The 67,174-nt window shown below is 61.4% G+C and overlaps 3 protein-coding genes and 1 long non-coding RNA gene across 55 annotated transcripts; 1 reads left to right on the forward strand and 3 right to left on the reverse strand.

Moving 5' to 3' along the window:
* Window positions 1-13,944: 13,944 nt before the first annotated feature.
* Window positions 13,945-42,779, reverse strand: IGF2 (insulin like growth factor 2). 50 transcript variants are annotated; one of them, XM_070564440.1, is made up of 9 exons: window positions 42,405-42,493; window positions 35,009-35,096; window positions 33,863-33,967; window positions 33,661-33,742; window positions 32,712-32,753; window positions 32,341-32,497; window positions 19,856-20,018; window positions 17,807-17,955; window positions 13,945-17,557 (listed from the first exon to the last, which is right to left on the reverse strand). In XM_070564440.1, the coding sequence occupies exons 2-9, from the start codon at window positions 35,016-35,018 to the stop codon at window positions 17,318-17,320; spliced, it is 948 nt and encodes a 315-aa protein (XP_070420541.1). In that variant the 5' UTR covers window positions 35,019-35,096; window positions 42,405-42,493; the 3' UTR covers window positions 13,945-17,317. The 50 variants fall into 50 exon arrangements, with proteins under 50 accessions (XP_070420541.1, XP_070420562.1, XP_070420545.1 ...); XM_070564461.1 differs by lacking the exon at window positions 35,009-35,096 and having other exon boundaries at window positions 19,856-20,021; window positions 32,712-32,835; window positions 42,405-42,512; XM_070564444.1 differs by lacking the exon at window positions 32,712-32,753 and having other exon boundaries at window positions 42,405-42,505.
* LOC139074405 (uncharacterized) lies at window positions 25,379-33,384 on the forward strand. Of its 2 annotated transcripts, XR_011523998.1 has the most exons (4): window positions 25,379-25,534; window positions 30,194-30,251; window positions 30,986-31,149; window positions 31,978-33,384. It is a non-coding gene; the product is annotated as an uncharacterized lncRNA (long non-coding RNA). The 2 variants fall into 2 exon arrangements; XR_011523997.1 differs by lacking the exon at window positions 25,379-25,534 and having other exon boundaries at window positions 29,526-30,251.
* Window positions 42,780-43,853: 1,074 nt separating the features above from the next.
* INS (insulin) lies at window positions 43,854-45,284 on the reverse strand. Its single transcript, XM_008544314.2, has 3 exons — window positions 45,184-45,284; window positions 44,809-45,012; window positions 43,854-44,070 (listed from the first exon to the last, which is right to left on the reverse strand). The coding sequence occupies exons 2-3, from the start codon at window positions 44,993-44,995 to the stop codon at window positions 43,925-43,927; spliced, it is 333 nt and encodes a 110-aa protein (XP_008542536.1). The 5' UTR covers window positions 44,996-45,012; window positions 45,184-45,284; the 3' UTR covers window positions 43,854-43,924.
* A 2,020-nt stretch (window positions 45,285-47,304) lies between these two features.
* On the reverse strand, window positions 47,305-55,251 carry TH (tyrosine hydroxylase). Of its 2 annotated transcripts, XM_070564437.1 has the most exons (13): window positions 54,965-55,251; window positions 53,091-53,309; window positions 52,033-52,207; window positions 51,663-51,751; window positions 51,352-51,419; window positions 51,024-51,074; window positions 50,446-50,591; window positions 50,207-50,342; window positions 49,934-50,003; window positions 49,367-49,423; window positions 49,029-49,124; window positions 48,581-48,714; window positions 47,305-47,710 (listed from the first exon to the last, which is right to left on the reverse strand). In XM_070564437.1, exons 1-13 carry the CDS (start codon window positions 55,052-55,054, stop codon window positions 47,551-47,553), a joined length of 1,491 nt encoding a protein of 496 aa, XP_070420538.1. In that variant the 5' UTR covers window positions 55,055-55,251; the 3' UTR covers window positions 47,305-47,550. The 2 variants fall into 2 exon arrangements, with proteins under 2 accessions (XP_070420538.1, XP_070420539.1); XM_070564438.1 differs by lacking the exon at window positions 54,965-55,251 and having other exon boundaries at window positions 47,306-47,710; window positions 53,091-53,688.
* Window positions 55,252-67,174: the final 11,923 nt, after the last annotated feature.

The raw sequence follows: 67,174 nt of genomic DNA on the forward strand, positions 1-67,174 counted from the left end.
GCTAGTAATAGTGTACTCTGTGTGCCTCTGTGTGTGTGTGTGTGTGTGTGTGTGTGTGTGTGTGGTGGGGAGGAGGTACAAGGGGACTCTCTGTATGTTCTTTGCGATTTTTCTGGACCGGTTTTGTCCTGGTCCAAGGGCTGTCTGCTGCTGTGATTTGATGGCACTGCCACCAGCCCACTTTATGGAGCACAGACTGTTCACACAACCCACCCTGTGTGAGCCCCGTGCTCCTACGGTCTCTGTCTGACACACTGGGAAACTGAGGCTCACAAAGGCTGAGCACCATGCCAGGTTTGAGCCCAGAGCTAGCTGCTCCCAAGCCTGGGCTCCGGGGCCTCTGTTCTCCACTGTTCTTGCCTCAGGAGCCCTTGTCATTCCGGAGCACCGTGGAGGATCCTGAAGAGCTTTTGTTGACCTAGGGCCACACCTGCTGAGATTTACCATATTAGACATTAAAACTGAGACATTAAAATCTTTTTAAATGTTTCAATTTTGAGAAATTTTAAAAAATTTTAAATGAAGGAAAAGTCACAACAATAAAATACTCACTGCTTATTTTCATAAACTATTTTTTTTTTTTTTACAGAAAACAGTACGCTTTTCAAAACAAAACACATTTAGCGAGAAGAGTGGCCCTGCTTTACACGACGCAGCTCCCGGTGGCTTGCTGGAAGACAGGAGTCTCACGGGAGCGCCTCATGTCATTTGGGTGACATATGGGAAGAATACCTGTGGTTGGCAAGAGCAGGAGTGTTTTAACCGACATCTCAGACACGTGTGGATTTTCTTTCGGATATTCCACCAAAACGCGACAGGTGGTAGTTTCTTCGAAGTGAGATGCGATGCGGGATCTGAAGCCACATCGATGAACTTCTCAGACGCAAATTAAAATCCATCCGTCTCGGAGGCGAAAGAGACAGGACAAAGAGACGCAGCGAGGTGCCCTGGATCAGGAACCAGAAGAGGACGTGAATGGAAACATTGGTGAAATCCGAAGGAAGCCTAGAGAGTGAAGGCTTGGGGTACGTCAGTCTCCAAAGTGTCACAAATGCATCACAGCGACGCGAGATCTGAACAACGAGGGCAACTGAGCGAGGAGATTCGGGCACTCCTATCTTTGCAATTTTTCTATAAACCTAAAATTACTCCAAAATAAGAGGTTTGCTGGAGGGAGAAACCCGCGGGTCTGTCGGCACTTTCCGAGGACGCTTCCCGCTGCGTGACTTGCTAACGCCCTGCCCTGACCATTTGGAAAACGTCGAGCTGTCCACGGGCAGCTCTTCCAACGCTCAGCGCTCTTCATCATCGTGACGGAAAACTCATGTTCGTTCGCATCCCTGCCCGGCTCCTCCGGAAGGTCTCTAAGGACTGGACGGCTGTCCCATTCAGGGGGCAGGTGCAAGCTTCCCAAAGTCCTGCTTTTTGCTGAAAGCTCAAATGTGGCCACCGACAGCAGGATCCACAGCCCGTTCTCCTTGTGTAACAGGATGGGTTCACTCTTTCCCGCAGTGACGACCAGCACGTGTCCGTCAGCCACTCGTGCTCATGGCCTTGAGCTTGTAACTCAAACCCCAGGGCTTCTCCCGGAGACACGGTAGTCCTTCTGTGCGTGGCACCGCTCCCCACACGGGACGTGACAGACACACTCCAGGATCGAGAGCTCATGGAATAAAGCTGATTGCTTCGTCAAGGACGTTCTTAAGTGAAACCGGCCAGCAGCCTAGGTCTCTGCTCAGTGGCTGCTTCTCAGAGAGGAAACCCACGTGCTGGGACAGCCTTGCTCCAGCCTCGCCCTTGGCACCAAAACCCAGCCAGACCCCCTTTTGTAAAGAGTCCCGGTGAGAGAGCTGTCCCACCTGCCTCTTCTCTGTCCCACCCACCCTCCCCTCCTCTCCCTCCTCCCGATTCAATTCTCCTGGGTCCTCAAGGCCTTCTCGGAGTCTCTCCTCTTCCAGGGAGTCCTCCCTGACCAGCCCCACCTAGAGGAACCCACTTCCTGGAGCGCCCACGGCCCATCCTTCACCACGCCGTACATTCCCCGTTCCCCCCGACTAGAATGCGAACTTCTTGGGGGCAGAGCCCCCCGCACCCCCATGGTACAATCTCATATCTGGCAGCTGTTGATCTCATCTTTGGGGCTGGAAGTGCCTCCTGAGGTCTCTCCCTGGGCCCGTCACTGCCCCTTAAGACCCTTTACTTCAGACCTGGCTGCCACGGGCCTCCTCTGGTTCTGGGAATTCTCCTGACCCCCTGGTGACCCGCTGTGAATGAGAGGAACACTCGCCCCTCCGCTAATTGCAAGCAGAGTGCGGTGGGAGCAAGCACTCCCCCCGAGTTTCTCCCCGTGCACAGCACTCGGGAATAGATTTCCTAGGATGTCTCGGAGAATTAGACCTGAAACCCCAGCGCCGGCGTGAGGAGTTGCCATGGAACTCACAGTGGGCAGGAGTTGCCAGGATTAAGGGGCCCGCGCCCCCTCGGGCTTCCTCTCCTGGGAGGCCCCAGGATGGTGCTCTCCTCAAGGGAGTCCGCAGCCCAGGAAGGCAGTCGCATGCTCCAGGGCAGGTCCCACCCCAAAGCAGCCTCCTTCCCCGTACGGGGTGCTGGTGTCCAGCCGTGCCCGGAAGTGACCCTTGCCAGGGCAGTGCCCTCCAACCTTCCCCCTCTCGCCCCTTCACTCGCAGGACGAGCGCGTGCGGAGAGCCTGCCCCCCGCCGCTGAGTTGCGAGGCGTCTCCCAGACACCCCCGGCACACAAGACCTGACCTGTACCCAACCCAGGTGAGGGCCCTGGGCCCCAGCGGGAGGGCCTTGGTCCAGCTGAGAGGACAGGCTCGGCCCTGACCCGCCGGCACCTGGAACCCGCCTGGCACAGCATCACTCCTTCATTGTCCCACGCCTTCCATCCTTCTGCCCCAAGCAGCAGGCCCAGTGGAGGAGACCTGCCTGGACACGGGGACACACTCCCCCTCCCTCCGCGCCCACTCCTCTAAGTCCCTGGCAATATTTCCTGGGCCCTGGATCTGGGGGAGGCCTGGAGGGAAGGAGAGGAGGGGGCCAGAGCAGGCTCCGGGTGCGGACCTTGAGTGACCTTGAGCCTCCCCACTTGTTAATCTCGGTCTTCCTGCTCGGATAGCGGTGACCACCGAGGTGTCTCCCAGGGTGTCGGGAGCCCCTCGGGAGGGCGTGCGAGGGCGTGCAAAGGCGGCTCGTGGAGCGGCCCTGGCCCTCTCTCCCGAGAGCCTGGGAAACGGGATGGCAATCCTCACGCTTCACGTGAGGGGTCCGAGGGCCCCGGCAAGGCGGCAACACATTCTGTTCACCTTTGTATCCACGGCAGGGACGTCGCTCAAAGTTGGAAGTGAGGCTGGGCCCAGTGGGGGCTAGAGATCTGACTCCTCCCCACTATGCCATCCCGCAGGCCTGCCTGGGGGTGCAGGGAGACCTGGAGGGGTCCAGAGCTGGCGCCGAAGCCCCCCACCCGGGAAGAGCCCTCCCGGCCTCAGTCAGCACGGGGGGCTCTTGCCAATCCTGAGTGGTGCCTCTGAGGCTGCCCAGCCAGGGTGCAGGAGGAGAGTGAGGCTGGCCCCCCACCTGCCCTCCGGAGGAGGGCGGTGTCTGTGAGCTGAGTGAGACTGCCTGGGAGAGACCGGCCCGCACACACGTCTTCCTCGGCCTTGCGGGGTGAGAGAACCGGGCCCGCCCTCAGCCTCAGGAGCCGGGGAGGGTCGAGTCAGCGGGCCGTGAGCCCTGTCACTCTCCACACCTGTAATTATGTAATCAGCTCATTAAACCCCTTGTTAGCTGTCAGTCTCTCCCTCCAGACAGTGAGATCCGAGGGGCGGGCAGCCTGCCAGTCTACGCGGTGATGCCCAGCCCAGGGCTGACGTGCGGCCCTCGGGAGCAACTGACGACCGTTGACGAGTCTCGGTCTTTCTCAGTTGACCGTCTGTAAAATGGGGGGGACAGGCTCTACCTTTGAGGATTAAATGATGGCACAGATGTACACAAGGAGCAGAGTGGCCCCAACCAGTGGGAACTTCTGGATGAAGGCTTCCTTATAAATCGTGAGACACGGCAGACAGCAGGTACCTCGGACGTGCGAGGTAAGAGAGATGGGGGCTTCCAACACCCAGAATTCTGGCTTGGCGTCTGAATGGCTGGGACTGTCATTCCTTGAGATGGGGAACCCTGGAGGAAGGCCATGTGTGACATGTCAAGAGTTTCTAGTGCTGTGGGGTAAATTCAGCAGAAATTGGATCCACGCTCCCAACCTTGGGCAAGTGGAACCAGGGGTTCACGTTTGGGGTCTTCAGGATGTACGTGACCCGTGAAGGTGTGGAAGCGGAGGCCTCACCTAGGGGAGAAGTCAGAGGAAGGGGAGGAGAGAAGATGCCCAGGTCAGGGCAAGGCACACCAACACTTAAGGAAAGAGAGACCAAAAACTTTAAAAAACCCCCCAAAACAGACAGGGAAGCTGGACCCAGTGGCCACGGCAGCCAAGTGGAAAACATGTCTGGGGCCTTGAAAATGTTCCATTGTCTGCTGGCCTCCATGGTTCCTGGGGACAAGTCTTTGGAAATTCAGTTTCTCGTTTCCTGTTAAAAAATGTGTTGTTTTCTCTTTTTGAGTTTTTCTTTTTTAATTATCATTTTCATCAATTTGACTTTGATGAGCCTGGGCATGATTTTCTTCAAAGTGATCTTATTTGGGTCTTGCTGAACTTCTTGAGTTTTGCTATTATTCTTAAGTGTGTAAGTTTATATTTTTAATCAATTTGGGATTTTTTGGTCATCATCTCTTTAATAATTCCCCCCCCCATTCTCTTGCTTCTCCCCTGCTGGAACCCCAATTACCCATATGTTGGATCTTTTAACACCATCCATACAGCCTGAGTCTCTGTTGCTTTATTTTTTAAATCTTTTCTCCCTCTCTTCTTCACATTGGATAAAATTCTACTGATCTCTCTTTAAGTTCACAGACTCTTTCTTTTGTCATCTCCATTAGGATTCTAGTACCATCCAGTAATTTTTAATATCAGAGATTGAATTTCTCAGTTCTAAACATTTAAATATTTTAAATATTTTCTATTTGTCTGCTGAAATCTCCTCTCTTTTCATTCGTTGCAAATGTGTTTTCCTTTATCTTCATGGGCATAGTTATCATCGTTCTTTTAATGTCCTTGTCTGATAATTCCAGCATCTGAGCCACCTCAGAGCTGGCCTCAGTTAATTGTCTTTCCCTTTGAGAAAGAAACACACCTTCTTGGCCCTCACGTCCATCTTGTAATTTTGGGCTGTATCACAGACTTCGTGAATGCTGTGTGTTGGAGGCCCTGGATGTGCTGTCTTTCTCTGAAGGGCACTGATGTATTTGTTTAAACAGGAAGTTAAATTGATTAGGCCCCAGCTGCAAACTCTTTCTCGCCTGTGGTGACAGGTGGCTCAGATCTCAGCTCAGACTGCTTTGAGGTTGCCCTGTGCCCGGAACTTGGACAGAGTTTATACATAAGATTTGGGATGTCCCCTCCTCTGGCTCTTTTTGGGATTCCCATCTCACTCTCCAGTGACCTTGATTGCCCCAGGCTCCTTCTCCTGGTTTCTCTGGCCAGAAAGATGGGAGGGTTTCCATTGGGATTTTAGATGCCTGCACCATAATATGACAGCCTTTCCAAAATGACCTGCTTTTGCTGACTCTCTAGAGCCTTTGCGTAGCTTTTTGTTTCTTTGCTTGTTGTCCAGGGTTTATGGTTGTTATCTGCAGGAGGGCTGATTTGTTAGAAACTTACTACTCCATACAGGAAGTGGAACCAGGAGATGTTTCGGGATGTAGGCAGGGGGTGGGGGTCGGTGGCAGCACATGCCCCTGAGAGACCACGTCTGATAAAGACAAACGTGTCCACTGAATTTTGCTACAAGAATGTTGGTGGTGTTGAAGAGCATCATCTCAGAGGGTGACAAGACAGCAGGGTGGGATGGAGAGTGGCGAGGCAAACAGTAAGTATCTTCTCGTGTGTTAAGGAAGTTTCTTTTTATTCCTAGCCTTTTAAACATGTTTTATAGCTGGAATGCATGTTAGATTTTATTAAATATGTGTTGGCGTCTGTCAATATTATCATATGGTTTTCCTTCTTTTGGCCTACCGACATGATGATATTAATGGATTTCTTAATGTTGAGTCATCCTTGCATTCTTGGAAGTAAACTCTACTTTGTCATGGTGTATTATTACTTTAATTCAATGCACTGCTGGATTTAATTTGTTAATTCTTTTATTTACCATTTTTGCATCTATCTTCACATGTGAGCTTGGTCTGTGGTTTTCCCTTCTTTTTTGCTATCGTGATTGGGCTTTGGTACCAGCTTACGCAAACACAGAAAATGAATTGGAGTTTTGTCCAGCTTCTATGCTTGAAACATTTTGTATAGTTCAGGAGTGATCTTGAGCATTCAAAAAAAACCTTGCCCATAAAACTCTCTAGGCCCTGTGCCTTTTTCTATGGTAGGATTTTATCACTTTCAGTCAGCAACATATTTATCAACATGCTCAGATTCTCTAGGTCCTTTTGGGACAATTTCCAGATATTGTGTTCACTTAAACAAGACCTTTAAATTCCATTTAATCAACAAATATCTTTCAACCCCAATTATGTTCCAGACTCTGAAATCAGGGTATGTTATAATCTGAATCAGCACATAGATTTTCTGTGTGAAAAGACATTAAATAAATTTCAGTCCCTTTGCTCTCTTCCCTCATTCCCCACTAGGACTATGACAACATAAGTAGATATGTGTTGACCTGCAGTTGCCTTGTACCCATCCACATATCCATCCGTATATCTACCTATCCATCCACCCATCCATCCATCCATCCATCCATCCATCCGTCCACCCATCCACTCATCTATACATACGTACACCCATACATACATCTACCTATCCATCCATCCAACTAACCATTCATCCCCTCATCCACTCATCTGTGCATATGTACATCTACCCATCTATCCATACACGCATATGTACGTATATATACTCATACATACATCTACCCATCCATCCTCTCGTCTATCTGTCCATTCATGGAGCCCACATGGAGTTTCTACTCTGTACCAGGTACTGGTCTAGGTATTGGGGTCCGTGGCTGGGAGATATAAGCCAGGTGCTCAAGTGCTAAAAGACCAAATAAAGGATCAAAATAGCCAACTACAACTATAAACAGAACAGGACAAGATGCTCTGCTTGGTTCTGGGGAACCAGGGATCCAGAGTGGCAGATTTGCGTCACTAATTCCGGGGTGTGCCACCCCCAGGCTCCCAGCAGGCCGGTCCACCATACAGCCTGCCTGAGCAGGGAGTGAGGCTCAGCTGCCGCCTGGAAGAGGGCAGCCAGGAGGAGGAGAGGACCAGGGCCCCAGGCAAGAAGTCCGAAGGTGGTAACTCCCCCAACCCAGGTCAGGAAGGACTTTGAAGAGGTGCCACCTGGGCACCTCCTTAGTCCTGCTGTCTTGGTTACTCTTGAGTGGATGCGCCACTCTCCTCCTTCACTTTGATTGTCCTGAGGGCAGGAATGGAAACTTATTCCTCTTCATGGCTCCAGGGTCTGGCACAAATGTTTACTGGATAAATGATGAGGGAAGGAAAGACCGATGGCTGGGAGGCAGTTGTCATAGAGGCTTCCTGCACTGAACCTGGACACACTGGATGTGCAAGTGCAGGGGAGGGCGCCACTTCATCATCAGTCTGGGTTTCTTCCTCTCCAGCCTCCCCTCCCACCAAGCTCTGTGCCCAGGTCCAGGGGGTGGGAGACCTTCCTGCTCGCCGCCTCAGCCTGCCCCCACCTGCTGGGATGCTCCAGCACCACAAGAGGCCTGGGAAACCTTTCTTCCCCAGAGCTGCCCAGCTGGGGCGAGCCCCTGGCTGGGGAGCATCCGAGGCCCCTGGGCATGAGGAAGGTGGGGGTGGGGCTTGTTGTCATTGCTCCTCCCTCTCTACCGGCTGGCCTGGCCCGAGAAGGAAATCGCCTTATCAGAAACTCCCTTGAGTGACTGGTTAACCAAATAGCTAGAATTCCTGCTCAGAGGCACATCTGTTCCTGATCGAGGGGAGGCCGGGGATGACAAGGAGGGGAGGGGAAAGCAGAGGTACAAGACCAGACCTTCCCAAAATGATGCTCCAGCCAGGCGAGGGGCAGAGGCTGCCAGCCTGGCAGGAGCAGAACCAAAGTGTCTCCAGGGCCTGGGGCAGGACGAACCCCTGACCCCCCACCACACACACACACACACACACACACCCCACACACACACCCTGCGGAGCCGGGACCTGCCCGCAGGGTTGGGGGAGGGGTGCACACATGCGGGGACCCTGGGCCACACTGAGCTCTTCCCAGCTGGGTGCCTTCCCACTCTGCTCTGCCCCTGCACCCCTAACATACCTCCTAACCCTTGGCCTCCACCTCACCCCACGCTTAGACTGTCTTTCTAGGACTTGCCTCTGAGCAGCTCACGCTCCCCTTGAAAATCCTTTTCTGCTGCCTGGAGCTCTCTCAAGGTCAAATCTAGCTTCTGGGCTCAGCACTCAGGGCCTTTCTGCACTGCCCGCCTTGAGCCCCTGTGACCCTCTCCACCTACCCACACATGAGCTCATGCAGAATGGCAGGGCATTCCCAAACCACCCATGCTGTTCCCTCTGCCTAGAACACCCTTCCAGCCACCCGCGTCCGGCTAACTCATCTGCGCCTTGCCAGTGCAGATGGAGTCTGCCCATCTGGGTGGTGTTTCTCGGGTACAGGGGTTTCCAGGGCGCCTCTGCGTCCCCTCCCCAACTGGTGAGTCTGCGGATCTGCTCCCCACAACACCAGAGCCCACGGCCCAGGAATTCCGTCTTCTTAGGCCCTGGCTCCTCGGCACCGAGCCTGGGGCACAGGCCAGCACAGGGATGAAGAAAGGAGCGAAGACAGAAAAAGAGGTGATAGGAGGCCATGTGGGGAGGAAGAAGAGCAGGAGGAGGCAGAGGACGGGGCAAGGAGAGGGAGGCTGCCGGGAGGGAGGGGGCCCCGGAGCGCAGCGTGGGGCACCGCATGGGACAATGTGGGCCAAGGCCTGGGGACGGTCTGAATGGGAAAGGGGCCCAGTCTCTCCTCCTGGCCAGGGCACCTCGAGGTCCCACCTGTCCCCCACCACTGCCTGGCCCCGCTGGGTCCCGGGGAGAGATGCCCCGCCCTGCTCCCCCCCAGTCTGGGCTGGGACCACCGAGCTCGACGCCCGCCACTCCACGACACCCATGGCTCTGGGTGCACCAGCCCACAGGGTAAGGCACGTGCCCACCCTCATGGGCTCTGCAGCTGAGCTGGGCAAGGGGACGCGGCCTTGGGTGTTCGGACAGAGAGGAGTGTGGAGAAGGGGGCACAGTGCAGGGGCAGGAAGGCTGGCAGGCAGGCGACGCCAAGAGGCCCAGGCCCTGTCCCCCGAGTGTGTGAAGGGGTGCTGGGAGATGACGGGAGCAGCCAGGGTGATGTCTCCCCACCTCCTCCCCTGGACTGTATGGAACCCTCATTCGACTAGACAGAGAGGCCCCCCAGTACTCCCAGCCACCCCCCACCTCCCCCCCACCGGGAAGCAGCCTCTCCTCGCTGGGCCTGCCGCCCCCCTTCCCCCGGCCAGGCCCGGCACCCCCTCCTCCGGCCGCCCTGCGGAGGGCACGGCCTGGGGAGAGGGCCGGGCTGGCGGGCCGGGAATGTTCTGCGGCCAGTGTAAACAGATCGTTTCTGTCTGCCTGGGGGGGTGGGGTGGGGGGGAGTTGTCTTGAGCTTTGTTATGTTCTGAAAAAAAGGCAAAAAATTTGGGTCACAAACCACAAACTGTTTTGCTTTCGGCATAACTGGCATAAACAGGCATTTTCTCTTTGGTTTCTGGCCGGCCGAGGCCTGGGCTGGCTGGGGCTGGGAGCGGGGAGAGAGGCTGGAGGCTGCGCTAATGAGGCCTGAGGCCGCCGCCGCCGCCAGGCCAGAGGGGGCTGGGCAGGTAGAGGCCCGGCCTCCCCGGGTGGCCTGTCTGTCTGTGCCCCCCCACCCCCATGCAGGAGCGCCAGCTGGGTGCCAGGCCCAGACAGCTGGGAGGACTGGAGACCCTGGGAGCCAGGATCAGCTGGGCAGGTGGACACAGGTTGTTGGGGATGAGGCCCAGGGACAGGATCAGGTGGGGGCTCCAAGGTGAGGAGGCCTCTGCGAAGGCAGGGGTTCTGCCTGGAAGGGGAGGGCGAGTGGACTGGGCTGGGCAGGGAGCGTTCCCCAGGGTGGGCGTGATGGGGTGCCTCGCAGCATCCCCAGGGCCTCCTCTTTGGCCAGATCTGCGCTGGGGTCTGCAGAGAGCATGGGAGAGCTTGCCAGGACCTGAGGGTGGGTGTGCCCATGCACCTGTGTGACCGGCAGGTCTGGGGGCAGAGGCAGGGGCTGATGCAGCCGCTGCCTACAGGGGAGGAGCACTCCCGAGACCAGAGACAGGCTGGGGGTGTCAGCACTGCACAGAGTGATGGAGGGCGTGTGGGGGTGACCAGGGAAAGAACAGGTGCCCGAAAGCCCAGGAGAGAGTGAGTGTGAAGCCTGGGGGTAGAGGGGTATGTTGGGGGAGCCGGGGCAGTGAGGTGTCAGGATTGGAATATGACCAAGAACAGGGGGTGCCAGGTGCTGAAGAGCCCGGGAAAGCCTGGCCCGGGGTTCAGGCTCTCCCCAGGAGCCAGGAAGGCCCTAAGGGGAGAGTGGCAGGCCATGGCTGGGAGGCTGGAGAGGAGACTGGAGGCCAGGCAGCAGCAGTGTCCAGTGGCTGGCAGAGCTGGGGGCCCTGTCGACCAAGTGAACACGGAGCAGGGGACGGCGGGAGACTCTGGGGCAGGTGTCGGGGGTGGCATGAGACTGCTGGGTCAGGGGTCTGCAGGACACCGAGGGAGCTGAACAGGCCACCGCAGTCAGTCAGTCCAGTGTCTCCAGCTTAACAAACAGCACCTCTCCTTCCGCTCACTCACGGCCAAGCCTCAGGGTCACCCTCTGCTCTCCCCTCGTCCTCCTTGTTCGGTGAATAGTTGGGGGACACAGATTGCTCTTGTGAGAGGGGGCACAGGGTAGGCTTCACCGAAGAAGGTGCAAGTCAGCAGAATTTAAGGGCACGACCCAGATGTCTGCAGGGAAAGTGGTCCAGGCAGGGACAGCCTGTTCAAAGGCCCTGAGGCCAGAACACGCTTGCGTGTTTTCCAGGCCCAGAGGCAAGGCGGACCAGGGCCGCCTCACAAGTCATGGCAAGGACTTTGCTTGTCTCCAGGGAGGTAAAGAGCAGAGATAGGACCTGGTCTCACGGCTTAAAAGACTACCTGGGCCTGTGTGGAGGTCAGGAGTGGAGACAGGCAGGAAGTGTGGGATGAGAGGCGCTGGGGGCCGCTGGAATGTGGACTGGCAGCCCCTCAAGGATGGACGTGGCCACCGTTCGGCTCACTGCAGTAGCCTCTGCCCTTGGAACACGGACCGGGGCAGAGCAGGTGCAGCCTCATGTAATTAGTTTCCTAAATGACCATGAACTGGGGGGGTGAAAATGACAGAAATTCATTCTCTCCCAGTCCAGGAGGCTGGAAGGCTGAAGTCAGTTTCACTGGACTGACATCCGGGTGTCTCAGGGCCGCACTTCCTCGCAGGCTCCCGGGGTGGGTCCTGTCTGCCTCTCGCAGCTTCCGGGGCTGCAGGCATTCATTCCTGGGCCTGGGGCCACATTCCCCCAATCTTTGCCTCCGTCTTCACACGGCCCTCTCTCCGTGTGTCCTTTCTCCTTCTCTTCCCTTATGGGGACACTTGTCATTGGATTTAGGCCCACCCTAAATCCAGGATGACCTCATGTTGAGATGCTTCACATAATCACATCTGCAAAGACCCGTTTTCCAAATAAGGGCACAGGGCCCGGGGGTTAGGATGTGGACACGTCTTTCTGGGGCCTCCATTCAGCCCACTACCATAGGACTCCGGCAATGTTTGTTGAATGAACGACAATGATCTGTGCAGCCCCCATTACCTCTCACCTCATCTCCCACACGGGCCCCCCACCACTACAGCCCCTCCCTCATCCCCAACCCCAACTCCAGGGACCTGCTTCTTCCCTCCTTCTAGGAGAGACCCACACCTCTTTCATCTCCTTCAGTCCTGCACCCAAACCCCACTTTCTCCGTGAAACCCATCTCCTTAAAAAAGCACCCCAGCATTTCCCTCCATGACCCTGAGCACATGTGAGTTCATCCACATGCACGAATGAATGAGTGAATGAATGAATGATGGATCCACAAGGATGAGCTGAGAGTTTGCAGGGCAGGGGGAGGGGTAGGAAAAAGGGGCTGGGCAGTCCCAGAGCTCCTGGGTCAGGCAGTGTGTGGTGAGGAGGGTTCGGGGCTCACCCCAGGAGAGCTGGGGGTGCTGGCTGTGCCCTGGGCTGCTGGGAGGTCAGGGGAGGTCGTGGGGATCTTGAAAAAAGCAGGGTGTAGGCAGGGGAGTGGGTGAGGAGGCTGTGAGGGGAGGCCCTGGGCAGAGCGAGGTGGGATGGGGGATGCTGGAGAGAGCATGGGTTGGGAGCTGGGAGGCAGACCCTGAGCCTGGTGTCCCTAAGGGCTGGGGAGGGGGCACCGGGCAGGGCTGCGGTGGACCTTTGGGAACAGGTCCTGCATGGGGCTGGTGGGAGACAAGCGCCCACCTGGTCTCAGGTGGTTAGGGCTGGGCAGAGGGCCCCGAGCTGGGCCCGCACCTCACCCCCTGGAAATGTGTCAGAGCAGCTCACTTCAGGGGGGCCACGACTGCTAGGGCCTGGGCCCTCTGCCCCCAGCCTCACTTCTGTCAGGTTCCTGGCTGCCGCAAGACGGGCACAGTGCCCTCCACCCATCTGTCTCTTCCTCACCCTCCCAGCACTCCTCATCCTTGCTGGCTGACCCCACCTCCTTCAAGCAGCCCCCCAGTCTCCCTGCTTGGAATAGTTCTCAGTGAGCATGGGCAGTGTGGCCACTTGTGTGGACACGCCTCCCGCCCCCAGAGGACTGGCTCTGAGACAGTCACGGCCCAAGCCAGGCCAGCGAGAAATACTAAAGATGGAAAGAATGCGTGGATTTTGGGTATAAGGCCTTCCCCCCAACCCTGAGAGTGGCTTCAGCACTGTGGGGTCCCCATGGAGTGCACAGCCCCTGCTTCCTCAGGCCCTCCACCCTTGCCCCTCCCCGTACTGGGTACCCCTGCTGACCGAGGGCTTGTGGCGGGGGGAGAAGGCCAGGACAGGCCTCAAGCATCTTGCATGGCAGCCTTAGCCACCTTCTGATGAGCTCGGGGACCCTAAAAGTCAGAGGCCAGAGCAGTCGGGTGGGTGCTTTGGGGCTCAGCAGGAGAGGGGGGCTTCCAGCAATGTCTGCTGCGGCCTCAGCCTTGGGGGATGGGAGATGGTGTCTGGGCGTGCAAGGTGGGCACGCAGGTAAGCAGGCCCCAGTGTGCACGGCCCTCAGTCCCCATCTCCAGCAACAGCTACAGTTTCCACAGCCTTTCAGAATCTGGGACGCCGAGCCCCCCGAGGCCGGGAGAGTTCCCTGGGGTTAGCAGCGAGGGCGTTTTACTTCTCATCAGCAGACTCCTACAAAAGCCCCCCACGGGGCCCCTCCCGCCCCACGGCGCCCTGTCTTTGTGGATGTGGTGCCTGAGATTGTCCCAGGGTCCCTGACTCCACGCAAGTGGCCATCGTCAGGGCTGAGAGCGTGGAGGTACGTGGACTCTTCTCATTTCATTATGTGTGCTGTGAGGGGCAGAGGGGGCATCCACACCCCCAGGGTCTTCCCTCCCTGCCCTCCCACCTGCCCTGCCCCTTCCCCAGGCTTCAGCCGTTCCCTCCCTCCCTCCTTCGACCCAGCACCCAAGTAAAAGGGCAGAAGACTCAGAACAAAATAAATTTGAATGCTTTATTGGGATTGCGAGCATTAAAAGTTAAAGACAAAACCCAAGCAATGGATTTTGCCAGAAATACCAGCATGTTAAAGGGGTAGAGTTGGGGCGAACACGGGCCGCTGCAAGATGGTCTGGGACAGCAGGCAAGGTGACATTCGGTGTTCAGCGCGTGGGGGGTCTTCAGGTGATGGCACAGGGAGGGACCCAAGAGGGGGTCCCGCTGAAGACAGTTTGTGGGGGGGGGACTCGGGGAAGAGACAAGATGGACAGCCACAATCAAGGGCTCAGGAGGTCAGATGGGGGCCTGGGTCAGGATGGTTGATGACCCGCACAGAACTGCTCACTGGGGGCACAGAGGAGCGTCGGCGGATGCCCCCGGAGTACCCATCCCGAGCGAGGCAGAATGTAACACTGAGTGGGATGGGCATCCGGCCGAATGGGCAGACACTTTGGGATGCCTCGAAGTCTTTTTGGATCTCAGGCCAATCTGTGGTTCGCCAATTATGACAATTTGACTCTTTGAGCTTCTGTCCAATGTTCCGAATGGCCCATTCTCCGGGCACTCGCCGAAGGACCCTCTGTGCCACGGGTGGACTGGCATGGACCGCCCCCTGGGTCATGCCAGCCCCGTTGCCAGGGCCCACAAGCCTTGGGCCTCTAGACTGCTAGTCGGGCTGCCGTGCAGGGGGGCTGCGCTGGGGGCAGAAGTGGGGGTGAGGTAAACCTCCCAGCCGCCCGGGTCCCTGCCGCAGCCCTAGGCACCAAGATGTGGCTGGGTTGGTATCGCCAGACCCACTGGCCTGGGGGCCCAAGCAATCCCAGTAGATGGACCAACATGCAGCTTTTTGGCTCTGGGCAGCCCACACCCTTCTGACCTCCCCTACTCCCCGACCTCACCCCGCCTGGCCCCCAGGAGGCCCCTCAGAGCTCCAAGCCTCCTGGGGACAAGACGGGGTGCTGAGGAGGCGGGCAAGATGTCACCGAGTGGTGGGGGAGGGCTCCCCAAGTGCGCGGAAGGCGGCCACCTGCTCCAGCCTGATGAAACCCCTCTACGCACATCTGCATTCCCTTCCCCCCCAGCCGGCCTCGGGCCAGCCGGGGGCCCCATCCTGATGGCCACCGAGCACCTTCCTGACACCTGGGGAGTTGCCACCCCACCCCTCCTCCGCCCCTCAGGACCTCCGAGGACCAGCCACCGTCCTCAGAAGCCAGGCCGGGTAGCGGCCGTCTCCATTCCCCTCTGACTTCTCTGTGGGGCGCAGTGGCCGGCATCCCCACAGAGGCTCCACTCCCAACTCAACCCAAGCGACAGGGACAGAAATAAAAACCAAAATCAAATTGAGGGCGATAAATGGCAGAGAGCAGGTTGCACGGGGCCCACCGCAAGGGTGGCAGATGGTTGTTGCGTGCGTCGTCGCTGCTCCCCGTTGTGGGGTGGGAGTTGATTAATTTGTGTGAGCGCATGAAAAGCGAAGGAGGGATCAAAAAAAAAAAAAAAACAAAACAAAAAAGGAAAAATAGCCCCAGGAGAAGCCAATTAAAGGGGGGTAATAGATCAATTGACATCAATTTGGGTTCCTAATTTCGATCCGTAATTCTGCAAGTTTCTCTCCTCTTGACTCTTCTAACACCTCACTGGATCCGTTCCCCAGAGTGGCCCCCCACCCAGCCCCCACTGCCCCCCACCCGCCCCTCCAACCGCCAGACTTCCCACTCTCCTCATCATCTCTGCCAGCCTCCTGGGGGCCTCCATTTCGGAGAGGCCCCCAGGAGGCTGGCAGAGATGCTCCCTGGGTGTGCCTGGGGGTCCCGGATCTTTCTTAAAGAGCACACCCAGGGCGTCAGGCTTTCTGGGAGGGCACGTCTTGCTCAGCTGCAGTCATCTCCAGTCTGGCCAAACCTGTTCCTAGCTCCACACGATGACAATAGGCTGCCCTGACGTTGGTGGGGTCTGGGGGCATCGGGCTCAACCGCGGGGGACCGTGGGGACAGGCGCCGAGAAGGAGTGGGCACCTCTCTCATCTCGGAAAGATGGAACCACCTGCCTAGGCCTGGGACGCACTCCTCCCACTCTAGGGCGCATCCCAGGGAATGGGAGGGGAGCACAGAACATGAAAACCTCACGCGGAACAGCTGACAGAATTTAGGATGGAACACAGTCTGATCTCAGGGAGTTTAGTTTCTCTTATTGTCATCCATCTGTGTGTGTGTGTGTGTGTGTGTGTGTTTGTGCGTGTAGGGATGTGTGTGTGGGTAGGGATGTGTGTGTGTGTGGGTAGGGATGTGTGTGTGTGTAGGGATGTGTGTGTGTGTGGGTGTGGGTGTGTGTGTAGGGATGTGTGTGTAGGGATGTGTGTGGGTGTGGGTGTGGGTGTGTGTTATGTAGGGGTGTGTGTGTAGGGATGTGTGTGTGTGTTGGGATGTGTGTGTGGGTGTGTGTTGTGTAGGGATGTGTGTGTGGGGGTGTGGGTGTGTGTTGTGTAGGGGTGTGTGTGTAGGGATGTGTGTGTGTGTGTGTGTGTGTGCTTTTTAGGGTGTGAGTTGAGATGTAAGATTTTGGAGTGTGTGGGTCTTTGGAGGATGGATGTTAGGGTGTGCGGGGGTTTGTGCCAATTAAATTTTATTTGCACGAATTTTGGTTTTCATGTTCCGTAGTCCCCTCCTTTGGTCTCATTGGGTCCCTCTAACTCGCTCTAGGGTGATTTTTGGTGACAAGAAATAGAGCGAAGAACAGGTTTGGGTCTCTGCTGTTACCATGGCCAATTATAGGTGCCCAATTGAGAGTTTTGCACGAGAAAGGAGATGACCGAGAAACAAGACATGCCTTCCTGTTGATTTTGGGGTCCCTTCCCTTCTCTTGGATGGTGGGGACTCGAGCCACGGCCAATTTGACTCGAGGTCGGAAAGGGAAGAGAAGGAAGGGGGGGGGGGCGCCGAATTCTTTTATTTTGCCAATTGTTTTTAGTATTTTTTCAGCCAATTGATTTTTTTTTTTAGTTTTTTTTTTAAGCCAATTAGTTTTAAGGGGGCTGGAGTGTGTGTGATTTGGGGGGGGGTTCATGGTTCCAATTCTTTGTTGTGTAATTTGGGGGTAATTTGGGGGGATAATTTGGGGGGAGGGATATTTAAAGCCAATTGGTTTGGTGTTTTTTTTTTTTTTTTTTTTTTGATGATGTTACTATGATTCCTTCAGCCCGATGGACGGGGCCGAAGTGCCTGACATGAGGAGGTTGGGGCAAGGGGGCTGGGGGGGGAGGCCCGCCCTGGGGGACGGTACAGAGAGATTTCAGAGGTGGACCCGGTGGAAGGGGCCCTGGTCAAGAGGAGGGCACAAGGTGGAAAGTGCCATTTTGCAGAAATACGACAATTTGGCTCACTGCAGATCGCTGGACACCTCGACAAAGGCGGCCCCGTGGGGAGTGGGGTCCTCGGTGGGCAGGGCGATCAGGGGACGGTGACGTTGGGCCTCCCTGAACGCTTCGAGCTCCTTGACGAGCATGCGACCCCGGCGGGTACGCAGGAGGGCAGGCAGGCCCCTGCGCAGGCGCTGGGTGGATTGCTTCCAGGCGTTGTACTGGAAGAGCTTGACCACGGGGTATCTGGGGGAGTCGTCCTGAGAGGGGAAGGGCCAGTCAGGGCGTGCCCAGCTCCCCAGCTCCTGCTCCCCTGCTGCATGGCCCTCTCCCTAAACCTTTCACAGCCTCTGCCCAACGTCCACAGTCGGGGCACGCGGCCAACCTGTCAATCACCCTACGGCTGCACCCTGGTCCCCTGGCTCAGACGTGACAGCCCCGAGGGGCGAGACCTCAGTTTCCCTGGCAGTGGCTGCCCCGCTGGGCCCAGAGGTGGGGCCGAGTCTTACCGGAAGCACGGTCGGAGGGGTCGACACGTCCCTCTCGGACTTGGCGGGGGTGGCACAGTAGGTCTCCAGGAGGGCCAGGTCGCAGCTGCGGAAACAGCACTCTTCCACGATGCCACGGCTGCGGCGGTTGATGCGGCTTGCGGGCCTGCCTGGAAGTCCCACAGGAGGAAGCAAGAGTGGCCGTCAGCACCGGGCAGGCCCCAGAGAGGGCAGAAGGCCACCCTGCCCTCAGGCAGGCCCCACGGGACACTGGGGCACCCCACAGGGACAGCCAGCCGTGGGGTGAGGAGCGCAGGAGGGAAGCAAGAGCCGGGCAGGCAGGGGTGGTCCAGGAAGGACAGAAGTGACAATGGGGGTGAGCATGCTCCGGGACAGCCCCCTGGCCTCCTGGTGCCTCTCTCCTCGGATCTAAAATGGGCACGGCCACCCGGTCCCACGCAGCCCAGCGAGGGGTCCGGCCCCCATGTTACAGGACCATAGGGTCCTGCCCTGAAGGCCGGTCAGGGACACAAGTGCTGTCCCTGAACTAACCACAGTCCTAGAGCCGCCGAGACAGGCAGGAATGGGAGGAAGAAGAAGAAGACGGGAGGAGAGGAGTGAGGAGCTGCATAAAACCACGCCCTCCTCCCCTCCCGTCCTCCCCCGCTCCCCCACCACAGGCTCCAAGGCTCAGCTGCAGGGTCCCTCCCGGGCTTCACCTGGGGGCCGAGGGCACGCGCCTGGACGGGCGGGGAGAGGAGCCCCTGGTAAGGGGTTCCCTCACGGGGTCCCACAGTGGGGGTCCGGCCCAGCCCTGCTCTCAGGGAAGGGTCGGCACCACACCCTACAGGGCCACTTCCTGCCCCCAAACGAGGCAGGCGAGAGAGGGGGCACAGGCGAGGCCAGGGCAGGCGGGGCTGCGGAAGCGTCGAGAAGCAGGGATGCTTTTCCAAGAGCTCTGCAATGCCAAGACTGGCGCCTGCAGGCCATTTCACAGGGTGGGCAAGTAAAGGCTGCAAAGGAGGATGCCACGTGGGGAGTGCGGGGCCATGTGAGACCTTCATGGTCCTCACTGTCTTGCCCCAGCCACATCCTACAGATAGGGAAACTGAGGCCCAGCTTGCTGGGAGGTAGGGCAAGGGCCTGTGCCCCTGAAGGAGAATTCACCTCCCACTGGGGGTCCCGCCCTGTGACACAAGGCACAGGGGCGGGGGGCCCACTGGGGTCTCAGGAAAAATCTGACAGTGCGCTCAGCCGGCCAGCTCAGGGTGGAAATAAGACAAGCGTGAGGACCAGCCAAAGCACGCTGGGGCCAGCACCCCACACGGTGGCCCACCCCCCCCATGGGCAGACCCCACCCAGCCATGGGGCCCACAACTCCCCCGGCAGTGGCACTGCGATGATAGAGCTCGTCTCTTCTCCTGTGCCCCCAGGGGCACGTGGGGTGGGCACACTCGCACCCACCAGCGACATTGACCTTTATTTTTATTGGTTTTCAATCCGTTTTACCCAACTTTAAATCCTATAATCCACGGTCAAGACATCAGGACCACCGAAATGCGTGGTAAGCTTCCGTGCCTGCAGCCCTGCCTGCAGGCAGTGCAGGGAGTGCAGAGAGGACACTGGCTGCCTCTGCTAGGGGCCTGGGTCACCTTGTCTGGAAGCCATGCCTCCTCCCACCCTGCACCCCACCAGTGCCTGCTACGGTCTGGCCTGCCCCCCGCCCACTCCCCCCCCCACCAGAGATACCACCTCTCCTAGGAGGCAAGCGTTCTCCCTCCCACTCTGAGTCACGTTGCACGAAAGTCAGGGGTGCCAGCACGGCCCAGGTACAGGGCAGGCGCCCCCAGGAACGTGGCTGCAGGTCCCGGCTGCACTCTCCAGGGCTCACGGGCAAGAGCCCACGGTCCTTCACCTTGGAGCATCCTGCCTCCCCCACCCCACGGCCCCCACGCCAGGTGTCCTGGAGGCTCTGCATAGGTGTCTGAGGAAGGAGGCGGAGGCCCCCAGTATTTATTGAACACCTGCTGTGTTCCCCCTCCCCGCCCAGCCCCGCCCCGAGCTACTTACTGAAGTAAAAGCCGCGGTCCCCACAGACAAACTGGAGGGTATCCACCAGCTCCCCGCCACACAGAGTCTCACTGGGGCGGTAAGCAGCAATGCAGCACGAGGCAAAAGCCAAGAAAGTGAACAGCATCAGCAGCGACTTCCCCACCGGGATCCCCATTGGTATCTGCTGGGGGGAGAGAGAGAGGAGGCTGTGAGCCCCGCCCATCCCGCCCTGCCCCCGCAGGCCAAGTCCTGGTCCAGAGGCCCCTCTCGCTGCCCACCCAGCCAGGGTGTCCCCCAGACGCCAGCCCAGCAAAAGGGACGAGGACCAGCTCTCTTTGGAGACACTCAGCCCAGCCATCTCCCGGTTTAAAGTTTTAAGTTGTAGTTTTCAAGCACGGCTTTCTCCTTAAAGGCATCATTTGAACTACAAAAATGACACACGCTTTCACAGCCAAGGTGGGGCGCAGGGTCGCCCGTCTGAGAAGGAAGGGATGTGTGTGAAACCCGACTTTGGCACCAAGTGCAGGGCAGGAATTTCATGTGGTGGTGGTGGGGGGGGGACTGGCCCCACCATCAGTATTTCAGGGGCTCAGCCACACCCAGAGCTGCAGGGGCCGGTGCTGGACACTGGACCTGGCCTCCGTCCTATGATGTCATGAGGCGGGGCCAGCACAGGGCAGTGGCCACTCCTCGGGTCTCCCAGCGCCAGCCAAGATGGTAGACAGCCCCACCCCACCACAGAGCATGTGCATCCCTGAGGACCAGCTGAGCAGGGGGGTCCAGGAGGACCAGCCCCCCTCCCAAAGCAGTAGGAGGGTCCTGCTGGGCCAGTCCCACCCACTCCCGCTCCCCCACTGCCTTTTCCATGCTCCCAGTCTGTGGCTAAGCAAAGCTCAGGTCAAGGATCCAATGGTCAGTGCGGCAATGCCAGCCACGCTCCCAAGGGCCTTGTTCTCCTCAATTACCCAGTCCCCCAACCCCAGTCTGCCCTGGGCACCCCAAAACAAGCCTCCTTTCCAGGCCTTGCATCACACCATCCAGGGCCAGGGACCTCAAAGTCCCTCTGGGACCATCAGCCCCTGTCCCCGTTTGGAGTACCAATCCCACCTTGGGAGTTGGAGAGCACAGGTCAGGCCATCTGGAGGCCGGACACCAGACCCCATAGAGTCCAGAGCCCAATTTGGAAAGACGGGCACATCTCAGGACACACCCCCTGCACAGGCTGTGTGGCTGCAGGCCCGGGGCAGAGTTGACCAGGTCTCTTAAGAGCTGAGGGGCTTGGAAGAAGCCTCAACTTCTCTTTAGATATAGCCCCTGCCTCCTCCAGAGGGCAGAGGCCCCCAAGGCGGGCAGCCCCAGCCCGCCAGGCACACGCTCCTCCTGGGGGGACCGTCACGGCCCAGTGCCTCTGAGCCCATTGGCACCCTGATGCTACCCGAGCAAGGGGCTGGGCAGGCTGCCCAGATGCGTCCCTCCCAGGCTCTGCACCTGGTGGGCACGGGGGCACCAAGCAGCATGCCGCTTCCCAGCCTAGACCAAGGCTGCCGCCTGCTTGGCCCAGGGTATTTTTGATGCAAGAATTCGTGCAGGAGACAAGGACCGATGAGAAGGAAGCACAACCTGGCTTTAGCTCACTAAAGAGCAGGGCCAGCTCCTCAAGAGGATCTAAAGGGCCACCTCGCTCGCTCACCTCCTCCTGCCCTGCACTGGACCCCAGCCACCTCCCTGCTGCCCCCACTGCCACCCACTTCCAATTCTAAGAACAAATCTGGCCAGCTAGCCGCTCGGCGCCGTGCAAGCGGCAGCTCCATCGTTCTGCAAGCCCGGCCACTCCAGTGCGGGGTCCAGTCCAGAGCACCAGCAGAGAGCAGAAGACTGGACGACAGGCACGCAGAGGTGCGGGGCAGGTGAGCCAGCCTGCCAAGGAGGGAGGGCAGGGGAGAGGAAGGCAGGGGCAGGGAGGAGAGGGGCCGAGGAGCTGAGGTCAGAAGCCACTGCAGCTGGGCAGGCTGGAGCAGGAGGGCAGGGGGTCCTCGCTCAACAGCCCAGGTTACCTGCAGCTGGACAGGCGTCTCGCTGTGGCTGGAGGAGAAAGCTGGGAAGTTGCCTCACGGGAGAAGCTAATGTCCAGTTTGCAGCCTGGTCAGTGCCTCCGCTTTTATGTCAGAGCCGGCTCCGCCCATCCCCGGCTCCACCCTAACCCCCACCCCTCTCCCCACTGACCACTCCCCCCGCCCCCTTTGCCCCCGCCCCCTCCCTCCTTCCAGCCAGTCTCTTCTCTCCTGCACCCCCAAGCGCTAAGCCTGGACCATCCCTTAACAAAGTATCACGAGGGGGGCTCATCCTGCACCCCCAGCCCATCGCGACACATGGCCTTGAGGGGGAGGACGCGGGGGGGGGGGGCTGCTTTCCAGCTCCCTGTATGGACGCTTCAATCTGCCCACTGGGCAGGGGCGGTTGTTCTCTCTGGGCTGCACGCTCGTGCCCTTCTGAGCCGCGGACCAGCCCCTCTCCCCAGACTCCTAGTTGGGAATGTTGGGGACGGGAAACGGGGCCTTGGGTGGGGGGGTGCATTGCAAATGTGGCGTCTGGCACGACTCTCTTGCCAACTGGGCCCCCCTCGCTCCATCCTGGCCCCGCCCACCCAGTTTTCCTCTCCCAGTCTTGCTGGCGCGGAGTCAACATACCAGGGTGGGTTTCCGAGAGTAGCTGCCCTTCTCATTACCCATCTCCCGGGTGGGGGGGTGGGGGGAACAGCCGCCACCCCTTCCCCGCACGGCACAAATCGCAAACTCTCAGCAACACCCCCCTGCACCCACAAACCGACCAGGAAGTCGCCTTTACAGACAGCTCGCACCTCCCTCGGCATTTCCGAAGCCCCCACCCGCCCTCCGTGGCGCAGGGGAGACCGCGGGGTTCGCCAGGGGGAGCCGGACCCACAGCCCCTCGTCTCCCTCCGCCCGGCCCAGCGCGGCCGCCCCCGCCGCCGCCCGCACGCAGCTTACCTGGAAGCCGGCGCGGCTGCCGCGCACCTCCCTGCTGCGTATCGCAAACCGAACAGCGGGCGTTGGCCCTCCTGCCGGACACTCCTCTGCCAGCGCCGCTCTGGCCGGGTCGCCGGGGCCGAATGTGCGACGGGGCAGAACGGGGGGATGGCTTTTTTTGGGGGGGAATCGCATCTGATTGTTTGGGGAGGACGGGCTGTCTGCGGGCTGGGGCGGGCCAGATGTTGTACTTTTAGGGGGGGAAAGGGTATCGGGAAATGAGGTCAGCTGTTGTGTCAAGGATAGAGGGGGGCAGAGATAGTGAGAGAGACAGAGTGAACGTGAAAAGGGGGGGGGCCAAAGAGAGGGCGAGAGGGAGAGAGGACAGCGAGAGGCGGGCAGGCTCACAGCGGGAGAGAACAGCGAAGAGAGAAACAGAAAGCGTATAATTAATCCACTTTGGGACGGCGAAGGCGAGAGGGCGGGCGTGGAGGGGGAGGGAGTCTGAGGCAAGGAGCTGGGGGGGGGCGGGAGGGAGCAAAGGGTAGGCTGCGGAAGAAAGAGTGGGGGCCGGGACTAGAGGCCGGAGAGGGGAGAGGGGCGCAAAGAGAAGCGAGGAAAGGGCGCAACGTCGGGGGCCGAGGAAGGTGTTGAGGGGGGCGGAGTGGAGGCGTCACCCGGGCCGCGGGCGCCCAGCTCGGTTTGGGCCGACGGGACCCTCGGCCGTCGCGAGCCCGGGCCTCGGGGGGGGCAGCGGTGGCGTCGCCCGGCCGCTCGGGATGCAGCGAGGAGTGGAGCGGCCAGGCCGAGCGCCGCCGGGGAGGGCCGGGAGAAAGCGCGGGGGATGACAACGCCGGCGGCCTGCGAGCCGGACTGCCTGCGGGGGGAACCGCCTCCTCGGGCGAAGCGGGACGGGCGTTGAGGTAGATAGACGAGGAGGCGGCGGGGAATCCGCAGGCCGGCGGAGCGCGACCCCGCCGACGGCGCCCGAGACGGGGAGTCAGCAGCTTGGCGGACGGCGTCGACGCGGGGCCGCCAGCCCGGTGGAGGCGCTGGTGGGCCGAGTGCGGGCGGGCGTGGGCCAAGAGGCGGGAGCGGCCGGAAGGGGGGGCCGGGGGCCTGCCTGGCCTCACGCAGCTCCGCCGGAGAGCAGGCGATCTGCGGGCGCCAACGCCCGGCTCTTATAGCCCAGCCACCCCGCGGCGCGGCGCCCGCTCGGGCCCCCCTGGCCATGCGCCCGCGCCAATGGGCGCCCGCGGGGCCCTCGCTCCGCCCCCGGACCGCCCCCGCAACTCGAGCCGAAGCGGGGGCGCAGGCTTGGGGGCCCCGGGGGGCGGCTGTCAGGGAGGGGCCGTGGGGTGCGCGGGGGCGAGTTTGGATTGGGGGCAGGGAACGGCGGAATGCGAAAAAAATCCCAAATAGCTTTTCTAAAGTGTTTGGGGGCCCCTCTTGGGTTCCGGGGTGCCAGGGATCCCTGTGCCCGTGCGCGGGGGCGCGGGGCGACCTGGGTGGGCAGCGTCCCAGACCCTAGGGGTGGCAGGGGTCCCCGCTTCCCGCCATCGGGCTAAGCGGCGGGGGTGCCCCGTCGGAGTGAGGGCGCAGGTGGCTCGGCGCGCTGGGTCGAGGGTTCGTTCCCTAGTCCCACTGGGAGCTGCAGGGGAGTGGGAAGTCGCTGGGCGCGGGCAGGTCGTGCAGCCGCCACCTGCCCGAGCAGGCATAGCGCCTCGAGCGGCAGCCGGAGCCCGAGCGCCCCCCGGTGCCGCGCGGCAGGCGAGGAGTAGCCGCCGCGGCCGCCAGGTGTGATATGTGGGGAGGACCGGCCGGGCCAGGCCCGAATCTGGGCCAGGCACGGGGCCTGCCTAGGCGGCGCCTGCCGGGGGAGAGAGGAGCAGGGCGGGAAACATCGCTCAAATCCTACCTGCATGACAAAGCTCACCAGGGTGCGTCTAAGCAGTTCGCCCTTGGGGCCCACCCAAAATATCCGGCTAATGGTTCCACCGTCCTCAGTGCGTTGGACTTGCGTAGACTCGGGTTCAGCCCCGGGGGCCACCACAATAATTTGGGGGTCTGGGGAGACCATCTCCTGGAGAGTTTGGACGATGTAAGAAGTGATTTTTACCAAGTCAAAACCAAGCACGAACCCCTGCGCCCCGCCCTTCCCACGGAACCTCTCCAAGGGGAAGGGGCCGCCGCCGGCGGAAGCCGGCGCCCAGCTCGCCCCCTCGTTCCGCCATCAATCACTGCGCCCGCGCTCCACGCGCGCCTCCCCGAGTCCTCTGCCCGGCGGGCTGGTGGCGCCGCGCTGCGCTGCGCGGCCCGAACGGGGCGCGCCTCTCCTCGGCCTCTCCCTCCGACCCAGCGCCCTGCCCGCCCCGCTTCGGGGCCGCCGGAGCGCTTTACCCACGATTGTGATCTTGCAAAGAGCTAACGAAAGCGGCGCCGGTTTCGGGGCGCCCGGCCCCAGCGAGCGCGGCCGCCGAGCGGCCAGCCCTCAGCGGGCTCCTGTGTCCCGCGCCGGTCGCCCCGGCGCCCGCCCGAGGCGAGCGCCAGCCCCGGCGGGACGGCGGCGGGTGCAGGCGGGGACCCGGGCCGGGACCGCGGAGCTGCGGGGAGCTCACCGCGAGGCTGGAGGCTGGGAGGCTGCGTCTGCGGGCGCGCCAGGAGCCGAAGCAGCGAGCGAGCGCTCTGCAGAGGGTGGTGGACGCTGCTGAAGGTGAGCAAGACCCCGGGGGCAGTCCCCAATGTCCCGGGGCAACGCCCAGTCCGTTAGAAGACCCAGGGACAATGCCCAAATTTGGGGGAAACTGGGGGCAATGCCCAGTCGTTTTCCTAGACTCGAGAGAAGACTGCCCACGTCCTGGCGGACGCACTGCCGAACCAAGTGTGTTTGGGGAGTACAGAGATAAATTTCCCAAATCTGAGGAGCTCGGGGGACTCCGTAGGAAACTCGGAGAGGCCCGAAACTAGTGGTGCTGTGCGCGGGGTTGGGGCCGGGAACGACGCGCAGATACCGGGGGACGCAAGTCAGAGCTCCGTGCGATTTGCGGGCCGAGAAAATGAGCGTGCCGAAGTCGGGCGCCCAGGAGAGGCTCCGCTGATGCGGGGAACTGTGCTTACTGACTAAATTCGAGATTCCAGAAAGAGAGTCCACGTCTGGAGCATCAGGGGAAATTGCTCCGTGCAACTGGGGGACAAAAGATCCGAGTCTAAAAAGTGGGGAACCCAGCATATTGGTCAGCAAGCCTGGGAGGAACCCCAGACCAACTTGTGGGGGAGGTGGGTTTGGGGGTGAGTCAAGGAAAATTCTCAACATGAAACTTGGGGGGACCCAAGAGGCATGTTGTCTAAAATTGGGGAAAAAAACAACAGACACATTTTGGGGATCTAGGCAAATTCTCCAGGGCGGTGGGGGAAAGTAGACATTGATTTTCACGATTTAGAAATCCAGGAGTGGGTGGATGCTTGCCCCCAGGAAAGTGACCTCCACATTGTCATGACTTCAGCAAAAGTTCTCTGTCCTTGAGAGGGTCAAAAAACACGTCTAAGTTTGGGGGAACCTGAGGTGTGTTCAATACATTCCGGGAATGCAGAAAATCAATGTCCTTTTTAATTTTAATTTTCTATTGATTTCCGTTAGTTTGTTTTTGGTGAACAGGAAAAAAATATCCTGTTTTTCTGGGCACTGTTTGCATTTGGGGAACTCTAGCAAAGCATGACCCACGTTTTAGGGATCCATGAAAATGTTCAATAGAGATGGATATCTAAATTTCAAGAACCCTGGTTAGGATTGAGGAAGCTTCTAGAACACAGGCCTATGATGCCCAGGAGTTCTAAGACCCCGGGATATTTTTTGGTCCCTGGACATTTTAATTTTGGGGGGCCCAGGGAAAATTGCCTAAATTTAGAGGCACTCTGGGCAAGGGTCGTAAATTCAGGCAACACATAAATCAGTGTCCAAAAAAAGCTCAATTGTTTTGTGGAAGAAAAAAAAAAAATCTCAGTTTGTTTTGAAGGGCTGGAAGACAGCCTGTCAATTTGGAGACCCCAGGAAAATAATTTTTGAATCTGGGGATCCAGAGAAGGTGCTCAGAGTCCTCAGGAGAACTGGGGGGTCAATAGCTAAGTTTTAGGGGAAAAAAGATTAATAAGAGTTCCTAGATTGTGGGGCCTGGAGAATCGATGTCCAAAATTTGTGATCTGCAGGGCGCGTGCAGGGTGCGGGAGACCCAGGAAACGTTGCTGAAATTTGGAGTCACTCAGTGGGTGCGTGGGACCCTTTGGAACATGGGAAATCAGTGCCTTTCTGTGATAGGGGGGTAATACTGAATGTGTTTGAGGGGCCTGCAGGACTATGCCTAATATTTGAGAGAGCCCCGCATGTCCAAATCACAGAGGATCAGGCATAGAGTCCAGTGTCCTCCTGGGACTTGGGAGCAGTGTCCGAATTTTAGAAAACAGATTCTTGTCAGTAAGCCAGTGGGACCCAGAGAATTTTTTAATGTTCAAAATGTTATAATGCAGAGAAAATGTTTCGGATGTTTGCGGACTGGGGACAGTCCACAGAGCCTGGGATCACAAGCTGTAGGCTCTGAGCAAGGGTTTGTTTCGTGCGTGGTGTGACCCAGGGGGACCTGTGAGACCCTGTGTGGTTTGGGGGACCCTGCAGAAGCCCGGGCCACAATGGAGCGCATCTCAGGGTATTGCTCAGTGTGCCTTCGGGGGCCTGGGTAACTGTCAAAACGTTAAGGAACCTGATTAGTGCCCGGGGAGCTTGGAGAGCCCCAGAAATGCGTGCCCCAAGTCTTCATGGTCCACAAAAAAAAAAAAAATTGCTTAGTGAGTTCTGGGCATCAGGAGTCATCCTCTGAATTTTGTGGAACTCAGGAAATCAGAGCGCACATTGTTAGTGATCCGGAAAAGGGTTTGGTGCGCTTTGGGTGTAAAGTCTGAATTTTGGTGGAGGCACAGGAAGCAGCCCCCAGACTCTGAGGGTTCGGGGCGGAGGGGGGGAATTCCTTAGTGTGTTGGGGGAACCTGGGATTCTTTGCGTAAAATTTCGGGAACCCAGGTTAGAAGCTAATAAACACGTGGAACTCAGCGGATAATGTCACCAATTGTGGTGTATCAGGGAACAGGGCTGCAGTGCGGAGGACCCAGAGCAGGGACAGTAAGCTTGGGAGACCCTGTAGTTAATGTGCAAAATTATGGGGATATAATCGTTTACGTGCACTTGTTTGGGGAACAATGCCTTAAGTGCCAGAAAAACACTGCCCACATTTGGGGAGCCAGGCAAACTGGTCAGCGTGACCCGGACCCGGGGCTCGTGTTTAAATTTTAGGGGATCCCGGTTGGCAGTGAGTAAAGGTGTTAGAACCTGGAGAGGGATATGCAAAACTCTTAAGAGCCTGGAGAAAACGCTCGCTGAGTTTGGGGACCCAGACCACTAGTGGAAATCTGAGGGAGCCGGTGGCGGCTTCATGTGTTTGGAGGTCCCCGGAAATTAACGTCCAAGAAAACTCTCATGACCTGGAGAAACGCTGAATATATTTGGAGGACCTGAGAGCAAGGCTTAAATTGGAAGGATCCCAGAAAAAATAATGTCCGCATTTGTGGGGAGCAGCGAAGTGTCTCCGTGGGTTGGGACCCTGGAGATGGAGGGCTACGTTGAGAGGCCAAACTCCCCGGGCGGACCAGGGAAGCAACGCGCCGCTGGAGATCCACTGCGTCTGGGGACTCGAGCGGTGCAGTGGCGCCCTCCCCGGGGGACCCGAGCGCGGGCCGCGCGGCGGCGGCGGCTCCGGGGCGAGGGCGCGGGCAGGTAGCGCGGGGCTCCCTGGGGCGCGCGCCCGGCGGAATGGAATATCTTTCTCTTGCCTTCTCGCCACCGAGGGCGCTTCTCTGGCGGAAGCCCGGGCGAGCGGGCGTCGGGGTGGAAGGGAGAAACCCGAGAGCAGCGAGGGAGCCACAGGGCGCTGCTCACCGGGCGCTCCTCGGGCTCCCGGGTCCCCGCTCGGCCGCCTCCGAGGAGGCCCGCGGGCTCCCCGCCGCCGCCGCGCCCCACGCGCTCCCGCGCTGCGAGCCTAGGCGAAGCCGCGACCGGGCCGCCGCCGCGGGCAGGCTCGTCCCCGGCTCGGCTGGGGGGCCCCGGGAGCACCCCCGGCAGCCACCCCCGCGCGCCCCGGGACTCCGCGAGCGCCGTTCTGGCCTTAGCCAGTCCCCAAACAACGCGGAAACCAATTTTGTTATGGTAATGTGAGAGAAGAACAGCTGAGGGAGAAGACGAGAAAAATGGGGGAGAGTTTTAGGGGGGCAGAACTGCACGGTGGCGGGGTGCCTGGGGTCACCTTTCGTTTTCTCTTAAGAGAATTTTCACGCAAAGCCGCCCTATCCGGCTGGGAAAGTCCAGTTCCTTAAAGGCAAATATTGGACCAGGCAGAGCAAGGCGCTGCTGGCTGGAACAGGATCAGCCCATCGGAATTGGGCAATGTTGGGGGTGGGGGCTAGCCACCTGGGGGATCTGTGGGGTGGGGGCTGCCAGAGAGGAGGTGCTGCTGGGGAGCAGCGGAATGGTGGGGGTCCTGGGACCAGTATGGTCGGCATTGCTGGTCCCCACTGTCACCCCACAGAGGGACCCTGGCTAGAAGAGGAGCAGCTCAAAGCCTGCCGCTCTGGGGAAGCAGGGGTTAATGCCATTGGACAGGTGTGGGGACCCTGGCAGGGCTGACGCAGCCCTTTCACATTAGCTTGGCAAGACAGGGCGACCGCTCCCCCCCCCCCATGAAAAACAGCCCGTTTCCACCCAGAGCTGAAGGCACGTGGGGAATGTTCCCCCTTCAAATTCCAGTCCGCATCAATCACCCCATGTCCCATTCCAAGAACATCTGGCCTGGCTCCCCCCATCGCTGCCCCTTCCCCTCTCCACCAGCCTTCTGCAGTGTCAGTGCCTGGCTTCCAGGCCCCTGTGGGTGTGCCCGAGGGAGGGAGGGCCAGGAGGGACCCTCGGCAGAGAAGCCCCCCAGTGTCCTGCCCTTGCTCCCCACTTCTCCAACGCGACTTGTAGATGGTGGGGTGGGGAGCATTAAAAAGGGCCTGTCTGCTAACCCGGGTCCCTGGGAACCCAGAGCAGATTTCAAATCCTCCATGGAGACTGTGCTCAAGGACAGACAAACAGATGCCTGCCGGGCTGCCTTTGGCCCTGCTCTGGGGCCTCCACTTTCCTCGAGGCCTGCTTCCCAGGCTGGGGGTGGGTGGGTGCTGGGGTGAGGGCCCCATTTCAGAGTGTGCGCTTTCCGCCTCCTGGGGGTGCCCAGGGGCAATCCCACCAGTGGTCCACTGTGGGAGGGGGGCCTCTCCTGCTGTCTTCCCTGCACAGGCGCCAGTTCTGGAGGAACCTCTGCCCGTGCTTGGTGATGTGCGCCTGGACCCTGGAGGTAGGAAGGCTGAGGCCACCTTGGGGTGCCAGGCTGAGCCATCAGGGCGAGGGGGAGGGGAAGGGGGAGGGGAGGGGGACGCACGTGCTCACTCCTCCCACCCCCAGGGTGCGGGGGGGGGGGGGGGGGGGCTCCCGCTGAACCCTCGCGCCTTATTTAGTCAAAAGTGTGGTTAAAGGGGCAGGCTTGGCTGGGGGGAGAGCAGATCCGGGGTCACCCCGGGGTTCAAAAAGGGCGCTGGCCAACCCTAGCCAGGACCAGCAGCCCAGGTTTTCCCCAACTTTCAGTCCCCCCAGGTAGGAAGGGACTTGCAACAGCATAAGCACATTGTGGGGCTGGGGTCTCCTCCTGCCCAGAGCTTGGCTGGCAGGAACTTCAGCCCCAAGCACCACCCTCCCCCCTGCCCTGCCCCAGCACGGCGCGGCTGCCTGCTTGGCCTCCCCTCTGCATTGCAAACCCGTATTCCAAAGAGAATAATCATTCTCCCAAAGATTCGGACTCACCCCAGCGAGCCTGGCCCCCGCGCCCCGGGCCTGCGGTCTGCTCGCTCCTGCCTCACCCGTTTCCCCTCGCTCCCGCCCGCCCTGCAGTCAGCCTTTCTCATTCCCCGGTTTCCTCCCCCGGCTCTGGCTCCGAGCTGGCTGCTCCCCCCTCCCTGGGACCAAGCCCAGCATTTTACAAACCCTCTCCGTTCTCCGAGGGTCCCCTGAGCGCCCCTCCTGCACCCCCCGCAGGGCGCCTGCCGCGGAGGCTCAGCTCTGGGAGGGACGCACCCGCGTGTCAGCCCTGGCTAAAGGCAGGGGACCGAGGCCCCAGCCGGAACCACCAGGACCTGAGCACAAGCCGCCCTAGGCACAGGGCACCACAAGCCCCTGACCGATAAACCCAAAAGCCAAAAGTACGTTGGGGGACCAGGGGAGGGGTCTGAGCCTGCACACGGGAAGGACGGAAGGACGAGGGGACACCACTGTTGTACTAGTATTTTATGTAGTGTCTGAACTAAAGACATTTTTAAAAGAACATTTTTGGCTTCCCTCTAGGATGGGCAAACTGGCCTGGAAGGGGTCACCTGCTGGGTCCCTCCCTGCAGGCCCTGAAGGGTAACCTATGCTGCTTTGGGATCAGGGGCAAGGACATAGACTCCCGCCATTCATCCCCACCTCCAAAGCCCCCAGCCCCTGGGGCCGGGCGTCCTCCAGGGCCGCCGCACATGCCCCACCCCGGTACCTGATCCGTGAACCCTGCGGCCACAACCACGGGAGTTGGCTCCAGAAGTGTCCCACAGAAGTGTCCGAGGCCGCTCTGGCCCCGGGGCCTTTCTAGTCCACCCCCGACTCACACACAGGAAGCCCCCCCCCCCCCTGGCCTCCGAACACAATGGAATCGTGACAGACACTTGTAAGGCCCTGCGCAGAAGGCCTCCCCATCCTGTGGTCATTAGCTCACTTGCTCTTCACAATTCCGAACAGGCAGGAGGGCTGCGATTGTCACCCACTTTGTCAAATGGGGACACAGAGAGGTCAAGCCACTGATGTGAGGCCCCACAGCCAGCAGCCCAGGGCAGGGAGGGCAGGGCCTCACAGCTTTCCTGGGCTCTCCCAGTTCCTCCCCAACTCAGCACTTTTCTCTCTTCCCCCTCCTCTTTCTTTCTCGTTTCTCCTCTGCCCCTTGACCCCCTGCCTCTTCCCCCGGGTTGCTGCCCTCCCCCTCTCTGGCCTTCTACCAGGAGCTCCCCTCCAGAGGACCATGGCCACCGCCCAGACTGCAGGGGACCTGCTCTGCCCACACCTGAGCCCCCCGGGGAGAGAGGCACCTGGACTTGACCACCTGAATCCCAGATACCAGCTGTGTGACGCTGAATACACCCCCAGCCTCTCTGAGCCTCTGCTCCGTGTGAAAGAGCAGACTGGAACTACAACTGTCTGGGGAGCTCCCAGCACAGAAGGAAATCATGCCCCTGGACAGAGCCTGACACACGGAGAGCTGTACCAGTGGACACCTCGTTCCTGCCCTGGGGGTCCAGAGACATTCACCTCTGTGGGGCCGGGGTGCTTGGGGATTGGCTGGGCCACAGGCCGCAGCAGCTCACCTCGGGGCTGGGCTCTGGGGCAGCTCTGGCCTGCTGTGGCTCGCGCTGGAGGTCTGGCTGGGCAGGGGGCTGAGCTGGATGAGATGCCAGGCCCTGGGGCTGGGGGCTGGAGTCCACCACCTCTTTCTCCACGAGCTCAGCAGTGACTCTTGGGCCCCTGGGGAAGAACATAAAGATGTCCCTAAGATGATCTCTTAAAGCAACCCTCCCCAAGCCACAGCCCCGGTCCCCCCCTCCCTCCCCTGGCTGTTGGGTGGGGAAGCCTGTGGGTCACCTTGTTAGGGTTTGGGCAGTTCCCCTTTCTGTTCCCTTGGCTGCCTAGCTCTTCCTTTTCCAAAGCACAGGGAAGGAGGAAGTGGCCCCCAGTTCACCTGGAGCTGGGCTTCCCAGCAGCCAAGCCTGAAAAGATGCCCCTGGAGAAGCAGGAGACCTCTGTCGGACTGGCTGTTCCCTTGCTGGCTGGGCTGGACTTCTGCCTGGGCCTGGAGGGTTGGGCTGCACACAAATGGCCTGCCTTGGGGGGTCCCAGCACACGAGATACAAATCTTCCCCTCTGCTCCCCAACATTCCCACCTTGGATGGAAGCAAGGAGGAGCCAGCCACAAACCAGAGGTCCCACGCAGCTCTGCACTGGGAAGGCCGCTGAGGACGGAGGGAGACTGGGCTTCTCTGGGGAAATGAGCCCCCTCCCCACACACTGGGTGGATGAAGGAGCCGGGAGCCCCCGGTGGAGGGGAAAGAAACCATGTGCAAAATAATGCACTCCGGGAGAGACTGCCCTTGCCTCGTGCTCTGTTCTGTGGGCAGGGAGGTTAGGAGGGGCACGAGGAGAACCTGGCACGCTGTCAGGAAGATAGAAGCACTTCTCTGTAAATCCCGCTGTGGGTTGGCGAGGGGCATGGCCCCTCCAACGTCCTTCTCCTCACTCTCCTTTCCACGAACTTGGTGGGATCCTCTTGGTGGTGGTGGGAGCACGTACGGCGTGGGGAGAGAGGGAAGCTTTACTTTTTAAAGGATATTAAAAAAAAATTTTTTTTTCCCAAATCTCAGACTCCTGGCTCCTCTGCAGGCTCCTGTTTGTCTCTGGTTGGGATTTGGGTGGGGGGGTGGGGAAATGCATCCAGAGGAATCTTCTCCCCCAGAAAAGCCCTGCCTTGTACATTTGCAAAAACAGCTGTGCGCTCCTGCTGAGAAGAGCAGCCCCACCCTCCGTCCCTGCCCCGCCCGTTTTGCCTGGTGGATTAGTGAAGCAAAACCTATTTTCCCTGCAAAAGCCTCTGTGTGGCTCCGTGCATCCCTGGTGAAGAGTCCCTTCCCCACCTGTCGTTCCTGTCTCCTCCGGAGTTGAGGCTGTGCTTACAAAGCTTGCTTGGGCCCTCCTGTGACAGAGGGCCTTCCCCTCCTGCAGAAACCAGGCTCCTGTTAACTGCCCCGGGCCCCCAGCTCACCCACAGGTGAACCCTCAGAACACAGGTTCTCACACACCTGGAGGGTGCCGCACGAGGGAGGGAAGCCTGGTTACCTGTCCTCTGGTCGCTGTGCAGTCCCTGAAGCTCCTGGGCGGTGGACAAAGAGGGAGTCACTGGTGCCCAAGGCTGTCTGTCGAAACTGCCAGGCCAATGATCTGCTGGTGGGGCCAATATTAACAGTTGTTGCCAAAGCAGGGGGTGCCCTGGCTGTGGTGCCCAGACCCTCCAGCCGGGTTGATGTGGAGGAGGAGGGGGACGAGGCTGAGGCTGGAGAGATGATGAGGGGCCCTTTTAGAGTGTGCATGATAACGGGCCCTGAGAAGAGGGTGAGCCCTCCAGCGCTGGGCACGGCACCTGCCCAAATGCCAGCGGAGGTGGTCGTTTTGCCTTTCACCTCCTCATCCCCTCCACGCCCTTTCTTGAGTGCCTCCAAATTTGGGTAGCTTTGCGCCAACTCGGTGGTGCTGGGGTAGCTGACTGTGGCACCCTCCCACGCCAGGGCATAGTGCATTAGGGGGCAGAGATGTGGCCCACCCCGACCCAGAAGAAAGGTGTTTGTGGGCATGGGCATAAGCCAGAAGCACTCCCTGCTAGCTAGGAGGTGGGAGGATGTGGAGGGGGCAGGGGTTCACCAGACTGACACTGGGCGGTCACTTGACACCCTGGAATGTCGGCGGGCGTGGCACGGGTAAATGGGGGGGGGCATAAGGGGGGAGAATCAGGGTTCGAGATCAATCATAAAAAAATCTTTCTTCGAGTGCTCCCAATGCAGCTGCAGCACAATGTGGCCGTGTCCTTCCTTCTTCCAGAGGCAAAGGACTCTTCTGAGAGCTCTGCCTTCACCGGTCCCATCAGATATGACCCCGTACACTATGTGGTGCCTGGCACTGAGGAACCTGCAGCAAGTGGCCGCCTCCTGCTCACACCCACTCCTGGTGGGGTGAGTGGTCCACAGCCCTTTGAGGCTGGCTGAAACCCCAATTAAGGCACAGATGCGGAGCTGTCCGCAGCTAGGGGAGGTCCCAGATGCATGTGCCACCAATTCAACTAAATCTAACAGGGGGGTTTAAACCTCTTCCCGGAGCCCGCCAGGAGAGCACGAGGCAGAAGAGGACTCAGTAAGTGGCACAGAAAAGTGTGCTTTCCAGAAGACCCTCCCTGTGCCCCACACCCCAGTGGGTTTACCGTACCCAGCTTACCAGCCTGCATTGGGGTCCGATTCTCCCCTCTCCTTTGTCTTTCAAGCCCTTGCCTGAACTCCCTTCCTTAGCTGGGGGAATAGGGCATCTGGTGGGAAGAACGGGGCTTTCAGTGGGGAAGAGAGTCAGACTTAAGGGGGACTCAAATCTGGTGGGGGTGTCCCAAACAGCATGCAGATGCCCCAGAGCTACACCAGCCTGTGAGAGGAGGGTGGGGCCCCTCACTGGGCCCTTGGGTGAGGAGGGAATTCAAGGATGCTAAAGGTTCTGAGTCAGGTCTGGGGCACCTAAAGGGGGTCGTTGGGAAGCAGTCCACAGTTATCGGGGTGCAGTAGCCAGGCTTAGCCAGGCTCCAGCTCTGCTGTGGGCTCTGTGCTGCCCCCTGGTGTCTGCTGCAAGATGCCTGCATGTTTCAGGAGTGGGTGCCAGGTCCCCGTGGGGTTACTTGGTTGGGATGCCCCAAGCACAGGTAGAGCTAGGGAGGGTGAAGGGCTGACCCCAGGCCAGGTGGCAGGGTTACACAAGTGGCCTATGGTGGGTGTCCCCAAATTAAGAAGGTGGGCAGCTAAGCAGCTTTTCAAACCCACAGATCAAACTCCTGGAAACGCGGAGACTCCCGCTCCCAAAACTGTGTCTTGAACCTGAGCTCTGCTCTAGTCTGGATGCTTACCTCGGGCAGCCCATAAGGGGCTCGTTCCAAGGCAGAGTTTTTAATCCCATGAGAATCTTGGACCCCAGAGTGTTTCAGCAAAGGAGGGAAGCAGGGCATAGGGGTCAGGCGGGGAGGGCCCATGGGGGACTAGAGGCATTGAGGGTGTGAGGGCTATGACCCACGGCACTGCATTCCATTTACTTTCCATGCAGGGGACTTATAGCCTATGGGGGTACAGGGTAGTGTGAAGAAATACAAAAGGGACAAATTTGGGGTACAGGGCTGAGGGACATCTCATAACAAAAACCTCGTTACCCCGCTATCTCTTAGGCCTAGGAGAGCATGATCCCATCCAGGAGTTCTGGTCGGGTCCCCTCATTTATGCAGGAGGAATCCCAACGCCACGTTTCCTCCTCTCGGCTGCTTAAGTGGCCTCATGCTGACACCTGGTGGCGTCTTCTGGAATTACAGCAGCACGGCACAAAGGTCTTAGGTGCTGCGATTTGGGGGCGCCCCGAGGACAGGGCTGGGGGGAAAGGAACAACATATCTCCCTACGTGGGGGGAGGCCCCCTGCAGGGTCAGGAGACAGGTGGCCTTTGCGCATTTTGCACAGGGATCTGAAGCTCTTACCTGCCTCCCTCCTGGCATTACAGAACGAACTGTGGAGGGCGGCCTGAGGAAGTTCCTCCCTCTTGGGGACTCCCGGACCCCAGGAAGATGTGGCAAAGTGGGTACCCAAAGCTACAGGTTAACCCTGGGTGCCTTCCTGGAGCGTCCGTTGTGTTCAGAGAACTAGAGGGAACTGTATTATATTTGTATCAGAATAAAATCAAATATATCATTGAGAGGCTCTGGGACAGCACCTTGGGACCCTCGCCCCCCCCCCCCCCCCCCCCCCCCATCCTCAGGAAGGGTCCCAGAGATGAACAGGGTGGGCCCAATCTTGCTCTCCACGCCTGCTCCCCAGCAGGGCTTTCCAAATCTGGCCCGAGCCTGACACCTTGTGGCCCCTTGGGGAAGTACAGCTGCAGCCTGAGCACCTGGCGTTCCTATAAATCCATCCATATTGCCATTAGGATGGACCACACCTGGGCCACTCTACCCAACCCACACATTGAGAGCAGAGGAGGAAGTAATGCAGAACCCCCACCCTGAATGACAGCTTTTGTCCCGAGAGCCTTGCACCATTGGGTACCGTGTGGCCCAGCCTCATCTGTGCGGGCAGCCTGACAAGCTGGGGTGAGGCTGCCCGAAAGGCGGCACGACCCCAGAGTGAGGGCCCTGGCAGGGCCCAGGGGCCCCTGCTGTACAGCTCACCCAGCCGTGTACTCGCCCTGGCGGGAGGAGCGGGCAGGAGGAGCCTGGAGGCTGACCCGGTTCCAATCCCGGCTCTGCCGAGGGACCCAGGCCAGTTACCCCCAGTCCTCCAAGACCCCCTGACGGTGCAGGGTCGATGTGCTGGTGCACGGAAGCCCGTGCAGCAGTGTCTGGCACAGGGAAGATGCTAATAAACATTCACCATTATATTCTCCTGATGTGAAGGCATATTTGCCCCTGGCTCCCCTAACCATTGGTGCTAGAACATTCTTTCCTGAGGCCATAGGAAAATGCAGCGGAGATGGTTGTTAGCTCAGCCACAGGCTCCCACTGGTCCTGCGACACCTGTGAAGGCCCCACAGGTGGAAGTGGCCAGGGAGAGGACCGGAGTTTGGGGAGGGGGAGACCAGCCAGGCTTCCTTGGCTGGTGGGCTTGGGTTTAAAATGCTGCAGAGCCCCCTGCCCCTATGAGGGGCCTTGGGCACACGGGGATGTCCCCAGTGTGCCTCGGCCTTGCATACTCCTTCCCTGATCCTGCTCTCTGCGGGCCTCATTCCCTTTTCTGTCCATCTGAGTCCTTCATGACCTGGGCCTCCTTCCTTGAGGAGCTGGTCCTCCTGGCACACACCCGTGGGCCACATCCGGGAGCTGCAGGGACCGCCACTTTCCCAGGGAAGATGCGTCACCTTCCTCTCGCCTGTGATGCTCAGAGGAGCGCCAGACCCCTGGTGCCGTCCCCGTGGCACTGAGGCCCAGAGAGAGGAAGTAACAGGCCAGACACACGAAGCAGTGGAGGTGGGACCGATTGCCTGAGGCCCGCAGCACTCCCTCCGCCTCCCATACCACACCCGCATGCCTGGCCCATGGAGGACGACGCTCAATACAGCGGCAGTGACATGGAGGAAGTTTGGGACCACCTGGCTCATCCCATGGGGGAAGGAGCTGACAGTGCAGTGGGGCAGGCCCTGCTGAACATCACGCAACAGGCCCTGGGAGGGCCCCCTCTCACGTACGTCGCTGCACTGGACCCTCTTGCAGCCAAGGCAGGGAGAGTCTCCTTCAGTTCCCTTTTGATGGATGAGGAAACCAAGGCCCAGAGATGTTGAGTAACTTTCCCATGGTCACACAGCCGTGAGTAGCAGAGCGAGGACTTAAGCCCTGGTGTGCCTGCCCTGGCCCAGAGTGGACCCTCAGCTGGCCTCAACATGCTGAGGGTGTGCAGAGAGGTGAGGCGCCCCCAGGACTCCCTCTACTGTGTCCTCCAGTCCTCAGCCTGCCCCTTCGTTTTGGCCAGAGCCATCCCACGCCCAGCCATGGGGAGGGGCCAGAGGACACCAGCTCTGTGTGAACACAGCCACCTCTGCGGCTCCAGGGAGGGTGGCATGAGCGGTGCTTGACTCACAGCAATCTCTGGGCTGGGTTTGCACTCCCGGAGGCGACAGCCCAGCACGGGCTCGTTGAAGTGTCTGTGTGGGGGCACAGAACGCCTTCCCCAGGAAGCTTCCCAGGCTGCCCTCTGAGCTGACTGTGCAGCTGAAGCTGGGGTGGGGGCACCCAGCCCTCCCCTCTCCTGTTTCTCAGTGTCTCTGCCCCTTCTTTTCCCACAGCTGGGCCTGGGTCTCAGGAGCACCCACAATGGGAGACCAAGGACGGACCCACCCTCTGGGCCTCGAGGGAGAAAGTCTGCCTTCCACCTTCTCCCTACCCCTGCCCCTTGGAGCTTTCCTGGGACAGGCTAAGCATGCCAGACCTCAGGAGGGTGACACAGAGGCTCAGGGAGAGCCATGGAGGCCAGGGAGGGCCACGGAGATCCAGGGAGATCCAGGGAGGGCCAGGGAGAGCCAGGGAGGGCCATGGAAATCCAAGGAAGGCCATGGAAGGCCTTGGAGAGCCAGGGAGGGCCATGGAGATCCAGGGAGGGCCGGGGAGGGCCAGGGAAGTCAGAGCCACGGGTTCAGAGCCTCAGGTTCACCCCAGGGCCCCCTGAGGTCAGCTCCGCCAGTCCTGTCCTTTGTGCCCACTGAGCCGCCATATGGGACTGACCCACAGACCAGAATTTGAGGCCCAGAGAGAGAAGGGGATTTCCGAGGTCCCCTGGCAAGTAGGCCCCGGGTGTGGGAGGGGCAGGCAGGTGGCCCCGGGGGAGGCTGGGCTGGAACCAGGCCCAGTTTCTGAAGTGAGGATGGACTTTGAAGAACAAAAGAGTTCGCTTTGAGTCGCTGTGTGAGCGGCCCCAAGCTGGCAGGGCTGTTGGGGGCGCCGGCTCTGATTTCCAAAAACACAGATGGGCTGGGAAGGGGGTGAGAGTGAGGCCTGTGGAATGTGTACCCCCTGAGGTTCTGATGGCTCAGCAGCCTGGTCCACATGCGGCTGAAAGGGGTAGGCCACCCTGGAAGCCCGAGGGCTGCGGACCCCCAGCTGGGGGCCTCGGGGCCACCTTTATCCCTGACAAGGTGCAGAGCCAGGCAGGGCTGGGAAGTATCTCATGGGTTCACAGGTGAGGAGGCCCTGGGCGTGGGTTGTCCCCAGAGACCCTGTGACCTTGAACCAGGGTCAACCACCTGGATCTAGACACTCTGAGCATCTCTGGGTGAGGGGAGCCAGGAGGAAGCACCCACCTCCATCCCCGCCCTCCCCTGAGGGACTACAACTGCAACATAACTGTGGGCCCAGGGATGCCCTTCAGACCCAAGACCCCATGTCTCAGCCCAGTGCCTTGGAGGGTAGGCGATGTGGGGTGACCTTGCGGTATTGCTCAAGCCCAGCTTCTGGGGGCAGCTGCAGGGACCCCTCCACGGAGCCCTGGAGACTGTCCTAAGGGTCTGTAGGTCAGGGACAGGGCCCCAACCCCCGACAGCGGCAGATGGGCAGAAGCGGGTAGTCTGAGCCGAGGTGGGCTGGTGCTGGCAAGCCACCTGGGAGCGGGAGGTGAGCTGAGGACCAGCGGGCCGCAGGGGCCAGCGGTGCTTGGCGCCAGCACAGCCTGACCAGGCCGCCGGGGACGATGGGGAGGCACCTCCGCCAGTCTTCACTTTCGAAGGAATCTGCCTCACTGTTCCTGAGCTGGGGCCAGAAACAACAGCTCCAGAGTGAGGGAGGGAGGGAGCAAGGGGGCCGGCGCCCCCCACCTTGTTTGTTATCTCGGCAGTTCCCAGACCCCCAAACATTCTTTCTGGCATTGACCTCTCTTCTCTCAGCCCCGGGCGGGGAGATGAGGGTGGACCTGGGAAAGAACTAACCCTGACCCAGCTGGACCCCCGCCTGAGGCCTCCTGGGCCCTGGGGTCCTCACCCCCAAGCCCCCAACCTCACATGAGCCTCTGGCTCCAGTGGCTGAGGTGGCTACAAGCGGAGCCTGTAGGGCGAGGAGAGACGACCACCCCAGCCCCCAGCCTCAATCCCCCTGGGCCCCAGAGACCCTCAGCAAAGTCTCCAGCTGGGCACAGGCCTGTGGCCTTGGTTGGCTCGGCCGTAACGTGGGGGGAGCTGGAAGAAGTCACCCCTAAGGACTCGTAGCCGCCGGTCTCTGTGATTCTGGGGTTCACACTCTCACTGGAGACTTCCCCAGAGTGTTGGGGACCCAGCACATGTGTCCAGCTGCTCCCCCAGGAAAGCCTGGGCCCCAGAGGCTGAGTGGGGGCTTGACCAGGGGGCTGAGACGTCAGACACCCTCTCTCCTTCCTAAACCTCATAGCCACCAGAGTCCAGGGCGGCCAGCCTGTTGGGCAGCCCCTGCAGCCCCCGTGAGTGCCAGCAGGTGGGAATGTGGATGGCAGGGGACAGCAGACACCTGCAGACAGGGCCACCCCCCCCACAGCCAGCCAGGTGCAAGTGTCAAACACTGGGCTTTGGCGCCCTCTGCTGGTCACATCTATGAATGGTCACTCTGGCCCCTTTGCCAGCGTGGACAGGTGCCCGCCCAGCAAAGCCGCCGGCGCTGGGCACCCCACCCTCCGTGGGTGCACAGCAGGGTTCCCAAGGTGGGGACACAGGTGTCCTTCCAGACAGCCTAGCTGGCTCTGCCAAGGGGTCTTTTCCAGGACCTCAGGCTACTGGTTCCCAGTCTTACTCCCTCTCCCAGGCAGCCCTGCGTGCCCCTCCATGCCCCTCAGGGCCTGCTCAGGCCGGGAGGACAGCACGGTAAATATTTACTGCCAACAGCAGAAGGTAAATACTGTCCCAGGGGCCAGGCGGAAGTGCCAGCTCATCTGTGCCAGGAGCAGATGCCATCCAGGGAGCTAGCCTGGAGGCGGCCACACTGGCAGAATATCATTGGTGGACACTAGAGGGACAGACATCCTGGCCCCGAACTCAGTCTCCCCATTAGGATCACATGTGCCACAGTCCCCACCCCACATGGCATTGCGTGACAGCAGGATGCGGAACAGACACAGGGTGAGTGAGTGGGACGTGTGTGGGGCTGCACTCACGATGTCCTCTGGGAGACCTGGCCCTCCAGTGAGGGGACCCAGCAGGGTCGGGGGTCTTTGGGAGCAGCTGCTCCTCCAACTCCTGCTGCCCCCAGTTGGGGGGCCCTTGGACCCCCACCCCCCATGCCAAGGTGACATCCAGGGCTGGATGCAGCTGACTGACACTGCCAGCCCCACCGGCAAGTGAAGCCCAGTTTCCAAGGACAGGCAGGGTCTGAGGACATGGGAGGGCCTGTCCTCCTGTTTCCCAGAAGGGGCGGAGCATGGGCCCGGATGGGGACGCCAGAGCCAAGGGCTGTGGGCCTGGCTTCCATGGGGTGACTGGGGGCTCCTGGAAACTGGGGCATCTAGGGCTCAGTGCCAGGTGGTGCCAAGCAGGAGACTGGGTCTCCTGGACCCCGGCTGACCTTGGGCAGCCACTTCTCCCTGCCTCTGTGACCTCATCGGTGCTGGGTGATGGAGAGCCCTCACGTTGCCTTTTCCAAAGCTCCGTCACGGAGGCCGAGCGGCTGGGAGAGAGGCTCAGAGGAGGGTCCTGGGTCTCAGGGCTGGGGCAGGTCGCAGGAGGGGAAAGGGGGGACAGGCCCCAGCCGCAGCAGGGGGCTGAGGATGCCGCCCACCATGATTGAGTCTCTTGAGTGGGCAGTCTTGCCCACCCCATGGGCACAGCCCCTCTCCCGGGATCCCAGGAGGGAGGTCCTTGAGTGGTGCTCCTGAGACCCTGGTACCACCCAGGACCAGCCGCACTGGGAGTGCCCCCGACTGGGATGGCCGCACGCACCCCTGGACCCCAAAGGACTTCGGCTCCCCTCCACAGAGTTTGTGGGCACCCGAGGTGAGGGGAAGGGCCTGGATTGTCCCCCCAGGTCTTGTTGGCTGGCAGGGTCTTGGCCAGGACACGGGCTTGGCCTACTGCTGCCTCGAGGGCAGCCTGACCTGCCCGGCCCACTCCCCGGTGTCTGTGGTGCCTGGCGCAGCCCACGGGCACCCACGTACCTCAGCCGCCACAGGATGTCCCTGCCTCTACCCGTGCAGATGGGGCCGCCTGAGCGCTCCCATGGGCAATTCACCGCTTGTCCCGGCTGCTTCCTCCCCCTCCTCTTCCGGGTCCAGTGTCCAGCAGTCCACTCCAGGGGCGGGGCTTGTTGGGGGCCTGCAACATCTCCCCTGGGGGGTGTCAATGTGGTTGTGGGGAAGGGGCCACCCAGGAGGGAGCCTCGGGGCTGCAGGGAGCGGGCAGCCCAGACGGCCGGGCTCCAGGGGGTGGTGTCTGCTCCTGGCTCCAAGACCAGCCTCTGAGTGGTCTGCAGCCACCCAGCCAGGTGTCCGGCCCCAGGCCCAGTTGTCCCCAGCCCCAGCCCAGGCGGAGCCTTCAGGAAGGGTGCAGATTGGTTTGGACTGGGCAGCTGGCAGGCTGGCCGGACCTTGGTGAGGCCAAGGTCACCCGCTGACCTCCCAGGCCACAGCCAGCCCAGGCAGCCCCCAGGCATGCCAGGCAGTGGCCTAGGCGGGGTGCCCGACAGAGCCACTCTGAGCTGCAGCAGACACTACACAGGGGCAATGTCTGTGTAGACCTGTGAAGACCTGGACCCCGAGTGACCTTGTTCTCAGGCCCCAAGGGCACTTCTGGGGTTGACCACCAGGTCTGGAGCTAAAGGATTGTGGTGACATAGCGGGAGGAGAGGGCTGCAGGGTGGCTAGGGGACCCGGCCCTGTCCCCAGCCCCGTGGGCTGCAGCTCTCAGGGTGGACCCAGCCAGGATGCCGTGAGCACTGGGTCCGAGGCCCCTGCCGAGGGCCTGCAGCGACCTGAGTCCATTCCCCAGCTCGGGAGTGCTGCCTGGCCTCCCCCTGCTGCCTCCAGGCCCTAGCGGGCTCCTCGGGCTGGTGCTGGGGCTGGTGCTAGGGAGGCCGCGGGCCCGCCAAGAGCCGGAGGCGGTGAGGGGCACTGAGAAAGGCCTAGCATGGGCAGCCCCCAGGCCCTGATCTGTCCCTAGGCCCAGCCTCTTCCCTCCACAGGGCCTCCATCAGAAACGGCCCAGAAGTCGAGCCAGGTAGGGAGAAGTCCCTGAGATGCCACCCTCCTTCCTCGAAAAGCTCCCCGGGGCCCTGAAGCTCAGGGCTTTTGAGTTAAGGACGTCAGCTCCCAGCCGGGACCCCCACCTCCCGGAGACCTGCCTCAGCCCTTCTCTGTCCAGCCCTGATGCAGCCTTGGGTAGGGGGGCCTCCCACTGCCAGGGGCAGGTGTTAGCAGTGGCTGCCAGGGGCTCACCACCTTGGGGGCACAGCCACGTGCCTGAGCCCAGGCCGCCTGCAGGCCAGGCAGAGAAGAAATCCCTGGGCAGGTCCCCACAGCCACTGCGGCAGGTGCACCAGCATGTGCCCGGCCTCGCCACCACCCCCAGCCAACACCTGGGCCCCATGCCACATAGAGGACGCCAGCAGGGCTCATTGACAGGGTTTATTGGACGGCAGGGTGCAGACACAGAGGCCCTGGCGCCTGAGTCTGGAGGGCGGCTAGTTGCAATAGTTCTCCAGCTGGTAGAGCGAGCAGATGCCGGTGCAGCACTGCTCCACGATGCCGCGCTTCTGCTGGGGCCCCGCCAGGGCCAGGGGCTGCAGGCCACCCAGGCCGGGGCCGCCCCCCAGCTCCACCTCCCCCACTGCGGGGCAGCAGCACCAGGAGAGAGACACAGGTGGGGGGACAGAGAGTCAGGGAGAGATGGCGTCCTCCTGCCAGCCCCCCACTCTGGCACAGCCCAGGGGACAGTGGGCCTGGGACTGCTCCCTCTGCACCCCAATCTCCCCATGGAGCTGGGGTCAGATGGAGAAGGGGCTGCACATGCCTGGCAGCATGCCACCCAGTGTGGCCCCCACATCCTGCCACCGTCCCCCAAACCCCCAGTCAGTGCCACAGCGGGAACCTGAACAAGTGGCCTTGGTGCCCCCCCCACCTCCTGACTCCCCACAGCCCCCCGAGCCCCCAGGACAAGGCCTCCTCCACTCCCTTAGGCTGCTGTGTCCCCGTCCCCGAGGGTGAGGGGGTGTTTCCCGTGGGCATGTGGGCGGGGAGGATGGGGCACCCCCAGGATCCCCATGTCGCCCCAAGATGATAAAGGCCCAGGACTTGACCCACTTGATAAAATTCCTCGCTGAAGCTGACGTGTCAGGGGAGGGGGCATTGCTTGAGCAGGAGGGGGCTGGGGTGAGAGGGGAGGTCAGGGGAGGGAGCGAGCCCACCCTCGGGGTGTCGTCCGTACTCAGCCCCCGTTGCCCACACCGACCAAGGAGCTGGTCAATTTTAGGATGTGACCGAGAGAATGTCATTTCCCTTTTTAATTCCTGCCTGGCTTCCCTCTGGGTGCCAGCAGGAAGCCAGGGTGGGCACGTGGGGGGCTCACCCTGGGGGTCCTCGGCCTCCCGGCGGGCCTTGGGTGTGTAGAAGAAACCGCGCTCCCCGCACACCAGGTACAGCGCCTCCACCAGGTGGGAGCCACATAGGTGCTGGTTGACAAAGGCCCGGGCAGGGCTGGGCGACCAGAGGGCCAGCAGGGCCAGCAGGGGCAGGAGGCGCGTCCACAGGGCCATGGCGAGGGGACGGTGACCTGGGGACGGGCAGGTTTGAGGCCAGCGAGGGGCATGTGCCCTGCCAGGGACCCCCACCCAGTGAGGATGCTCCAAGAGAGGAGCCCAGAGCTTGGGCCTGGGGCCTGGATGCCCTAGACCCCCAGGGGCAGCCCCAGACCAAGGCTGACGCCGAGCCCACCGGGACAGACCTGCTGGCGGACAGCCTCGGAATTCAGCTGGTCCCCGAGGGCTGGGGGCTCCTGGGCGCCACTGGCTTTATAGCCCCTGGCTTGGCCACCTGACCCCTTAGGGCCTCCAGGGGGGTGGCAGATGGCCGGGGGCTGAGGCGGCAATTTCTGGATCATTTCCCCAGTGCTGGGTCTGCGGGAACATCTCCTTAGTCGTCAGCACCTCTGGGGGCCACAGGTTATTAGAGTCTTAACGAGGGGCCTGATGACCGGAGCTGGCCCGCTCGCAGCAGGGGGCAGCCGTGGGCATGGGAGCACAGCCCCACTGGGCCTTGCATGAGCTGCATTTTCCACATTAGTCCAGGAGGCTGGGGGCCAGAGGGGGGCTCTTCCTGCCTGGCCCCCCACCCCCAGTCTCCCCATCTGCAGTCCTTGTCTGCCCTTGAGGCCCCAGGGAGGGTCCGAGGCCATGCAGTGGGGTGGTGAGCAGGGCATCTCCTCCATGCTCAGGCCCATCCCCATCCCCACTTCGGCACAGTAGCCTGTGAGACCCCCAGCTACTTAGGCTGCCACAGAGAGGGCCCAACTCGGAGACCAGCAGCCCTGAGGCCCTTCAGGCTGGCCCCATTTCTCATCTTCAGTTTGGGGGCAGGAGACCCCCTCTGTGAGGTGGCGCCACCACGTCCCACCCAGGTACGCTCTCGGCCCCCACCCCTCTTCCTGGACCCCTGCCCTTCTCCCTGATGCTGACCCCTTACAGGCGAGGCCCCACCCCATTGCCCCCTCAGCTGTCATATGGCTGAGCCCCTGGGGAGCCTCCTAGTCCCCCTGGTCAGGCACCAGACTGGAGGCCCTTACGCCCTCCCCCTCCCCTGCAGCCTCTGGCCCTCCCTTGGCACCAGCGTCTGTGGCCCCTTCACTGCCCAGGAGAGGGCTGCCCCTGCTTTCCCAGGACCACACGGTGCCCCATGGCCCTCATGCAGCCAGGGAGACCCGGGGGCCTCTTGAGAGGGCGTGCAGGGTGGGAGGCTGGATGAGGGGAGGAGCCAGGCGGGAAGGCAGAGCTCAGGGGCCAGTAGGGCTGGAGGGAGACAAGGCAGGTGGTCAGCCCCTCCGCAGGGTCTCAATGGGGCTCACAGCCATCAGACACAGCCCCAGTTGGGGTCTCCTGGGATGAAGGGATGTGGGTACAGGACGTCTGGGCACAGACAAGGTGCTTAAGGTATAGAGGATGGAAGGACAGACTGCCAAGGAGGGCTGTGGAAGAAGGCTTTGCCCGGGAAGGCTTTGACAGATGAGTAGGAGTTTGCCAAGATTGACATCCTACGAGCTTATAGCCAGGCAGGGGGTGGCTGGAGGGAGTGAGCGGGCCCCCACCCTGCAGGAAGTAAGGACCCAGGAAGTCCCAGGCTGCTCTCTGCAAAGGCAGGGGCAGGGTGAGAAATGGGGTTCACCTTGGGCTGACCAGCCCCAGAGAATACTGGGGGCTCTACCTGGAGGACCATGTCCAGACAGTTCAACAAAGAGGAGGCATTTTACAGAGCCCAGAATCCAGCCCCCTATCACCTTGCTGCGGAGACTGAGGCCCAGAGAGGTCACCTGGGAACCAGCTCAGCTGAGCTCCATCAGCACACATTTCAGGGAGCGCTCCCAGGTCCTGCTCTGGGTTGGGGGGGGTGTAGGGATCAGAAGCAGCTGTGCTTGGGGCCATTCCCCCACCTGCTCTTAAGGGCTCCTGCTAGTGGGACCACCAGGGTCAGGGAGGGCCTGGCCTGCAGCCCCGTCTCCGAGATCACCCCGAAACCCGCACAGCTGTGAGCCCTCCCCCCACCACCCAGCCCCATGGAGGCTCCCGTCAGCCAGGCCCCCAGCTCCGTGCTGCACACCACGGAGATGGGGCAGCTCAGCCAGGATGCCCTCCGCCCTCCGGAGCTGCCAGGGGCTCAGTTCAGGCTGGTCCCGGGGGGTGAGCAGGGCATCCAGGCCTAGAGGGGCCTCCCGTCTGGCCTGGGCTGACCAGTGGGGTCTCGGAGGAGCAGGGAAGCAGAGAGGAAAGCTCTGAGCAAGACGGGGGCAGTGGGAGGGCCCTGGGGTGCGGGGCGTGCCCTGAGGCCCCTGAGCCAGGCACACAGACGTGGACGTGAGGCAGGTGCTAAGAGGGGCTTTCTTTTATTGAGGCTGGAAACACGCAGCTCACAGCGTCACAGGCAGGCGGTGGCACAGCGGGACAAGGACACCTGCAGGCGGAGCTGAGAAGCGACGGGGTGGGGTCAGCAGGGTGCCCTCCGGTAGGGAGGTCCTCTGGCCGGCTCTTGGGGTGCCCTGTGACCCAGCCCCGCACACACCGGCAGGGGCCGGGGGAGGCTGGGGAAGGGCTGCCCGCCGCGCCTAGCCGATGGTGCTCAGCGCATTGGCAAGGGCGTGCAGCTCGTCCTGGACACCCTCCAGGGAGCGCCGGATGGCGTGGGGACTGTCCAGCACGTCGATGGCCAGCGTGTACGGGTCAAACTTCACGGCGAAGGGGCGTTGGATGCGGGAGGCGTAGCTCCTGCGGAGGGGAGGCCGGCATAGACCTTCAGTCACAGGCGGGGACTCTCGGGGCATCGGGAGGAACCGGGACCCCTTGAAGCTCGGTCTGCGGCCTCCAGGAGAGCTGGAGGGCTGGGCCGGGTCTCCTCTATCACAGCCGGCTCAGAGCTCCCAGGACTTTTCTGAGCCACCTGGACCCCAAAGCTCCTTCTGTCCAACCACCTGGACAACTGAGGCCTCCTCTGAGGGTGGGGCGGAGTAGGGTCTCTGCCTAAAGCCCCGTTCCTCCCTGCTCCTGCCCGAGGCTCAGCTCAGGCCTCCTCCTCCAGGAAGCCTGCCCGGGACTGTGTACCTTGGAGAGCCCCAGTTACGTCCCTATTTTCAAGCTCCCCTCCTCTCTATTCTGGGCATATAGCCCCTGGGCCTCAGTTTCCCCTGTGACAGCAGGAGCCTGGCTGGAAAATAAGGCCCTTTCGGAGGATGAGCAGGTGAGGCATGTGGCGCTCTGCCCCCTTCTCCTATACCTTGCTGGTCACTGTACCCCCAGCCCCTGGTCCTGGGACTTCCTGCTCCCTCCAGGCCCCCTCTCCTCCGTCCCACCCCACAGCCCCAGCCACTCAGAGGGTAGGAGGCTGGCAAGGACCCCACACATCTTTCTTACGACGGTCAAGCTCTGTCTCCTAAAAGCCTGGCCTTGACTTGGCCCCCAGCCCTGCAGGTCTCCCCCTCCCCAGACATTTTGGGGGTCCTGCTGTGGGAGGGAGGGGTGTCGTAACCGAGGCGTTCAGAGTTCTCCCATCTGTGGAGTGGGTCCGCAGGCCCGGCCCTGCTGACTGGCTTGCCGTTTGGGGGCACGGTGGGGGTCTCCACCCCAGGAGCCCCTGCCTACCTGAGCTTGTCTTTGGCGTCGCTGAAACTCTCCGACACGAAGTAGACGGACTGGTAGGTCTGGTCCTGGTAGGGCTGCACGGCCGCAGCGTCGGGGTCAAAGGCCCGGATCTCAGGCTCCTCCGACAGGGAGTGCTGGCAGAGGCCACAGGGTCACAGGACCCCGCAGCACCCCAGGGCCCAAGGGAACTGGAGGGCAGAGGCCTGACTCCGTGGTGGGCTCTGGGTGTGGACTCAGACCCTCCTCCCTCAGGGTCCTCCTGAGACCTGGGGACCCTGTGGGTGGCACTGGGCAGAGACAAGCTTTCTTGGACCCCCTAAAGGCGCAGCCCCTTGCTCCAGCCTCCTGGGAGGCCCGAATCCAGGCCGCATGGCCCAGATTGCCCTCCCTGCTGGGACCGCCCGCTCTGGCCCTCCTGCTGGGGGCTGTGGCATGGGGAGGGTCTCACCAGGAGCTCCCCATAGGAGGACAGCAGCCCCGCACCGTAGGCCTTCACCTCGCCGTTCTGTTTGCACAGCCCAAACTCCACCGTGAACCAGTACAGCTGGCGAGACAGCCGCCAGGGTTGGCCGAGAGACAGATGCGGCCAGCACAGCTGCCCCCAGTGACCGTGGTCTCAGGGCACCCCCCCATCCAGGCAGAGCCCAGCCACGCTCCAGGGGTGGTCACAGCATGAGGACCACACTCCTGGACAGAAGCAGGGGCCACACCTAGGACCAGAGGGCCCCGCCGGAACCTGGGAGTCCTGAGCCCCCCGACCAGGGTCCTGCTAGGGAAGGAACACACCGTGGACAGCTTCTCAATCTCCTCGTCCGATGCCCCCAGGGATGCGAGGCCGATGTCCTGTGGAGGGAGGAGGCGGCTGAGGCAGAGAAAGGCCCAGCTCACCACTGCTTGGGCACCCATGTGAGGTGGGGGCACTGGGGGTGTCAGCAGCCTCTCTCCTGGACACTACGCAGGATGCAGGGACCTCCCGGGATGCACGGACCCTCCCGGGATCGGCAAGGGCCCAGGACCACTCTCTGCTGTTCCTGGGGCAGCCAGCAGATGGCAGCAGAGACTGAGGGAATCCACCCCAGCTTGCCTGCTCTGCTCGGAGACCTGGGCTGACTGTGGGAGGATTCATCCTCATCATTTTTACAAGGTGTCTTCCCCAAATGGGTCTGAGCATGGACCCAAGTGAGCACCGTCAAGCCCAGGGTAGGGGGTTGGTGAGCCCCCTTGGAGGGGCTCAAGATGGCGCCAGGGATGGGACAGCTCAAGGAGCAGTGTCCCTTGCTCGCATGTCGGATTCTCGCTCAGCCCCCAGCCCTGGGCCACAGCCACTCCCAGCCCAGGGCCTGGAGGACGCACCTGGGAGAATTGGGCAAAGGTCCGGTCGGCCAGCATGGGCACATGTCCCAGCAGCTCGTGGCAGCAGTCCCTGGGTCGGGGTGGGGAGAGAGGGGGTGGGCTGGGGTCTGAGGGACAGGCAGCCTGCCCTGGCCACCCTCCCTCTGACCTCCACATGGGGACAGCAGGGCCCGGCTCCCGGGGACCCAGGCCCGTAAATGGCGCCCTGCTGGCCGTGCGTCGCGAGGCTGGGCAGTGTGCACGGGGCCACGCCAGAGCGGGTGGCGCACTCACGGCTCTGGGGAGTGCATGGGCGACGAGGCATGGCGGATGTACTGGGTGCACTGGAACACACGGAAGGCCAGGCTGGCCAGGAAGTCCCGGGCGGACAGCAGGCCGGCCACGGGCCGCAGCTGGAAGCCAGAGCGCTCTGCGAGGGCCGCTGACGGTCAGGACGGGGGCCGCAGTGGCGGTGGGGGGGGGGGGGGCGTCCCCACCCTCCCTGCTCCGGGCCCTCCCGTCAGGCAGCACACCCTTCAGGAATCGGGAGACGTCCTCCAGCTGGGGGATGTTGTCCTCCCGGTAGCCGCTGAAGCGTTCCAGCAGCTCGAAGGCCTCCAGGTGCTCGCGGCAGGCGTGCGTGGCGTAGAGGCCCTTGAGGGTGGTGTAGACCTCCTTCCTGTGGGCGAGGGTCTCAGGCCTGGCCGCAGTGCCCCTCGTCTCCCGGCGGCCGTGCCGGATCCAGGCCTCCTGCTCCAGACCCCTCCCCGCACGCAGCAGCGCCGCCTCGCGCGCACTCCGCTCTGCCCTTGCAGACTCCGCGGACCCCCGAAGGCCCTGGCCACGGGGAGGGGCCTTTGCCCGTGGCCTTGGGCGCTTCCAAGGGACAGGTGCCCGTGGGGGACCAGCCCTCAGCTCCCTGGGGACGGCCTGACCGGGCCACCTCTCCTTCTAGGCTGACATTCGGGGCTTTAGGAAGTCCTTCCTCTGCCTGGCCTCAGTCTGTCCTGCTGGAGGCCAGCGCCCTCGCACACGGGGATTCTGGGGGCCTTCCCCAGGCCCTCCTTGTCCCCACCCCACCCCTCCCCAGCCGCCATCACCAGGGTCTCACCAGGTGGCAATCTCCTCGGCCGTGTACTCCACACGGGGAATAGGGTCACCACTGTGGGGGGGTCAGCGGTCAGTCAGGGCCCTCGGGGAGGGTGTGTGGCGAGTGGGCAGGAGGGGCTCGGAGCGGACTGCCTGCCCAGCCCTGTGGCCTCGGCAAGATTAACCATTCTGCTCTGTGCCTTGGGGACCCCAAGTCAGTGACCATAGTGACAGTGAAGGTGATGGTGTTGGTGACAAAGATGTCCCTCCACTTTGCCCCCCCCAGGCCTAGTGTGAGGCTGCAGGACAGGGTCTGGCTCCAGGAGGGCGAGGCCCCAGGGTGCCCTTACTGCTTGTACTGGAAGGCTATGTCGGCAATCAGCTTCCTGCGCTGGCGGTACGCCTGGTCTGAGAAGCCCTGAGGGCGGAGGGGACGCGTGGTCAGGAGGCTGTCCGCCACCCCTGTCCACCCCACCAGGCTTGTGACATGGCACTGGGGGAGGGGTGGCTGCACCCAACCAGGCCTCAGCCGTTCAGCCGGGGGACGGGCAGCAGACGGACACCCCGTCCAGGGTCAGCCGGAGGTCCATGCCCATCACCCTGGCCAGCAGTACAGGTGGACACAGTTGGGGCCAGGAGGCCTGGGGAGGCACTGGCTCACCGGATGATCCAAGTCCAGGTCAGGATCAAACTTGGTGACCAGGTGGTGACACTTGTCCAGCTCGGAAACTTTCCTTGGGAACCAGAGGACTTCCCAGAAGACAGAAGGAAAAGGAGCCGAGTGAGTGTCAGGCCTGTGGGGGGAGCGTGGTCCACACGGAAGCAACAGCCAGGGGGGAAGTGGTTGGGGGCTATGACAGCCGAGGGGGTGGTCCTGGAGGTGCCCCAGGCCCAGATACAGATACAGAGAACGGGAGGAGGGGCTCGAGCCACCAAGGACGCAGCCCCCCAGGCTGCCCACAAGTTACTTCAGGTTCCCCAATGTCCCGAGGTCATGTGGTTGCATTCAAGGACAGAGGAACTGGCCTCACCCTTGTTCTCTCCAGCGCCACGCACGTCCTCTGCCACCCGGCGCACGGAGCTGAGCAGGGCGGGCAGGTCGGGGCTGGGCACCTCACAGCGCACAAAGTACTCCAGGTGGGGTCCCCCTGCCTGCGGCCTCTGGGCGGGCCGGGTCTCCAGGTGGTGAATTTGGGCTTCGAATGTCTTAGGGAGCAAAAGCAGGGAGGGAGAGATGGAGAGAGAGAGAGAAAGACGGAGAGGGAGACAGGGAGGGGGCAGATGAGAAGAAAGAACACTGTGGGTCGGCTTGCCCCCCTCGGCCCTGCCCGGCCCTGGACTTCTGCAGCCAGCAACACGTAAGACAGGTTTCCAGACTCAGGTCAGCTCCCGCCACCTGGGCAGGGTTTGTGGCTGGGAAATCATGTTGTCTAGTTTGTCTAACAGGAGTTGTCACAGTGGTCTCCTTGACTGGCTTTCTGGGTGTCCCTTAGCAACACCCAGAGAACCTGAGTCCCCGACCACTGGTCAGAACGTCCTGCCATCCCTGGCCGCCTCATCTGGCTCCACCACCCACACCCAGGGCTGGGGGTGGGCCCTGGATCCCCTGTGGTGTCAGGATGCTCTGATACCCACAGAGAGACACTGAGCACTCGGGGCTGGTGAGAAGGTCAGCTCCATGGCCACTTCCCGTCGCCCAGCAACCAGGGCGCATGGGTCTCAGCGGGCCCTCGGGCCACACAGCTGTGGCGGGAGCATGAGAGGAGACTGGCTGTAATGTCATTTGGATGCCTGGGCCGGGGCCAGTCTCCCGCCCGCCGGCCTGTGTGGCCAGAGCCGCTATCTCCATCAGTTGTCACATTAGCCAGACCCCAATCAGAAGCAGGTGGGCGTGGGGGACCCCCTACTTTCCAGGCTGCCCTGCTGGGAGCCACACCTGCTCACCCCTACGTGTGAGGGTGGGGAACCCTCTCCCCTTGTGGCCCTCAGTGGCCTGGGGGTCCTATCTAGAGCTCGCCCCCCAGACAGCCGGGCCCACACAGGCCCACCGGTGCACATGCGCGTGCGCGCTCCCGCCTGCCGCCCTCACCTCAAAGGCCTTCACCGCGCGGGACAGCGAGGAGGGCTTGGCGGTCCTCAGGGTGAAGAGTAGGTTCAGCACAGCCTTCCCGTCCCTCTCGACCACCGCCGCCGCCTCCAGGGGCTCCCCCGGCTCCGCTGCCGCCGCGGCCGCGGCCGCCTCCGCCTTCTCGCGCTCCTTGCGCGCGTCCTCGATGAGGCTCTGCCGCCGCCCGATGAACCGCGGGGACTGCGGAGGACAGGGTGCGCCCAGCTCCCCGCGGCCCTCGGGCCGGCCTGCCCCCCAGTCTCGGCTCTGACCCGCCGGCCCAGCTGGCATCCGTGAGCGCCTACTGTGTACTCTGCGGGGCCCGGCTGGCCAGGCCTCGCCTGCTCCTGCTGGGGCACGGAAGACCACGTCTCCTGGCATCACGCGTCTACCCGATGGGGGGTCGGCCGAGAAGACACCGGAAGCCGCAGCAAGGGGTTGGGGTAGGGGGAGGGGCGCCCACGGCCTGAGATGTGTGGCCTCTGTCCCCAGGCCCGGCTCTAACCAGATTAGGTGACAGAAATGAGTGACACAGGAGCTGTACCTGCTGCCCCACGGCCCCGAAGATGGACAGTGGCCAGAACCCTACAGAGGGCCAGGGAACATGGGTCTGGCTGCCTGGGAGGGAGCACCCGCCAGGCACCTATGACCCCCAGCCCGGCCCCACTGAATGACCCCTCCTTATGATCCCCTCCGGGCCCTTCCCCACAGCACAGGGACACGTGGCCACACTTCGTCCTCCATCTGGAGGCAGGTGCCCAGTCGCCAGCCTGCCCCTGAGACCATGAGCAGAGGTCAACATGTCTGCCCCACCCCACGCCCAGAGCACCCCTAGCCTGGATGGAGGAGGGGTCACATGTCGGGGACCCACCCCATGGAGCTGAACTCCCAAGAAATTTCTGAGGGGCCCTCAGGTCTCCGAACATGAGGGGGTGCAGGAGAAGCCTCTCCCAACTTGCGGGGGGGGGTCTGTGGACAAAGCCGAGGCCGCGGCCTGAGGTCAGGAAAACCTGTGGGCTGGGCGGGCCCTGGGCCTCCATCAGGTGAGGGCGCCTCGCTGGGAACCTGGCGGGGCAGGCTCCACCTCCCAGCTGGTCCCCTGAGAAGGTGCTGCAAATCAAATGTCTAGAACTGAACTCACGTTTTCATCAGGGTCTCAGAATAAAAGCCCATTTTAAATGTATGGGGAGCTGATTGTTCTCGGGCATCTGTGAGGACGAATGAAGGCCCCTCTTCCCAGCGGAAAAGCCCCCAATTCTCCAGTCTCGTGAGGGGCCGGCCCAGTGGGTCTGCCCAGTACAGGCCCCGCCTTGAACTCAGGGGCTCCCAAGTGGTGGGCGACACCTTGAGGACCGTCCCAGGTGGTCAGGGAGGCCCAGGGCTGCTGGGCGGGGGGGTGGGGTTCCAGGCGGGAGACCACACATGGGACACGGAATGCATGGCGGGTGGGTGGGTGAATGATGGATGGACCGATGGACGGATGGATGGATGGATGGATGGATGAACAGATGATGGATAGGAGTCGCCCCAGAGCTCAGATCGCCCTTCAGCTCTGGCTGGCCATGCCCCAACACAACCGGGGCCTGTACCCCCGTTTGCCCAGCACCCTCCCCTACGAGCTGGGACACTGTCACAGACACGCTGTGGCCAGTAGGACCCACTCATGGAGATCAAACACCCGGCACAGGGGGTCGCCTGCTGGCTGGGCAGAGGAGATACTTGAGGCCAGGACTCCACGCCAAGCCAGGGTCCGAGGCATCCATGGGACCCTGAGCCTGGGGCTCCCCGCCAGCCTTCGAGGGACACCCCTGGGCTTCTGGCCCATTCTGCCCATGGGCAGCAGCCTGCCCCCTTACCATGATGGCCTCGGCCTGCTTGGCGTCCAGCTCAGAGACGGCCCTCCGGAAGCCCTTGGCCTGCGGCGCGGCGGCGCTGGGAGTGGGCATGATGCGGGCGAGGTCGGGGCTCCTCTCCCCAGCCCTCCGCCGGGCGGCCTCTTATAGGCTGAGCTGACGTCAAAGCCCCTCTGGGTCCCACACCTCCCACCTCCTTCGCATCCTTCTCCCGCCCGCGGCCGCCCGAGGGCGGTGGGCTGGGCGAGGAGGAGGCAGATGCGGGAGAAAGGCTCTGTCCCATTAAATCTAATTGCATCCACTGTCGCAGGCACCCAGGCAGGGTCGGCCGGCCCTGGCTCTGAGTCATATCAGCTCCTTTGCGTGCTCTGCAGGGCTGAGGACAGCCCCCTCGGTCCCACTCCCCAAGAGGGGTGACTGGTGGGTACGCAGAGAGGTACTATTCCAGGCACCCCACGGGCGTATGTCACACAAAACCCAGGGTCCTGGTGGCAGATGGCCCAGAATCTCCCAAGAGGAGAAATCAGACTCAAACCTCAGACATCAGGGGGCAATTGCTTTTCTAGAAGATTCTTCACTTCACCAAATTTCCTAACAGGGTCCGGTGGCCTGTTTCCATCAGATGCCCCTGCCCCAGCCCCCAGAGACTGGATCCCCAGGCACATCCAGCGGGACCCCAGAACGTTCTAGAGGGGCCCATCCCTCCAGTGTGGAGGAGACTGAAATGCCGGGGACAATTGTCCTGCTCGTTTCTTCATGGCCAGCTCCCCTGGACGGCAGCCCACCACGCAGTGCTCCCTCCCACCCACCTCGTGGCCCACTACCAGCCCCCAATGCCCCAAATGCCCTCTGACCACTCCCCTTCCCCCGAGTGCGCCCCCTCCCCCCACAGAGCCCCTGCCCCTGCTTCAGCTGGGCCCCAGGGAGCCGAGGACAATCCCAGCCCAGAGTTTCGCGATGTTCACTCTGGCATCAGCGCCCCAAGACCAGGGGACGGAAGGGGATTCACTGACTGCGTGGCCGGCAGTCCTGAACCACCCTGATGGTTTGGGCAAAGGTGTGCGGACCCTCTGGTTGTGAGACCCCCGGCAACTCCCGGGCCCTTTGAAGAAAGATTTCTTCGTTCAGAAAAGGACACTCTCAGAAGGGACACCTCCCTGTGCCCCTGGGCACTGTGGGGGCAGCAGGGACGGCCTGGGCCAGAGCCCACGCAGGGGATGGCAGTGGAGACAGAGGGAGGCCTGTGGCCCAGTCACTCCCTTCCAGAAGGGGAGCGTGCCCGACATGGCAGCCACTGGAGGCGGGCTTTCTGGTGTCCAGCAGCCCAGGGCGACACACTGGACACAGCAGGAGCCAGAAGCCCTGGACTCCCCTGTCCCCACCTCCGCAGGTCCGCCCCTGGCTGGCCACTGTGTTACACCAGTCCGCCTCCCCGGCGCCTCTCAGACCCCCAGGAACTGCCCACTTTTCATCTAAGTCGCTGCCACACCCCTCTCCCGTGAACCTTCCCCAGAAGTGGTCTGATCACGTCATTCCCTCACTCCACCACCCTTGATGGCTCCTCATTGCCCTCTGGAAGCAGCCTGAGAGCTCAGTTCCGTACAAAGCAAAGCGCTTCCCTCCCTTCAACCCTTCTCACCCCCGACCATTCCTACTTCCTGCTCCAGGAGGGTGTGGGGCTCCATGACACCCATTTTGAAATACCATCCCTCACCCCCTTCTTCTCCTGGCGAGCTCCTATGTATCACACAAAACCCAGCCCAGTCACCATTCACTCTGCGATGCCTATGCTTTCTTTCTCCTGGTGTTAATCTCCCTCCTCTGCTCTTTTCTAGCCTTGTTTCTCCTCCTCTGCAAACTCCCTGAGGGCAGAAACCCCACCGACTTGGCCCCCCGCTGTCTCCTTGTGCCTGGCCCGGGCCCTCGTCTCCTAGACGCTGGGCTCCTGGGGAACATCTCCCATTGGCCTGCGCCTCCAGGCCTGGCCCCAAGGAGGACTCCCATGGGGCTGTGGGCCCCAATGGTGCTTAAGGAATTTGTTCAAAGACCGCAGCTGTGAGGGTGGGGCTGGGTCTACCCCAGTCGGCTCCCACCACCCAGGCTGCACTGACCCGGCTGAGTCTCCATGGTCCTGGGGCTGCCTGGCCTCCACGTCTGACACCCAGGCCTGCCGAAGCTCGGGACAGGCTCCCGGATGCCCTGTGCCCCAAGGACTCTCCTTCTCCCCTGCTAGGGTGCACTGCTGGGGACCCCTTAGTGACACAGGTCCAGGTCCCCCACTTGCTCCGGGTGGGTACAGGCAGGGAGGTGACATATGCGCTGAGTACCATGCGGGAGAGCGCCAGCCTCCCCTGGGGGGTGGATGTCACCTTTTAGCAAATGTTTTCACTGGTACAAGTATTGCTTTTTAATTCCTTTGCCTACCTGAGCCAACAGGTGCCTGCGCAAAAGCCGTGGGGGAGCCGAGCTTTCTGGGGTCTTCCCTTGGGCCAGCACTGAGGGCGGGAAGCCAATGGACACCCTTTGGAGGTGGGTGCTGCCCAATCTGGCCTCCAGCTTCACATCTGACCAGGTGTCCGTCTATGCTTGTGTCCATCCTGGGAAGCCTTTCCCACACACCTACCCTTCCAGGGCCAGCTGACCATGCAGGGCCCAGGGTCTGGGACCCCCTGTGAGCACAAAAGTGCTCCCTGATCCTTGAGCTATCCCCCCTACTCTGTGCTGCACCCCTCCTCCACCCCAGATGGAGAGGGGACCCAAGAAGGACCCTCAAGTTCATCCCGCCAGCATCCTCTTTCCTGGTTTGCCACCTCCGTCTCCTCCTTCCCACCATGGGCCCCCTCCGCCCTGGGCCTCCAGGTCGAGCCCTCAGAGAGACCTGAGAGAGTGGTCTGCAGTGTCCGCCTTTAGACGGGGGGCATTTACAGACTGTTCTGTAGATGGGAAGGCTGAGGTCCCATGGGGAGTTACTGCTCTGGTCGCAAAGCCAGTCTTAAAGCTCATGTTTCCCAACTCACAAGACAGTGCTTCTTCAAGGACCCAGGAGTGTCTGTCCCCAGGGGCAAGGGGTGGCCCAGGGCCCCAGGCCACAAGGGGAGAAATCTAATTGGCAGGTAGAGACCTGAGAGGCAGGGAGGGCTGGAAGGGGCTCTCCGGAGGAAGGTCAGGCCCCAGGAGAGAGCGTGGGGTCCCTGTTGCCCAGAGCCCTGGGACCACAGGTCAGTCCACCGAGGAGGAGAGGCGCTGGGCCAAGCATGATAGGGGTGGGCTTTTGGGGTGCACGGGGAGGAGGGCCGGGCACAGAAGTGAGACGATGAAGGACGTGGCACGTGGCCAGGGCTCCGACAGCCCCCACTGTCCCCTCACCTGCTCTGGGCTGTGCGCCTGCCTGCACGGCACCCTGGGCCCTCTCTGCCCGCCACGGTCCCCTGCGCGGCCTCCTCCCCTCACAGCACCGCTGGGTAATTACAGCGCCTGCCTGCAATTAGGAGGCGCTGAGCCGGAGCCTTTCTGCTCAAGAGCCGCCCTCAGAGCACTTAATAGCCTGTAATGACATGGTGGCTGCTCCCGGGCCTCGGGGTGGCGCGTGGCGAGGGGCAGGGGCAGGGCAAGAACATTCAGCGGTCGCAGGGCGTGTTCCGAGGCCTCAGGGACCCCCACCCTGCGTCCCTCCCCAAAGCCAGGAGGGGCCCAGGGGCACAGGGCACCCCATCTCCTGAGAAGGCCCCTCCAGAGCCGGAGCCCGGGTCCCTGCTCACAGGGAGACGAGCCTGCAGGGACAAGGACACACACGCCCACCTGCGAGGACGCACTCAGAACATCACACAGCCCTGGGACGTCCTGAGCCCCGTGGTCCCTGGGCGCTGCTGGGAACAAGGAGGCCTACATCCCACCCCTCCCACCTGGGGCGGCTGCGGAGGCCCTGCAGAGAGCGCAGGCCGGGTCCCACCTCCAGCCTCGCCCAGCCTGGGGCTTCAGGGCCTCCTCCTGTGGGCCCGTGTTTGGGGACAGACAGGGAAGGAATCGCCCACCTTTCCCCCACGATGCCCTGATACAGCGGCCTGTCAGAGCTGAAATGTCAGAGCAATTAGCCCTAACAAGGCCATCGGATGGAGTGAGCAGCGAGCAGGGGGCGAGAAGGTGGGCGGAAAAGATCGACGAGCCGGCCCCGGCCGCCGCCCCACCGGTCGATCGGAGGCACTTAGGGATAATTGGGCATTTGGAAGTCAGACCCGCAGGAGAGAGCCGCGCGCAGGCGAGCAGAGCCGGCCACATCTCCCCTGCCCCCTCGAAGGGCGCCTGCCCCCACCCCCACCTCGCGCCTCCTTCTCCCTTCCCCTGACCGAGTCCTGCCAGTGCCTCAGGCCCAGAGCCACCCCTCCTCCTCCAGGCAGACACCCCTCCGGCCTTCCTGCTGAGCCCCCTTCCCACCAGAGCCATCCCTTCTGGGTGGGGCCTGCCCTTGGCAGAAGCCTGGGCTCCTGGCTCAGTGCTGAAGACCCACCTTTGCAGGGCAGGGTGGGGAGGGGGATCCCAGCTTAGCCCCCGGTGTCCCAGACTCAGTTTTCCCATCCACACAGTGGGGGCACCAGGTCTCACTGGTGCCTCCTTCCCGGGGGTCCCCATCCTAGGGTCCTTTCAGCTGGGGTCTGTCCAGTGCTGGGCATGGGACAGCCCAGGCCAGGCACTACTATGCCAAGATGGAAGGGAGAGTGGGACCCAAGGCCGTGTGGTCCAGACCCCGCCCTTGAGGGAGGGAGTGTCCATGGGATGCGCGAAGGCCAAGGGGACCACTCCTTCCAAGTGAGGGAGACCAGGTGGCCACAGGGCCCTGTGGGACCAAGGCAGGGAGGAGTTGGAGGAGGGTGGAGAGACACAGAGGAGGGGCGAGGCTGGAGGGCAGGTCACAGAGGCCCGAGTCAGACGGCCCTTGTTGGCAAGAGGGATCCATAGGCCCTGATGACCAGCCGTTCGCCTGGGAGGACGGGCACCTCGGGGAGGCCGCAGACATCTCCCGACCCACAGAGCACCCTGCACCTTGAGCCTCCGCTTTCCTGCTCACGTGCCTGCGAGGCGCACGGTGCCAAGCTCACATCAGGCTGAGGCAGCTGAGGCTCAGGCTGGAGCGGCTCACCCGCACCTGCCTGGCCCACATCACCCAGCGGCCCCCACGGGGATGTGGAGGGTCCAGGGGTGTGGAGATGCTGACATTGCCAGGAGCAGCCCTGGCCGTATGTGGAGCCCAGTTCAGGAGCTCAGCCTGTTGCTTTGTGTGTCCATGTGTGAGTGTGTGTGTGTTTGAGTGTGTGCATGTGAACGCGTGTGCACATGTACGAGTGTGTGTGAAAATGTATGCACGTGTCTGCTTGTGCAAGTGTGTCTTTGTGTGTGCACGTGCATGCTTGTGCATGTAGTAGTGTGTACGCAGTATGCAGTAGGGGCTTAGAAGGCCTGACCAGTCATGGTAGGTGACACATGGGGACCCCTGGCTCCGTGTCCCCCCAGACCCTCACACAACATCATGCCCAAGTCCCCAGGTTCCTGCCGGGTGCTCTTGGTTCCTTGGGGTCCCTCTCCAGAACCCCCCTGCCTTGCCCCCACTCTAGTGACTCAGCCTGACCGCTGGCCTCCACCCGCCGCCCCCTCCCGCTGGCTCTTTCTGTCCTCTGACAAATTAGCCGGGTGAAAAGCAATAAGAGCGACATTCAGTTCTCATTAGTCACTCACGGGCAGGCGATGGCAGCTGTGTTTTGACAGCAATCAGGTCTAATTGCAAGACCAGTGCCCCTCCCCAGCCCTGGTGTCAGGGGCTGGGTCCCAGTCACCTGCCCCGGTGGACAGGAGCGGCCGTGGTCCCACTGCTCTGGGCACGTTGGGCTCCTGGTGGTGAGGGTCCTCCTTGTCTCCTGTCTCAACTGCCCCAGGACTCCCTTCCCATCCTACAGCGAAGCCAGGCTTCCAGCACCTGCCCATCTCCCTCAAGTGGCCCTGAGCTACATTAACAGAGGTATAGTGTCTAAAACCCAGGAGAGGACAGCCTTGCTCTGCTGGGTGCCGGCCAGACCACACCAGCTACACCTCTCAGCTGAACATCTGGGCAGCCAGTGTGGGTTCCTCGAGGCCCAGGCTCTGTGTCACCTGGTTGTTCCAGGAGTCCAGTGCCTCCCTGGCCTCCTGGGCCCTGCCCGCTCGCTGGAAACACCCAGCAGAGCCCGGCCACCCCTGCGTGGGCCCAGAGTGCGTCCCGCACCCTCCGCCTGCGGCCGGGCTGGGACCAGGGAGCTGCCTGGGACTGAGGCCCCCCCCGTCCTGACTCCCATCCTGTCCTTCCCTCCCACACGGGCTCACCGCCTTTCCCCTGGGGTGGGAGGGCTGAGCAGCACCCCCTCCTTGGTGCTCTTGTTTCAACGAGGCCTGGGGAGCTGCTCTGAGGTCCCACTTGGTCCCCACACTGACAATTTGGGGACGAGATGGGGGTGACAATTCCCGCCCCCTCCTAGAACAAGGGGTCCTGGGAAGCGCTCTGATTCTGCAGGAGAGTCAGTGACACCATCAGATACAGCGTGGGGGTGAACATCTTCATTGTCCCCACGTCTGTCCTCAGGGGACACGGTCCGCTCCCTCTGGCTCTGAAAGCCCAGAGCTGGACGCAGTGCCAGGATCGAGTACCAGCCTACAGGTGGAGAAACAGGCGCAGAGGAGTGACCTGCTGGGGGCCGGCTTGGCTCCCGATGCCCCCGCTCAGTTTCTCAGAGCTAACAGCGTCACACCTCATGCAGGGCAGGGTCTTTGTGTAAAAGTGGGGAAACTGAGGCTCGGAGAGAAACCAGCAATGACACCGTGAGAGAGAAGCCTGGATCGGAGGCTGTGGGTGCCTTGCTAGTCCCCTAAACCGGGCTGCCTCCCCCAGCTGGGGTCGTCCTTGGCAGCTTTCTCCCTGCGGCTGCCTGCCACCCCCACTCTGGGCTCCTGGTCTGGACCCACACATGTGTCCCCAACTCAGGCTAAGCTCAGCTTCCCCCCCTCGACCTCCCCCGCAGCTGGCATCCTTCCCTGGGAACCAGCGGGCCTGAAAGCTGAGCCCTGGCCCCCCGGAGACCCGGCAGCTCAGTAATCCTCTGAGCCTCTGCCCAGGTGGCGACCGGGTCTCCGGCAGGAGGGGGACGGCGGCACAATCATTTCAGGTGCCATCGGCTAATCCCGGGCTCGGAGGAGCCCCGCCCCCGCTGACATTTCCAGGCTCCGCGCCGCTGACCCGGCTCGCCGTGATATTTAGACACGGCTTATTTGCGATTACTTATTTTTGATGACTTTGGGGCCCAGGATGAGCTCAGCTGACACAAGCTGGCCGCCTTGATCCCAAGCTTGTTTTTAATAAACTCGTCCCTCCAGCCATGGGTGGCGGTTCCCACCTGTGCCAGATGGAGAACTAAGCCCAGGTTTTCTGGGGGACGCATGTGGCCTCGGTTTTCACACCAGGGCCTGGTCCCACGGAGCCACTAAAAGCCAAGGCTGCAGATCCAGCCCCCCACCCAGCCCCCCAGGAAAGGGCCCAGTGAGAGTCAGAAAGACCGGCTACATTCATTCACCTGCACGTTCTTTCCTTTGTTCATTCGTTCTCTTTATTCCTTCAGCCAGCAAGCATTTCCCGGGGTGCCCTTTTGAAAACGACAGGGTCACACCCCTTGAGGGTCTCACAGTTGGTCGGGGGAGACCCAGGGAGGGTCCCCACAGCACACGTGAGAAACCTCCAGCATCTCCGGCCCCGCAGGGAGGCTGCCGGATGAGCCCCAGGCTGAGTTCTGAATCCAGCGGGAGACACTCGCGGGCCCTGCCCCGACCCCAGCGTGGCCGTCGGGGGAGGTGGGGGAGAGTGGCCAGTGGTCAGCGTGCTGGTCAGCGGGGTGCGGGGGAGCAGGGAGAGAGAAGGGCGGCACTTTGGGTGTCGCTTCCCTCGCCGCAGGGTTTCTGGGAGTTCCTCTGGGCCTGTCTTCTCTCTGTCCGGCTGCTTTCCTGGGGCCCCCCTGTCTCCCCAGCATCTGTGCAGTGAGCCCCATGCATCTGTTAAAGGAGGGAACAGAGAGGGAAATCCAGGAGGCAATTAGGCTCAATGTGGTAAGATGGGGTGCTGGGGTCCCCAAAACAGCCGTGTCGGCCACTGAACCCACACTCTTGATCCCTCTGGCATGTACCCAGTGCTGTCCTGCCGACCCCCACCTGTCACAGCCCATTCTCCCTTCTCTACATGCCCACACCCACCTGCCAAGCCAGGAGGCTCCTCGGGTCCCTCAGGAGGGCTGTAGTGACCCCAATGTGGCCTCGCTACCTCGTGGCTCACCGACTACCTCCCCCACTCCCAACCATCCTTCACCCCAACCACTCTCTGTATTATTGGTTTTTAAAAAGTAATGATTTATTTTTTTAAATCGTGGTAAAATATACATAACAAAATTTACCATCTTAACCAATTTTATGTGTATGGTTTAATGGCACATTGTTGGGCAACTATCACTACCATCCATTTCCAGAACTTTTCCATCGTCCCAAACTGAAACTCTGTCCCCATTAAACACTCACTCCCCATTCTCTCCCCCAGCCCCTGGCACCCACCATTTTGCTTTCTGTCACTATGAATTTGACAACTCTAGGGACCTCATATGAGTGGAATCACATAATATTTATCCATTTGTGACAGGCTTATTTCACTGAGCCCAATGTCCTCAAGGTCCATCCACGTGGGAGTGTGTGTCAGGATTTCCCTCCTTTTTATGACTGAGTAATATTCCACCGTATGGATGGACCACATTCATGAGTCAATGGACACTTGGGTTGTTTCCACCTCTTGGCTGCTGTGAGTTATGCTGCTGTGAACATGAGCATGCAAATAGCCTTTCGAGTCTCTGTGTTCAGTTCTCTGGGATATGTACCCAGAAGTGGAATTGCTGGATCACATGGTACCTCCACGTTTAGCTCTCTGTGGGACCGCCACCCTGCTCTCCACACGGCTCACCCTTCTAAATTCCACCAACAGCGTACAAGATTCCAATTTCTCCACATCTGTATCATCGCTTTTAATTTTAATTACACGAGCAGCAGGTTCTCCTTCAAACGCACACGTGCTCACATGCACGCGCATGCACACACAGAAACAAAAGGCCTCCCGTGGGCCTGGCCCTTCCACTCCAGGATTCCACTCCAAGTCTGGCAGTGAAATCTTGGGTGCCCGCCCTTCAGGCTTTGGGTCGGAAGGCCCCGTGCCTTCCAGAGCGGCTGCCCCGGGAGACGCCCTTCCTCCGTTACCCGAGAGTGTCTGTTCCGCGAGTCTTCACTTACATTGGGTATGATCAGACTTCGGTACTTTTGCTCAAGTCGTGGGTGTGAAATGGAACCTTCCTGAGTTTCAGCCTGCACCCCTCGGGGTCCCGGGTGCCATCTTTCTCATGCTTCCTGGCCATTTCTACTTCTTCCTGGGATGTTCCCTTCTCCTTTTCCCCTCATTTTCCCTTTTGGGCGTTTGTACTTTCCTCAGTCAGATGGAAGAGTTCTTTATACATTCTGGACAAGAACCTTTTTTCTCAAGAACCACCTTTCCTGGTCCCGGCCTGGCTGTGACCATGTTGTCCTGGAAAGGGCCTGGCTTAGATGTGACCCCCGACGGAACCGGGCGGGTCAGCCTTTCCTTTCACTGTCCTTGCAGTCTGGCCTCATCTGGGGACCCCATCCCCACGAGGGAAATGCAGCGCCTCCCCGGCAACACCGCGGGGCCACGTTCCCCGAAGCCAGCCTGTTCCCCGTACCCACCGTTACAACGCGATTTCCCATTTGGATAAGAACACAGTTTTTCTTTTATAAACGGCAGGCAGCGAGGCCTGGCAGGATCTCTGGATCGGGGTGAGCACATCGGGGAGTCCCAGTGTGGTGGGGGCGTCATGGGGGCATGACCTTCCGGGGGGGATGCTGGGGTTTTGATGTTTATCAGAAGGGTCAGGGGGCACAAGAGGCAGAGAAACACCATCAAGGTGACATGTTGAGATACACCAGGCAGCCCCCAAAGATGGAGGGGGACTTGTGCCCCAGGCTCTGCGGGGCCAGCCCTGCACCCGCCCCCGGTAACCTGAGAGCCCTGACTGCGCAGGACCAGGGCCTCTCGGAGCTCAAGCTGCCTGGGGCTCGTCTGGGGGCTTGGACTCAAGGCCAAGTAATTACTGCTTCCCCCCTCCCGGCACCCCCGACCATGACATTAGAGCCGTGCTGGTGTTTGTCCCAGGGAACAGGCTACAGAAACTCAATCCCCCTTTGTAATCACCCAGGAAAGCGGGGGATTAAGGATGGAGCCGGGGTTCTGGTGGGAGTCTGCGAGGAGCTCTTCCCTTCAGTTTCGGCCCCTCGGGCCGCCCGCCTCATCGTCCCCAGACACCTGGACCCCCCACACCTGCCCCACGGTCAGCCAGGCCATGGGGGGCCCGTCTGCCCCCAGCCTGGGTCTGCTCTTCCTCTGTGCCCGGACGGTGACCTCCCTGGGCCCACCTTGAGTACAGCGAGGATCCCTGTGGCTGGGGCTCATGTCCCCCACCCAGTCTGCCACCTTGCCTGGGTGCCATGCATCGGTCCTTCGGCCCCTGGGTCTCTCTCCTTCTCTAGGTCCCCACCTGCATTTGGGGTCACAAACACCAACGTCTGTGCAGCACATGCTGAAGATCCATGAGACCCCCTCTTGGTGGGCCAGGACCCCTGAGATGTGTCTGGAGGCCTCTTGGCTCCTCCCAGCTGCCCCAGCCTCTCTCCCTCCCTGACCAACATCTCTGACTCTGGTGCTTCAGTGATTTCACCAAAGTACGTTTCCTCAGTCACACTTTCCCTCCAGCACTTTCAGTGGCTCCCAGTGCCAGTCAGCGGCAGCATGACCACTGGCCTGTCTTGTAAGCAATACCAGCAAAAAGGCCTTCTGAGACTTCTCTGCTGGGGGCAGCTGTGGGTGCCGCCTAGCTGGTGAGCGCTTTGACAAAGTTTCTCCAAATTATAAATGACCCAGCCATTCCACCTGAATTTGTCCTCTGGGAGAAGTCACTGTAACTTCAGTGGGAAAGGCAGAAGGTTCTGGCCCACCCAAGGCCCCCTGGAGGGGCTGCTCAAACAGGAGGTTGCACTGGAGCCTGTGGAAAGAAGGGAGGACTGCCCGGGGGTGCAGGGAGCCGTGTGCAAGCCAACCGCCGGAGGAGACGGCAGGGCCGGGCTGCTCTTTGTGATCAGCTCCTGAAAAGATTCATCCTGATGCTTGCGCACGCATGTACACACGTACACATGTGTGCACACACACACACATGCCTGAGTGTCCCTCTGCACACACCGTGGGGGAGTACCTGGCAAGGGTGTTGTCTGGGGGAGGGAGCCCTGGCCCCTGGGACCCTGGTTCTGGGTTTTGTGCACGTGTGCGTGGAAATCCTATTCAAACACAAGGAGAGAAAGGAAGGCTGGAAAGAGGCCCCCAGAGTGAGCCCTTTGCAGAGTGAGGAGCTGCCTTTCGTCTTACTGTCCTTTGCAGATCAGAGCTTTCCGGTCCAGTCAGCGTGCCCAGAGGGCTGGCTGGAGGTGGGTGAGAGGGCTGGGTCAGGGTCAAGGCTGACCCCTTCTCAGCCACACTCAGCAGAGCAAGCAGCCCCTCCCCAGGAGGCTGGGTGGGCACTGGACACAAGGCCAGCCCAGCAAGGGCCAGGCAGCTGCTGGGCCCACTGTGACACGTGCCCGAGAGGCCCAGATGGCCATGGAGACTGGGGGTGCAGAGCCAGGACACAGCCCCCAGGGAGCCCTGCCTCCCTTGGCCCAGGGAAATGCCCCATCTAAGTCTGCAGGGCCGGGAGCACAGGCTCCCCAGACCCTTCCTCCCGGACAGTAGAGCGAGTGGGTCCCCGGGGCTGGGGGCCCCAGTGACACGCCCCAGGCCAGCTTCCCAGGGACGAGGTGACCGAGCCCTCCCTGTCCTCCTCTCTGGGGACACCGATTGGGGGCACAGATGGAGGCCAAGAGGGAAGGATGGACCCTTCCCTGGTCCAGGGATGCTGGCCACCCTCAGAGGGCGGAAGCAGCCTCTTGGCCTGCGGGCACGGGCGATGCCACCTGAACTGATTATGGCTCCAAACCCCGGGCAGCCTGGGGGCTAGGTGGGGCGGCCAGGCAGAAAGCGATGTCCCTCCAGATGGCCAGGCTCCATTTCTA

The sequence above is a fragment of the Equus przewalskii genome, chromosome 11 (assembly GCF_037783145.1).
Source record: "Equus przewalskii isolate Varuska chromosome 11, EquPr2, whole genome shotgun sequence".
Taxonomy (NCBI): Eukaryota; Metazoa; Chordata; class Mammalia; order Perissodactyla; family Equidae; genus Equus; species Equus przewalskii.

Bases quoted from the DNA above. Each gene is read 5' to 3' on its own strand.
- IGF2 (XM_070564439.1), bottom strand. The intron at 32,498-32,711 runs GTGAACTGGGGG...GTTCTTCCCCAG, and splicing joins GCTGGGAAGCCCAGCTCCAG to GGGCCCAAGAGTCACTGCTG. The intron at 17,558-17,806 runs GTAAGACTCGGC...TTCCCCTCTCAG, and splicing joins CCCCTCCGACCGTGCTTCCG to GACGACTCCCCCAGATACCC.
- INS (XM_008544314.2), bottom strand. From the start codon at position 44,995: ATGGCCCTGTGGACGCGCCTCCTGCCCCTGCTGGCCCTGCTGGCCCTC. The intron at 44,071-44,808 runs GTGAGCCCCCCA...GCTGCCCCGCAG, and splicing joins GGAGGCCGAGGACCCCCAGG to TGGGGGAGGTGGAGCTGGGG.
- TH (XM_070564438.1), bottom strand. From the start codon at position 53,489: ATGCCAGGAGACGTGGTCTTCCGTGCCCCAGCAGGAGCAGGCGAGGCC. The intron at 51,420-51,662 runs GTGAGCCAGTGC...CTCCGCCCTCAG, and splicing joins ACCTGGACTTGGATCATCCG to GGCTTCTCAGACCAGGCGTA. The intron at 49,424-49,933 runs GTGCGTCCTCCA...CTCCCTCCACAG, and splicing joins CCTTTGCCCAATTCTCCCAG to GACATCGGCCTCGCATCCCT.